This window comes from Nicotiana tomentosiformis, chromosome 1 (genome assembly GCF_000390325.3).
Source record: "Nicotiana tomentosiformis chromosome 1, ASM39032v3, whole genome shotgun sequence".
Classification (NCBI taxonomy): Eukaryota; Viridiplantae; Streptophyta; class Magnoliopsida; order Solanales; family Solanaceae; genus Nicotiana; species Nicotiana tomentosiformis.
The window spans coordinates 158,716,513-158,788,601 of NC_090812.1; the positions used below are offsets into that span (position 1 = coordinate 158,716,513).

General features: G+C 35.9%; 2 protein-coding genes across 8 annotated transcripts; one reads left to right on the forward strand and one right to left on the reverse strand.

The window, feature by feature from the left end:
- The first annotated feature begins 17,711 nt into the window (after positions 1–17,711).
- On the forward strand, positions 17,712–28,500 carry LOC104098544 (cell division control protein 2 homolog A-like). Of its 6 annotated transcripts, XM_009605307.4 has the most exons (10): positions 17,722–17,871; positions 19,357–19,388; positions 19,471–19,655; positions 20,291–20,411; positions 20,690–20,863; positions 21,248–21,411; positions 26,864–26,951; positions 27,071–27,124; positions 27,904–28,035; positions 28,304–28,500. In XM_009605307.4, the coding sequence occupies exons 2-9, from the start codon at positions 19,380–19,382 to the stop codon at positions 27,991–27,993; spliced, it is 885 nt and encodes a 294-aa protein (XP_009603602.1). In that variant the 5' UTR covers positions 17,722–17,871; positions 19,357–19,379; the 3' UTR covers positions 27,994–28,035; positions 28,304–28,500. The 6 variants fall into 6 exon arrangements, with proteins under 6 accessions (XP_009603601.1, XP_009603602.1, XP_009603600.1 ...); XM_009605306.4 differs by lacking the exon at positions 28,304–28,500 and having other exon boundaries at positions 17,712–17,871; positions 27,904–28,289; XM_009605305.4 differs by lacking the exons at positions 26,864–26,951; positions 27,071–27,124; positions 27,904–28,035; positions 28,304–28,500 and adding exons at positions 25,370–25,472; positions 25,568–25,697; positions 26,020–26,183.
- Positions 28,501–30,362: 1,862 nt separating this feature from the next.
- LOC104098546 (histidine-containing phosphotransfer protein 4-like) lies at positions 30,363–35,078 on the reverse strand. Of its 2 annotated transcripts, XM_009605310.4 has the most exons (6): positions 34,949–35,078; positions 33,919–34,049; positions 33,403–33,471; positions 31,529–31,600; positions 31,011–31,083; positions 30,363–30,632 (listed from the first exon to the last, which is right to left on the reverse strand). In XM_009605310.4, exons 1-6 carry the CDS (start codon positions 35,003–35,005, stop codon positions 30,603–30,605), a joined length of 432 nt encoding a protein of 143 aa, XP_009603605.1. In that variant the 5' UTR covers positions 35,006–35,078; the 3' UTR covers positions 30,363–30,602. The 2 variants fall into 2 exon arrangements, with proteins under 2 accessions (XP_009603605.1, XP_009603606.1); XM_009605311.4 differs by lacking the exon at positions 33,403–33,471.
- Between the last annotated feature and the right edge of the window lie 37,011 nt (positions 35,079–72,089).

The window sequence follows — 72,089 nt, forward strand, 5'->3', positions numbered from 1 at the left end:
CAAGACTAACCTCTGGGCTGAAAGTAGTGATGAGCTCCGCAGGTACAGTCCGGTACATAAATAATGGTGCAAAAATGTAGGCATGCTTTCAAGTTCAATAGTTAAACTCAGTACAAGCAAAAATATATCAATACTGCATGATATGAGGAATATGACATCTCAGTGGAAAGACCTCATGTACTACTGGTCACAATTCATTGGATCATTCAGTATTGTATATGGCCAATCCAGCCTAGTGATATTCCATCCCGTATATATACACATATCGACTGATAGTCAGTCACTCAGTACCGTATAAGGCCAATCCAGCCCTGAAAAATTTATCCCCAAATGTAAATTATACGGACAAGATCCATGTCCAGGGAAAAATTATCACAATATAAATAAGTAAGGCAAATCCATACCCTAGGAAATCCATCCCGAAGATATATAATCATTTACGCTCACTGGGGTGTGTACAGACTCCGGAGGGACTCCTTCAGCCCAAGTGTAATATAAAGCCGATATGACCTACTACAGGTGGACAATCCCGATCCGTATAATAAATAAGCTTATAAGGCCTGTTGCAGGAGGGCAGCCCCGATCCATATAATAATAAAGCCTATAAGGCTTACTGCAGGCGGGCAACCCCGATCCGTATAATAATAAAGTATATAAAGCCAATATGGTCTGATGCGACGTGCAACTCGATCTCATAAATATCCTCACAATGAATGAATATGACTGAGTGTGAAATGTACATTTTAAAAATAATTAATTCAACAGCAACACAACCCCATGGCCCCCAAAATATCGACACGTAATCTAAACATAATCTTTAATAAGAGCCTCATCTCAATTTCTCTAATACGTGGAGGATACATGGATAATTACACGGTTCTTTAATTTTTCCATTCTACAGAATTTATTTAAGTCACAATTTCTATGGTGCACACTCACACACTCATCACCTATCGTGTGCGTCACCTCCAAAGAATTTATATAACACCAAATTCGGAAATTCATACCCTCAGAACCAAGTTTAGAAATGTTACTTACCTCAAACTGTGTAATTTCTTACTCCGCTATGCCCTTCCCTCGCGAATTTATCTCCGAAAGTCTCAAATCTAGTCATAATTAATTCGATTCAGTCAATACAATTTATTGGAATTAATTCCATATGAAAATACTAGTTTTCCAACAAAATCCGAAATTTAACTAAAAAATCGCCCATGGGGCCCACGTCTCGGAATCCGACGAAACTCATAAAATCCAATAACCCATTCAATTATGAGTCCAACCATATAATGTTTACCAGATTCTGACATCAACTCAGCCCTCAAATCTTCAATTAAAGTCTTTGAAAATTTCTACCATTTTCAACCCAATCTTTACCCATTTGAACTCAACAATCTTTCCACAAACCTTATTGGTATTTGTATGTATAAATAATACTTGCACACCCAAGAATCATACTCCTAATCACTCATCTTTACCCAAACTCGAAATTGAAGAATTGGGGAAAGAAATTCTTACCTTTTTTAAGCCTTAGCAAAATCCTTGTGAAATCTTCAAGCATTGAACAAGAATTGATGAACAAATGGCTTGGACTTCACTTTCTCTCTCTAAGATACTCTCACCTCTCTCTAAAATATCATATGAAACCCTTCAAAATGACCCCCAATAGTGTTTTATAAGAATGGGGTCGGGTTTATAAAACCAGAAAAATGAAGCTCTGAAACACACTCTGCGGTCGCATATGTGACCGTATAATGCTTCTACGGCCCGCATAATGGGTCGCAAAAATGCCCTCCGGAACTGTGCAACACTGCTTCAGTTTGCGGTCATTATGTAGCCCACATACGTGTTTTGTAGTCGCATAATGTACCACAGAACTAGTATGCGGTCGCATAATGCGCCGCAAACCTGATCTCCAAACTTGCCCCACTTCTGATTCACTCTGCGGCCATTATTCGGTTCGAGCATTGTTCAACTCAAAAGATCCGAAATTATTTTTCCTTTACTCTCCGGCGCATTGTTCAACCCAAAAGATCCAAGCCACGATGAGCAAGCTTGCCATGAGAAATTTCTTCAACCTCAAATATGTAAGCCTAGTTCGGCACCACGAAACTTTAATTTTCTTAGAACAAATTTTCCGGGGTCGCTACACATACGTTAATATCCGGTTAAACTTTTCAACTTAAGTTCTAAACCTTGGAACTAAGTGTTCCAAATCATTCTAAAATCTCGCCGGACCCAAACTAATTACCCTAGCAAGTCAAATAACAATCGTAAGCACAATTTGAGCAGTAAATGGAAAAATGAGATTGTAATACTCAAAACGACAAGTCGGGTCATTACAAGTATGTTACTTCTTAGTCTTTAAAGATGTGAGTCACCCAATGAGATAAACTAACTTGTGAGCGAGTGTTGAGTCAAAGAATAAACAACCCAATCGGAGTTACATCATCTATAGAAACGTAGATCACATTTGATTTTCAATAAAATACCTTGTCACATATTCTCTTTCAAGTAGCAAACAACTCGTAAAGATGCATTCCAATGCTCCTCTTTTGGTTGATGCATGAACCAAGATAAAATATGAACTATGTAGGACAGTTCCGGCCAAGTGAAGCACAAATAATTAAGTCAACCTATCAAACGACAATTGCGCTCGGGGTCATCAAGTGCCCGTCCACTCGCTAATGCAGTCGATGATTCTGTTCTAAAGGCATTCCCATGGGCTTATCACCTAATAACCCAATCTCTGAGATAATATTCAAGGCATATTTTTGTTGGTTCAAGAAGATTCCTTCCGAACTTTTGGAGATTTCCACTCCCAGAAAATTATTCAATCTACCCAAATCCTTCATGTGAAAGCATTTGCAAAGATATGTTTTTAACTCCCGGATAGCCTCGGGCTCATTGACAGAGATAATGAGATCATCAACATACACTTAGACATTTACTCGAACTTTACCCTTTTTCAGAGTAAAAAGAGAGCAATCAAAGTATGAATACTTGGACCCATAGTCCTCCAAGGCACCTGATAACTTAGCAAACCAACTCCTCAGCGCTTGCTTTAACCCATAAAGGGACTTCCAAAGTACGCACACTTTTCCAGGACTTGCAACTCGAAACCCAGGAGGCAATTTCATGTACACCTCCTCCTGAAGATCCCCATGCAGGTAGGCATTATATACATCTATTTGTTGTAACTCCAAATTATTTGTCGCTAGTACAACAAAAAATGTGTGTACAGTCACCATTTTTGCAACTAGGCAAACGTTTCATTATAGTCGATCCCTTCAACTTGATGATTCCCGAGAATAACTAGTCGGGCTTTGTGTCTAATTGTTCCATCAGAGTTGTAATTTATCTTGTAAACCCACCTCAATCGAGAGCCGTTTTGTTAGGAAGCAGATCCTCTATTACCCATGTTTCGTTATTCTCTAGCGCCTGTATTTCATATTTCATTGCTTCTCTCCACTTGCCATCTTTTACTGCCTAAGAGAAATGAGTTGGTTCATGAGTTGCAATGATTGCTACCGGAAAAGCCCTTTTTTGTACAGAGAATTTATCGCAATTCACATATTATGTTAATGAATTAGGCTTGCCTTAGTGATGCTGTGAAGTAGATGGTGGACGAAATGGACTCAATTTCTGGACAACATTAGTAATATAATCACGCAATCGAACCAGGGCATGTGAACCCATGTTCTTCCCTAGATCATGTATAATAATATTATATTATATTAAAAATATATTTAAATATATATATGTGCGTACCCAAGCTCAAAGTATCATATGATTCAATGGTCATTTTGTGCACCTTTCTGAGTGGGGCTGGAGTTCAAATCTTATGTTCAATCTTGTTGGTTTTTCCTTTCTTTTTCTAGAATTGGGCACACCCATGATTGATGGGAGTGTCTGGTATCACTTCTTGCATATTAATTAAGTTCCTTTTATTTTCTTTATTTATTTTTTGTTTGGTTTATTCTTCAAATTCTCCGGGTCAACACATTGAAATTCATATTCTTGTTTTGTCATCGTAAATATATATATAAACCAAATCCATCTCTTCATAATAGTGCACCCATCATTCCAAAATCATGGATCCGCCTCTAGGGACGGTGAGTTTTTCATAATGTTCCCTTTGTATTTCTTTATTTTATATTTTCAAGTTGGTGTGACCTTTCATTCCTTGAAATTTTTAGAGTATGCTTATGCAACTAAAGTAAGTAGAAAGAGCGGCGTTTATAGCTTTGGAGTAGCATTACTGGAGTTAGGGGTGTACATGTACCGGGTTGGTTCGGGTTTTTATCAACACCAAACCAAACCAATTATATCGGTTTGGATTGGTTCGATTTTGTCTATTTTTCGGGGTTTTTTGTTACATGAATATTATTCCAATCTTACTTTATTAAAGTTATAGATAAAGTTTTGGTAAGTGAATATATGTTTCCTAAAAATAAAAAAAATTAACAAACACATGATCTATTAAAGTATTCTTATGGGAGAATTACTTTTAGTAATACGTAATAATTTATTTTCTTAGTCGTCTAACAATGATTCTTGGTTGATGTACCCTTTCAAGTTTAACCGAATTTAATAATTAAACATAAAAATCAATATGACACCTAAATAATGATATGTTCTATGTAATTTTAGATTATTGAAATACCACTTCAAATTCAAAAATGATATAAGAAGTTTTGACATATGAATATAAAAGAACAAAGAGATGATTGAAGCATTTCAATAACACTTAATAAGAAAGTTATATAATCCATTATTTAAAGTAAATAAAAATGAATGGACTTTATAGTTTTATTAAATATTACATCCAATGAGAGGATGTAACGACCCGACTTATCATTTTGAGAACCAGCATTCTGTTCTGTGGTTAAGGTCTCGAGCACCTTTGAAATGTGTATTATGACTTACAAAGGTGATCAAGTTTGGTTTTCGGATGATTCATGATTTAATTAAAAGAACAATTCTTATTTTGGAAGCTTAAGTTGAAATAATTGACTGGATGGTGAATTATATGTAAACGACCCCGGAATAGAATTTTGATGGTTCCAACAACTCCGTATGGTAATTTTGGACTTAGGAGTATATTCGAATATTTATTTTGAGGTCGGTAGCTAAATTAGGCTTGAAATGGCAAAAATAGGAAATTTAAGTTGGGAAGTTTGACCGAGGAGTTGACTTTTTTTATATCGGGATCGAAATTCGATTCTGGAAATTGGAACAGCTCTGTTATGTCATTTATGACTTGTGTGCAAAATTTGAGGTCAATAGAGTTGATTTGGTAGGTTTGAGCATCGAATGTAGAATTTGGCATTTGTTAGTTTTGAATAGGCTTGAATTGGGATTTGGTAGGTTTCGGCATCGAATGTTATTTGATGTGATTTGAGGCCTCGACTAAGTCCGAAATATGTTTGAGACTTGTTGGTATGTTCGGATGGGGTCCCGATGGGTTCGGGTGAGTTTCAGAGTGGGTTCGGGCCATTTCTAGGCCATTTTTAGCTAGTGTTTTTTTTTTTGGCTACATCAGTGTGCATCGCAGAAATTTCTGCTGCAGAGGACTGACTTTGAAGCTTATATCTCGTAATCTATAAAGAATTTGGCAATGATCCAAAAATGAAAGTTGTAGCCCTTTGTATCTAGTTTTCAGAAATTTAAATCGTTTGGAAGTTGGAGTTGGATACAAGAAATTATGGTTGATACACTACAAGTTGTCGAGAAAGAGTTTGATATTTTTAGCATAAGCATGTAATGATCCAAAGGTCCATTTTTAGTTCTAGAGATCGAAATTCGATTTCGAGAGTATTGGGATTTTGATAATAAATTATAGGAGTGATCTAGAAAAATTGGTCTAATTTCATCAAGTCGCGATTGAGTTTTTAGAGCGAAACATGAGTTAATTATTTAACGAGCAAAATTGGTATCACATTGAGAAAATGAGCTTCGAATTGAGTTTTGATTAAACGATTAGGTTCGTATTATTATTTGTGACTCATAGGAACAAGAATCGTCGAATTCCGAGTTCGTATGATGGAGTTAGAGCCTTTTTAGTGAAAAATATAATTGTTAGTGCAAGAAAGTCCTGGTGTGGACTTTTAGTGATGAAAAATAGACTTTTAGTGACGGATGGACAGAAACTTAAGGACCAAAATGGTCATTTCCTTCATTTCGTTTTGGATTTTTGGAGCACGGTTCTTGGGCGATTTTGAGGATTTTTTCACGACTTCGACTTGGGTAAGTGTCCTATATCCAAAAGTGATTATATTTTATAAATCCATGGTTATATTCATCATTTATTTCGGATATAAAAGGAAGAAATCAAGATTTTTGCAAAGCTTTTCAAGAATGAAAATTTTAGATTTGGAGGTCGATGTTTATCGGAATTTGATAAAATTGGTATGGTTGGACTCGTAATTGAATGTGTTGTTGGATTTTATGAGTTTTGTCGGATTTCGAGACCAATTTTTGAGTTAAATTTTGGATTTTGTTGAAAAATTAGTATTTTTATATGGAATTAATTCCTATAATTAGTATTGACTTAATCGAATTAACTGTGGCTAGATTTGAGGCGTTCGGAGGCCGATTCGCGAGGCAAAAGCATAGCAGAATAAAGAATTACACAATTTGAGGTAAGTAACACTTTTAAACTTGGTTCTGAGAGCATGAATCCCCGAATTGGGTTATATAAATTGTTTTGAGGTGACGCACACGATAGTTGACGAGCGTGTGGACGTGCACCATTGAAATTGTGACTTGAATAAATTCTGTAAAGTTGTAAAAATTAAGGTTATTATCTGAACATTTTCCACGTGTTAGAGGAATCGATTTGAGGCCCCTATTAAAGCTCATGTTTAGGCTACGTGCCGATATAGTTTGAGACCATGGGGTCATGTTGCTGTTAAATTAATTGTTTTAAAAAAAATGTACATTTCATACTCACTGATATTCATCCATTGTGAGGATATTTATGGGATCAGGGCTACCCGCCTGCAGCATGCCATATCATCCATTATGAGGATATTTATGGGATCGGGGCTGCCCGCCTGCAGCAGGACATATCGGCTTTATATATATTATTATTATTATCACGGGATTGGGTTGCACGCCGCAACAGGCCTTATAGACTTTGTTATTATGGGATCGGGTTGCACGTCGCAGCATGCCTTATAGGATTTATTGTCCTGGATCGGGGTTGCCCGCCTGCAGCATGCCTTATAGGCTTTACTATTATACGGATCGGGTCTGCCCGTCTGCAGCAGGCCATAATAGTTTTATATCACGCTTGGGCTGAAGGGTCCACTCCGGAGTCTGTACACACCCCTAGTGAGCGTAGTTGATATATATATATATATATATATATATATATATATATATATATATATATATATATATATATATATATATGGGATGGATCTTACCTGGGCATGAATCTTGCCATAGATATATATAGAGGGATGGATCTTCCCTGGGCATGGATCTTACCCGAAGCATTTATATTGAGGGGTGAATTTTTCCTTGACATGGATCTCGTCCGAATCATTGATATTTGGGGATGGATCTTCCCCTAGGCTGGATTGGCCTTATACAGTACTGAGTGACTGACTGTGAGTTGATGCATATACATATATATATTTGTGATGGACCTTCCCTGGGCTGGATTGACCATATACAATATTGAGTGATTGAGTATTTTAGATTGTGAATATACGGAGTTTGCACTAAGGTGCATCACATACAGTATGTACATTAGCATGTAGATACAGAGATGTCATATTCCTTATATTGTTGAGAATTGATCTATTTTATTTGTACTGAGAGTAATTGTTGAACTTGAAAGCATGCCTACATTTCTGTATTGTTATTTCTATACTGGATTGTACCTGCCGAGCTAGTCACTACTTTCAGCCCAGAGGTTAGTCTTGTTACTTATTGAATTGGTTGTACTTATACTACACTCTGCACCTCGTGTGCAGATCCAGGTACTTTCGAACACGGCGAATGTTAGATCTTAGAGTGCTATTAGTTAGGGACTATCAAGGTAGCTGCCTAGAGTCCGCTGACCTTGTCTCTCTTTCTTTCAGTTATTGTACTGTTCTATACTTTCAGACAGACAGTGTTTTATCAGTCAGACTTTGTATTCATATTAGACGCTCATGTACTCAGTGACACCGGGTTTTGGGAGTGATTATATTTGTATTGTGAGATTTCTTTCGTTGAATTTAAGTATTATGTTTTCAAATTTAGAAGATATGATGGCTTATTGAGATTGTCGGCTTGCCTAGTATTGAGATAGGCGTCATCACGACAGGTGAGATTTTGGGTCGTGACAGAGGATCTTAAATATTTTTAGACATCGTTTAAACAAAATTCTATATAAAGTCTTAAAAGTATATATATAAAATTATATATTTATATATCGGTTTGGTTCGGATTTTTTTACTCAATACCAAACCAAACTTAGTCGGATATTTTTATCGATTTGGTGCGATTTTCCGATTTGGTTTGAATACCCTAACTGGAGCTAGCTACCGGAAAGGAACGTGTTAACAAAGATGAATGAATGTATGAACCTTGCACAGTGGGCAAGAAAATTAAACACTGTGAAGAAGGAAATCTTATTGAAGATGCTCTGGATGAAGAAATCAAAGAACCAACTAACTTGAAAGCAATGACTACTGTTTTCAAATTAGGGATGATGTGTACTAGCAATTTAGCTTCCATTAGACCTTCCATGAGGGAAGTATTGAAAGCTCTTCTATTCTTGGCTATTAGTTACAAGTTAATTGCTGAGCCGAGGGTCTATCGGAAATAATATTTCTACAAAGTAGAGGTAAAGTCTACGTACACATCATTCTCCTCAGACCTCACTTCTGGGATTACACTGAATTTGTTGTTGTTGTTGTTGTTGTTGTTGTTTTTATTGTTTAGTTACTAGTTAATTGCCTTCCTAGGAATGGAGTAAAAGGTTTCATCTCCTTTGCCTTTACTAGTTTTACATTATGTTGTAACATTTTCATGTTTGGGACTAGAAATTTGATGTAAAGAGAAGTGCGAGTATGCTTATTTCCCCAAAAGTGTAGATCAAACTTGGAATTATTTATGTGGAAAAATTACATGCTGCATATGATTCGGTTTTACTATTATCTCGATGTGTTATTGCTTCTCTTTTATGACTTCTTCATTACTCCATGTCTTCCTCTATACTGTTGTAATGATGCATGTTAGCTTTGAGCCGGGAGTCTATCGAAAATAGCCTCTCTATCTGCACAAAGTAGGGGTAAGGTTGCATCTCACTACCCTTTCCAGATCCCACTTATAGGATTACACCGGGTATGCTGTTGTTTTTAACTTGATGAAAATTTTGACTATGAGTTCTCTGGTAATCTTGATATATGTACTTCAAATACAAGCCATGCTAGTAAATATCTAACCAAGTGTACTAATCACAAACAATTCAACACATTACAATAGCCTCTAATTTGATATTCATGTTATTTGCAAATACTGAAATATGATTTACATATCAATGTTCAAGGCTATCTAGGGAAAGAGTTGCAGGACCAGTTTTATAATAATTTTTACTCACGAAACTTTATTTTTTTCCGAAAGGAAATTCAAATCCGAATACAATTTTAACTCGAAATACCCTTTTTCATCTTCAGCTTCAAATATTTAATTTTTTCTAACTTCAACCAAATATCGTCCAGACGAGTTAGCCCCTTAGTTGGAAGTTTGGTAATTGTTATAGTTTTGCTTTTATGCTTCATTGATGTGAAGTACTTTCCTTGACCAAATTTGGTTGGAAGAAGAGGCAGCTAATCGGAAGTTATTCTATTATACACGAGTATATTCATTTATACATAGATTATACATAATATTATATATTCTTCTATTATTTTTAGTTTAAATAGTTGGATGGTGGGCTATATGGTCAATTCTTCTAACTAAATTCCACATATTTAAATGAGCTGAAAATATCATTGAACGAACAACTCTATTTTTACCTCGAATAAGTTAAAAACGAGATGGGAATATAGAAATAAAATTAGGAGTAAATACGTAATTATTTATGAAGGAATTGAATGAAGTTGAAATCTCAATTATTTTTTAAATACGGTTTGGGAGGGCGCAGTGGCGAAGTTAAGAACTTTTTCAAGGGTATTCAAATTTGAAAGAAGTGAAAAATAATCCAGACAAAGGGTGTTCATTATGTGTTATATACCTCTAAAATATAATATTTTACCTATGTACACATCGTAATTTTTCGACGAAGGGTTGACCACCCTTGTGACCATGTGACTTCGCCACTGGGAGGGAGGCGTGTTAATATGCGAGTCAAGAACAAATATTAGGCAAAAATGAAAAAAAAAAAGTTGAACAAATAATATACTCAAATTTTTAAATCTTATCTACGAAGAGAAATATTCACTCTGTTTGAACTTCATACGGATTAGTGTGATTGGATAAGAAATTATAAAAGAAAATGAATATTTTTGTTGTAATCTTAAATATGCTATAACATTCGAGAGAGGATATGACACTTTTGAAATTTGTATTCTTCAAAGATGTCTCCTTTCTTCAGGCTCGGGGAGGGTAAGGACCACTCAACCACTCTATTCGAAGTGTCACGAAAGGTTTTTGCACCCTGGCAGCAAAGCGATCAAAAATGTCTTAAGATTTGTGCGTGGCTAATAAAATTAATCATTAAGGGATTGTTTTTTTAAAGATAAGTTATGCATGTATAAACTTTGGTACTCAGGAGTCCAGAAAGGTAAGAATGGAGTGGGCATCTTGGTGGATAAGGAACTTAGAGAGTCGGTGGTTGAGGTTAGACGAGTGAATGATAGATTGATGACTATTAAGTTGGTGGTTGGATAGTGAACCCTAAACATCGTTAGCGCCTATGCGCCGCATGTGGGCCTAGATGAGGAGGTTAAACGGCGCTTCTGGAAAGGGTTAGATGAGATTGTGCGTCAGGTTCCACCTGCTGAGAAGCTATTCATCGGAAGGGATTTCAATGGGCATATTGGGTCGACCGCAGGTGGTTATGGCGAGGTACATGGAGGCTTTGGTTTTGGGGAGAGGAACGGAGGAGGTACATCGGTGTTGGACTTCGCTAAGGCTTTTTGGTTGGTGATTGCGAACTCTAGCTTTCAGAAGAGGGAGGGGCATTTGGTTACTTTTCAAAATGCAGTGGCGAAGACCCAGATTGACTATCTCCTCCTCAGGAGGTGCGACGGAGGGTTGTGCAAGGATTGCAAGGTGATTCTGGGTGAGATACTCGCGACGCAGCATAGGCTCTTGGTGATGGACGTTGGTATTATGTTAAAGAGGAGGAAAAGGTCTACTCGAGGAAGACCGAGAATCAGGTGGGGAGCCTTAACTAAGGATAAAGCCCAAGCGTTGGAGGGGCGGTTGTCGGCTATGGGAGCTTGGAGGAGAAGTGGTGACGCGAGCACTATGTGGTCAACGACAGCAGACTGTATTAGGGAGGTTGCGAGAGAGGTATTAGGGGTCTCGACGGGCATCTCTGGTGGGCACAAAGGAGACTGGTGGTGGAATGAAGTGGTCCAAGGTAAAGTGAAAGCAAATAAGGCGGCGTACCTGAAGTTAGTGGGGAGCATAGGTGAGGAGGAGAGGCGAGTGTGCATGGATAGGTATAAGGCAGCTAGGAAGGAGGCTAAGCTAGCGGTCACAAAGGCTAAGACTGCGGCTTATGGTCGTATGTACGAGGAATTGGGGGAAAAAGGTGGGGAGAAGAAGTTATTCCGGTTGGCCAAGTTGAGAGAGAGGAAGGCTCGGGATTTGGACCAAGTGAGATGTATCAAGGACGAAGATGGTAGAGTATTGATGGAAGATGCCCAGATTAAGAGGAGATGGCAGACTTACTTTCGTAAACTTCTGGATGAAGAAGGGGATCGGGATATTGTGCTAGGCGAATTGGAGCATTCTGAGAGTCACCGTGACTTTGGGTACTGCAGGCGTATCGAGGTTGAGGAGGTCGTGGGAGCTATGCGTAAGATGAGTAGGGGCAGAGCGACCGGGCCAGATGAGATTCCGGTGGAATTTTGGAAGTGTATGGGGAGAGCAGGTTTGGAGTGGTTGACTAGGTTATTTAATATTATTTTTAAGGGGAAAAGGATGCCGGATGAGTGGAAGTGGAGTACGGTGGTTCCATTGTATAAGAACAAAGGTGATATCCAGAGTTGTAACAATTATAGGGGTATCAAATTACTGAGTCATATCATGAAAGTGTGGGAGATGGTGGTTGAAGCGAGGGTGAGGATGACGGTGTCTGTATCCGACAGCCAGTTCGGATTCATGCTGGGTCGTTCGACTACAGAATCTATACACCTTGTTAGAAGGTTGGTGGAACTATACAGAGAGAGGAAGAAGGATCTACACATGGTGTTTATTGACCTAGAGAAAGCATATGACAAGGTTCCTAGAGAGTAGGACAGTAGGAGGCGACTCTGAGCATTTTCCTGTTGTAATGGGGCTACACCAAGGTTATGCACTCAGTCCGTTCTTATTCGCCCTAGTGATGGGCGCGTTAACACACCATATTCAAGGGGATGTGCCATGGTGCATGCTATTCACCGATGACATAGTTCTGATTGATGAGTCGCGAGCCGGTGTTAACGAGAGGCTGGAGGTTTGGAGACAGGCTCTTGAGTCTAAGGGTTTCAAGCTGAGCAGGACGAAGACAGAATACCTGGAGTGCAAGTTCAGCGCTGAGCCATGGGAAGTGGGCGTGGATGTGAGGCTTGATTCTCAGGTCATCCCGAGTAGAGGCAACTTCAAGTACCTTGGTTCGGTTATCCAGGGGGGAGGGAAGATCGACGAGGATGTCACACACCGTATTGGGGTAGGATGGATGAAGTGGAAGTTAGCATCTGGAGTCCTGTGTGACAAGAGAGTGCCACTGATACTCAAAGGTAAATTTTATAAAGCGGTGGTTAGACCGGCCATAATATATGGGGCTGAGTGTTGGCCTGTTAAGAACTCATATATCCAGAAGATGAAAGTAACAGAGATGAGGATGTTGCGGTGGATGTGCGGGCACACTAAGATAGATAAGATTAGGAATGATGATATTCGGGAGAAGGTGCATGTGGCTCCCATTGATGACAAGATGCGGGAAGCGAGGCTTAGATGGTTCGGACATGTTCAGAGGAGAAGCCCAGATGCTCCGGTACGGAGGTGTGAGCAGCTGGTTACAGAGGGCACGAGAAGAGGTAGAGGGCGGCCTAAGAAGTATTGGGGAGAGGTGATCAGGCAGGATATGGCGAGGCTCCAGATTTCCGAGGACATGACACTTGATAGGAAGATGTAGAGGTCGAGTATTAGGGTTGTAGGTTAGGAGGTAGTTGAGTCGTGCCTTACTTCGTAACATGGTGGCACTAGCCATGTAGGTTTTTTTTTTTTTTAAGATAACTAGTGGGAATGTTGTGGCTTACTATTTCTCTTTTCAGTGCAGGTCCTATTTATTAGCTATCACTTTTGCTTTACATCTTTCTTCTAGGTTTCATGAGGTTCCTATTTTACTTATGACTGTTGTGGTGATACTAATATTTACTAATATTGTCTCCCTTTACTTTGCATCTTTCTTCTGGATTTCATGGTGTTCCTATTTATCATATGATTGTTGTTGTGATACTAATATTGTCTCCCTTTTGTCTTTTTTTTTTTGAGCCGAGGGTCTTTCGGAAACAGCCTCTCTACTCCTTTGGGGTAGGGGTAAGGTCTGCGTACATACTACCCTCCCCAGACCCCATTAGTAGAATTTTACTGGGTTGTTGTTATTGTTGTTATGCATGTATTATTAATGTAAAGATTGTAATGTGAAAGAATTAGTAATGTTGGAATTAATAATGTAAAGATTACAATCCGAGATTTATGTTGAATGTTTAGTTTGATATAATACATGTTACTACAAAATGCCTAATTTAAAATATTTGTTTACTTTTAAATAAAATAATTATTTTTTATTATTGTGAGGGTTAGCTTGGTCATTACTATTTTAATGACCAAGGGTTTTGATGTGAGCCTAGAGAGGATGACGATACACATGAGCCGTCAGGTTCTTCCTTTTTTTTGTGTGGATAAAATGACAAAACTGTCCATATTTAACTAACAACCTGTTTGGATGGTTGTTACGCATCGTTTCATAACGTATCATATCGTATTGTATTGTACTGTATCATTTGATGAATATAATGTTTGGTTAGATTGTATCGTTTGCTGTTGTTTCATGATATCACACACCAGCAATATGAATAATAAATTTGTAATATTATAAAAAAAAATTATGATACGGGGTAAGATTATTATATAAAAAGGTAGGGTAAATGATAAAATAAAATTATTTAATAATAATAAAGGGTGAGATGAGAGAAAAAGACAAGATAACGACGCAACCACACCAAATCTGTCGTTACATAAAGTGACATATTTCGTCGTTACGTAACGACAGATTTAATAATACGATACAATAAAATTTAAGTAACAACCAAAATAAATATCGTATTTAAAGTAACAATACGATACAATACAATATGTAACAATCATCCAAACAAGCCGTAAGTGGAAGGGGTATCTAAGAGAAGTAGAAAATGGGTACAACATTAATCTATTGCCTTCATGGTTAGCAAAATCTATATATTTATATTTATCTATACTAAAACACAAAGGTCTTAGCAAAATTTAATTTGCCTTGTTACCCTTTAAAAATAGATTTCATATTGGACAAAATAATTTTTTAATTCTCTAATGTTTAGGACAATAATCATTTAGTTATTTCTTTAATATTTAGGACTTTAAAGCAACTAAATATTTATATATTTTTTATTTAAACTATGTAGTATACTATATTTGTAAAAGAAAATTAATGACATATCATAATACGTGAAAACTACGTTTTTAGGTTTAAAAGCTTAAGAAAAAACATTGCAAATCATATTAAAAAGATTTCTAAGCCATGTAGGACAAAAGAAAACAAGAATTACAAAGAGGGGAAAAGAAAAGAAGAAGAAAGAAAAGTTCGATTAAAAAAAATGATGTTCATTGCAAACTCCTATGTGGAGTTTCGAAACACTTTGCACTCCTTTCAGATCTAAGAGTAAAATATTAGTAATAGTTTTAATTAGTAAAATATTCACAGATTAACTCTTTGTGAATATAGTTTTAAGATAATAATTCACAATTACATTACACAATTTAGTATTATGTGCTTCCAATAAGATATTAATAAATTAAAAATAATTCAACACTCTAATCTATTACTTAAAGAACATTAATGAATATAGTTATTGAAGTTGTTATTCACTAAACACTAACTATTAAATAAGTTTCATAACCTACAAATATGAAAATATTATTTTCAAACAAAATAAAGTAAAGGAAATAATATTTGAAGAAATAATATAAAGAATAGAGAAATGAAGACCTAACAAAAGGTAAAACATGAAGAATATTTTTATTAGAGATTCTATCAAATTCACTTTCATGATTTTTTTTTTCATTTTCATGATGTAATATTAGTGTTTTCAACTTTTATAATGTAATTAATTAAGAGAGCTTTTGACAAGTCAAAATGTTGTTAATAAAATTTTGATGACCTATAAAGCTAATTACATACAATTGCACAAAAATTATGGGATGAGCCCGTGTGCATGGCATTGGAAACATACCAAGCATACGTCCGGACGCTTCAGATGTAAGCTTTGTAAGACAAGAGCGCTCACGTAAGTCCAAGAGCATTTCACGAATGTCTCGCCCCGAGCTAATTCCTATTTTTCCTAACCCCCATTTGGCAAATGGAAGCAAAAGTATTTTGTATAAGTTAAATACAAATATTCAAAAGTAAAATATTCATTAATTTTTTACCTTTTTTGAGCCAAAAGTCTCCCGAAAATAATATTCTCTGCTTTCTTGAAGGTAAGGGTAAGGTCTGCGTACAATCTACCCACCCCAAACCCTACTTGTGGGATTAATTGGGTTTGTTGTTGCATCAATCTCTTACCTTTTAAATCCTTATTTATTTTAAATATGTTGTAAGTCTAGATATTTAGAATTTTAAAAATAATTAAAATATTATCTTATATAAATAATATAACAAGACCATAGTTCTTTTTCTCTCATTATAATTCATTCGATATTATATTTGAACTATTTTAATTTTCTACTCAAATGACATTTATTCTTCATCGACTTTTTTAAAACGACACTCTACAATCAGAAAAAATATATAGAAGAGAAAAAACGATAGATGAGGGAGAGAGAAAGACCGAGACAATGAGATAATTTGGTAATTGGCAGAAACATAATCACAATAAGTCATACTTTTTTTTTTTATCGAACTAGCTAAATAAAATAAATATTCATAATTTCCAGCAACTTATATATTTTTTTTAAAATAATGCAAACACACTATTTGATACTAATATTTATACCATTTTTTAAAAGGGGAATATACACACTATACCCCCTTAAAGAACCCTTAACACACTATGCTTCAATTAAAAAATTACATGTAGCAATTAATTATTCCACATACCTATTTAGTTAAAGGACAATAACTAATTAGTTAAAGGACAATAACTACCTAATAAATATGTTTTCTAAATTAAAGGAAGCTATATACACAAAGAAAATTTACTCAAAATCTTATTCCATCCGTTTCAAATTTGGACCAAAATTAAAGAATAAAAAAGATTATCCATTAAACAATTTTTTTACTATGGGAACCTTTGTCGTTATAGAAGTTTATCTTCCCCTATACAATAAAAAAATACAGTAAACTAATCATTGTATACTATTAAAGAATGTTAATATTCCAAGTAAAATAATATATACTCAATAAATATAAATAAAATAATGTTTGATTTGAATATTGTATTTCAAATTAGAATATTGTGGTATGTTTGGTTTGAATACTATATTCCAAATTAGACTATTATGGTATATTTGATTTGAAGATTATATTCCCAATTAGAGTATTATATTCTTTATTAGAATATTATAGTATGTTGGTTTGAATACTATATTCTTCATTAATCAATTGTAATTTGGTATGTTTGGTTTGGATAATGTATGGCACACTAAAATATTTTGGTATGTTTGATTTGAATATTATATTCCAAATTAGAATAGTGTAGCATGTTTGATTTGAATATTGTAATTTTAATTAGAATACTGTGGTGTATTGGTTTGAATAGTATATTCTAATATTTATGTAGTTTAGATATTGTATCCCAAATTAAAATATTTTTATCTTATTTTAATTTTTCTTTTGATTACATAGATATAAGAGAAAAACAAAAAAGATGAAACACTTCATCTAACAAATAAATGGCAAAGAGGTATTGTTTCGTACAAAACAAATGCTCCATTTTCATATTCTTCTTCCTTCTGCACCCACGTACCACAAGAAAAAATAGAGAGGGTTGTTTATTTGGAACAAAAAATCATTGGGGTTCAGATGTTTTGGTGAAAATGTATAATACTAATTCCTTGGGATGATGGAGTGTTATAAGTAATTATCAAGTTGGAGCGAGAGATAATCTAATCCCTTAAAAGGTGGAATTTGTTTAATAATATATAATGATATTTGTAAAAAGTAAATAAAATTTTATAAAGTAAGTATTGAATGTAAAACAAATATTTTAAATGTATATGGAGTTTTAAACAGGTATACCGAGTGGATTCACATTTTAAAAAGTTTACTCATGGTAAAGAGTAAAGCTGACTATTAAGTCCAAAACGGTCCCTCACTGGTCCAACTCCGGCGGCATTTGCTCTCTCCCTCCCGCCACAACCGCCGCGGCTTCTAATCTCCCGATCCTCCGTTTCACGACGGTGATTTTGTCCTCTCCGCCGCGTCCATTAATGTTTTGCGTTAATTCTTCTGTTGTTTGAGTTTTGGTGTGGTTTGCGACTGATAGTGTGCTGATTAAATTGGATATTTCTATTTTTAAATCTGGCCTATGGCTATGCTAGCTTTGAAAAGAATAGCCAGTTCCAAGCCCAGAATGGATAGGAGACAATAGACATTGTAAAAATAATCAAAAAGTAGGATGAATTCACCCAAAGGTTTGGCATAGTGATCAATAAAGTAGGTGGAGAATAACGATGTTTCATGTTCAAATTTAAGCATTGACAAAAAATACTAGGCGATTGCTTCCTATTTATCTAACAGTTGGTAGACAGAGTTACCTGGTACCTAAACTGGTGGGAGTTAATAGGTGCCTGACAGTGTTGTCAAAGGCGCGCTTAAAACGCGCTTAAGCCCCGAAGCGAGGCTCAAAACATGTTGAGCGCTTCGCCTCGCTTTGTGAGCGCTTCAGTGTCACATCAAGAATCTAAGATATACTTTTTCTTGCCAACGAGTGTAATCCTGAAAAGGCGACACTAAATAATTAATATTTTACTTTATCGTAATTATTTTCAATTTCTTTGTCCATATATTTGTTATTCATGCTTATAATTATTGGTCTTAGACTATATATAAATATTTTTACTTTATCTCTAGTTGCGCCTCTTTTCATTAAAACCCACGCTTTATTTGCGCTTAAAGCCCCAACGGACCTTAGAGCTTTTTTGTGCTTTTCGTCTTTGATAACATCGGTACCTGGTAGAATAGTCGAGGTGCACGCAAGTTGATTCGAACACCACCGTCCTAACAAAAAAAGGCCTTAATAGAGCGGAATGGGTATAGAGAATTCATGTAACCCACACTGAAAATTTGAAATTGAGGCATAGTTGGTTGATTGAGTCAGTTACTTTCCTCTATCCACAAAAGCATGAAAATGCATTGAAACGGATCATGTTTCTTTTTTCTTAAGAGTGTTGTCTGGAAGTTTTCAGTTTCCTTACAGAGAAATTTCCATTTGAAAACCTCGCTCAGTTATGCATTAAAGTGAAAATATGGTTGAAATGATACTTGCAGAAAAGCGTACGCTGTCTTTGTATTTTATGTTGTAGGGTCAATTAATCAATCATGCCTTGATACCAAAGGGATCGGACAAATTAGCTTTGCATAAAACATCACCTGAAGAACTACAAAATGTGTCAAATTGACGTGATAACCAACTACATCACACCCCAACTAAATATGTTTCGCTTCTACAGCTCGACAAAACAAACCTTCTGAGTTTTGTTTTTTTCATCGTGAAGTTGCCATTTGAAAACGTTGCTCACTTTTGCATTGTCGTGAAAATATGATTATGTTAATTGTTGGATAATTTTCTCTTGTAAAGTTTGATGAAAATATTTTTACTACCTCTTTGCTGTCTGAAGCTTTACTTATTTATGTAACTTTTTTTATCTTGCTTTTCTTTTCAGAGAGTCCATCCAGATTGACCTAGATGGACCAGGTAACAGAGTACTCCTCTCTATCTTTGTCACTTCTAATTTACTGTATGTTTCTTTGGATGATAATATTGGGGGTACGTGCAGTATGAAAAAGTTGAAAAGATTGGGGAAGGAACGTACGGTGTAGTGTACAAGGCTCGTGTTCGTGAAACTAATGAAATTATTGCTCTGAAAAAAATACGGCTGGAGCAAGAAGATGAGGGAGTGCCAAGCACAGCTATTAGAGAAATTTCTCTTTTGAAGGAGATGCAGCATGCAAACATTGTGAGGTATAACATGGTCTTTATAGTTTATCTAGAACCAATATGAATTATATGATTGTGATTGCAAAGGAAGTGTAACTGCTATTTGTTTATGCTTATAAATCTATTGTATAAGCTACGGTTTTGCCGGTTGATTCTTTTAACATGTGACAACACAATGTGCTCCAATCCTCTATTTAATTGTGGTTGAAACGTGAGAGTGAGAAGACTTGCAAGTTTCAGCTGGTGTGCTTCTGTGATGATTGGCAAACAGAAAAACAAAAGTTTAGATATGCTCGGGATAGCATTTTAGTGACATGTGTGTGAGTGAACCTGGGTGTACTGTTGTAGGTGTGAGCTGTTGTCCACCCTATAAATTGCAGTTTTGTGCAATCACGACTCTAAATGGAAGGAGGATAAGAGAGGGGGGATACTATGAATAATGCTGTGGGTGATTGGGTTATGTTCATTTCTGGAGCAGCATTCTTGCTTTTGCTGACTGAATTAGGAGTTAGAGACTAGAGAGTAGATCCAAATATGTATATAACAGTAACTTGGGTTGCAATACTGAGTTGTTCTTTCTATATGTGGGAAAAGCTATATTTGAAAATTTTATCCATATCTTCTCTAAGACCGAAAAACTATCTATTATTCGGAAACAGGTTGCAGGATGTGGTTCACAGCGAGAAGCGATTATATCTAGTCTTTGAATATCTTGACTTGGATTTGAAGAAGCACATGGATTCATGTCCTGAATTCTCCAAGGATCTCCGTATTGTAAAGGTGAGTAAGATCTATGTTCTTTTGGAGGTTGCTTTTGTTCTTATATTTAGCTGCTTCATCGATAGCATTACTTCTTTATGATTCTTGTCAAGACATTATTTAGTAGTCTTATTTAAAGAGGAAGGAGATGCACATGCACCCTTAGCACAATAGTTAAAATATATGATTATCTTTATCCGAGTTTTCAATGTGAGAAAGTATCACCACCTAACAGTAAAGTTGTCAGGTTCACAGGCTTCATGTTCATGGCCAATGAAGTAATATCTCCAATTTTGCAGACATTTTTGTATCAGATGCTCCGTGGTATTGCGCATTGTCATTCTTGTAGATTTCTTCACCGAGATCTGAAGCCTCAGAACTTGCTGCTAAATCCACGCACCAATGTGTTAAAGCTTGCAGATTTTGGATTGGGTAGAGCATTTGGTATTCCTGTTAGAACTTTCACTCATGAGGTATGCACATGGTTTTTAGCTCTTTGAAACAAAATCCCCAAACCAGGCTTATTGCATGTATTACCATTGTCTCATATTGTTCCATTTCAAACTTGACCAGAAAGTAGTTATTAGGCTATGAGCAGAAATTGTTTTTGCATCTGATGCCTCTCTTTAATATCTGGTCCATCCTTTCTAAATGAGCAACTTTTTCTTCTAAAGTTTTTGTTTAACCACTTATAGCTCAAGTTGTCTGTTTGTTTGGCTGAAAAAGAAAGTGATCGAATTATCACTTCTGTCTCTCAATCATTTAAAAAGCAGATACTCAGTTCATATTTCTGGTCTAACATTTTGAGCTTTTTTTTTTTTTTTTTTTACCTTCAACTGTTGACTTCATTGTTTCAGGTGGTGACATTATGGTACAGGGCACCAGAAATACTGCTTGGATCAAGATGCTACTCCACTCCGGTTGACGTGTGGTCAGTTGGTTGCATATTTGCTGAGATGGTCAACCAGCAACCTCTATTTCCTGGTGACTCGGAGATTGATGAACTTTACAAGATTTTCAGGTGTTAACATGCACAACCAGTCCTTTAATGAATGCCTTTTGTTACTTCTCAAAGTGAACATACACAACTTTATTTTATAGGGAGTATTTTTGTTATCTGCATATTCCCTGCCCTCCTTGTAGATAATTCCAATTCCTTTAGAAAGAAACCGTCATTTTTATTGAATGGTTGTTAGAAAGAAACAGTCGTGGAAGGTTCAAGTGCTCGCTGTTATGGTACAGACCAACATTAGAATGCCGGCAGTAGAAAGAGGCTTAGGAAGGGTTGGATAACCAAAATAGAAGAGCATAAATGTTAAAAAGATTATGGTTCTGAATATTAGGACTCCTAGTCCATGTACTTGTAGGACTTAAGAGTTTGATTTGTATTGTACTACATTACCTACTTCCCTTACCCTTTGTATTCAATATATATATATATATGAACAGCTCTGCAGAGATGCTTTGTGGCCTTGAAATCACTTCTCTGTTCATGGTATCAGACGTCCAGTACAATCCAACTGTCCTACCACTTTCTTTTACCTCTTTCACGCTACTATGGCTTCCCAGTCGCTTACTCCCCACTCTTCAGATGTCTCGCTTCCTTTTCCTACAACAACTGTTGCAACTACGCAATCAATATCGGATATTTCGTCATCTGTTTCAATTCCTCCTTTGCCTCTATTACAACACTCTTTCCCCCTTCACTCTGTTGCTCCTAGTATTCGACCAGGTTCATCTATAGGACAGATTGGTCTGCCTTCTCTCCCACCTTATGCTGGAATAATAGAACCAACAATTCCATCCCCTTTTCATTCTACCGCGGCATTGGCTGCACCAAACGTCACTAACTTGGTGACTATCAAGCTTAATTCCGTTGAAGATTATCTCACTTGGCGTACTCAATTCACCTCCGTGTTGATCTCTCATGAACTCCTTGGCTTTGTAGATGGCTCTACACCTCAACCAACTCAATTTTTATGTGATGTCTCTGGTAACCAGCAAGTTAACCCACTCTATCGTTCATGGGTCAGAATTGATCAAAGTGTGCGATCGTGGCTGTTTGCAACATTGTCTCACGAGGTCCTTGTTGATGTTCACTTGTTACCTACATCACGTGATATTTGGATATCCTTACAAAGACGTTTTATGGATGCTAGTCAAGCTAAATCAATAGAACTTAAGCGACAACTTACTACCATGCGCAAATCAGATTCCATGACTATTGATGAGTATCTCCTAGAAGCCAAGAAAATAGCAGACTCCCTTGTGGCAATTAACTCTCCAGTGTCTACTCAAGATTTATTGACCATGTTCTTCTTGGGTTAGGAAGAGAGTATGACACACTAGTTGGCATCATTACACACTATCCAGGCCAACTATCTCTTGAAGAACTTCGTACCAAACTCTTGCTTCATGAGCAACGGTTGCAACGCCTCAAAGAACTAGACCCTGTTGTCTCCCATCAAGCCTTTGCTGCCCAGAATGTATCTCCTAACTCCTCTTTTGTCTCTGGTAATCAATCAATATCTCAAGGGGGTCGTGGTAGAGGTCGGTCTTACTCATCTAGAGGAAGGGGTCGTGGAGGAAGAGGTCGAGGCTCCTTTGGTGGTCGCGGTCAATCACAACAAGTTTCTTCACCTAATAATTTTTCACGCAACGGTTTTCATGGACAGTCTTCATCAGGTATTGGTAGTAAGTCCCATGTTTCATATCATTCACAATCTGCTAGTTCAACATCACCATCTGCAGGAGTCTTAGGAGCACATCCTTCTTTTACCATTTGTCAAATTTGTGGGTCTCCCGATCACTCTACATTACACTGTACCAATCGATTTAATCATGCTTTTGTTGCTAATGATCTTCCTAAGTCTTTTGCTACTATGTCTGTTGGTGAAATAAATGATGCTACTTGGTACTTTGACTTTGCTGCGTCCGCTCATATGACCCCATCTGAAGGTAATTTTCTGCATAAATCACCTTATAATGGCTCTGATCGTGTGTTTGTCGGAAATGGCACTTTGCTTAATATTAAAAACATTGGATATACTCAGTTACCCTCTACATCTCGTCCATTACACTTGTGCTCCATATTTCATGTTCCTCAACTTCGTCATAATTTAATTTCCGTAAAGAAGTTGTGTAAGGATAACAATTGTGCTGTCGATTTTGATTCTTCTTCTATTTTTGTTAAGGACAAAGCCTCGAGTCAAACTCTCCTGCAAGCTTCCAATAAGGGTGATGTTTATCCGCTAGCATCTTCATCAGTGTCTTCTCATCCTCAAGCATGTATTGCTCTACGTCAGTCTGGAGATATTTGGCATCGTCGTTTCGGTCACAGTGGAGCTTATACTTTAGATCGTCTTAGGAAAAACAATTACATTAATTTGATTAATTCTTATAATAATGATTGTGTCCCTTGTCGATTAGGAAAATCTCAACGTTTACCATTTAGTTTAGTGGATCACTGTAGTTCTTTTCCATTAGATATTGTTCACTCAGATGTTTGGCAATCGCCAATTTGATCAAACTTGGGATTTAAATATTATGTTATTTTTATTGATGATTTCTCTCGTTTTACATGGTTATACCCTATGAAGAGTAAATCAGAAGTTTTTACACATTTTTGTGCTTTTCAAAAACTAGTAGAAAACGTATTTAACTCTAAAATAAAGACTTTTCTTAGGAGGTGGTGTATTTGATAACAAAGCTATGCTCTCACATTTTTCCATCTCGGGTATTCTCTTTCGCAAGTCATGTCCGGACACTCCTCAACAAAATGGGGTTGCTGAACGGAAGCATCGACACATTATTGAAATGGTGCGTACCATTCTTGCAGAGGCTACTTTACCACCTCAATTCTGGGTTGATGCTGCTTATTATGCTGTTTATACAATTAATAGATTGCCAACGCCTAATTTACAAGGACTCTCTCCTTTTGAAAGACTTTTTCATAGACCTCCAGACTATAATTTTCTTAGAGCCTTTGGTTGTGAATGCTTCCCTAACCTTTATGCTCGAGTACCTCACAAGCTCACACCCCCGTTCTGTTCACTGTATCTTTCTTGGTTATGCATCTAACTCTAAAGGATATCGTTGTCAAGATCCTAAATCAGGTCGTGTGTATGTTAGTCGTCATGTTGTATTTCATGAGTCAGTGTTCCCATACGCTACCATGTCTTGTCCTTCACATGTCTCTTCCTCATCCCACTCTTCAGATCCTCTTGTGGTTACATCACCCTTATTACCTACACAACTTTCTGTCCCGCATAACTCTTTTGTGGCTTCCTCTGACCCTCCTTCCTCAAATTCTCCTTCCCCTTCTCCTTGTTCTACCACAATCACTCCGACATCACTTACTGATCCATCCAGTGAGTCACACTCTACTGATCTTTCACCGTCTTTACCTAGCTTGTCTCACACTACTACTTCTTCTGCTTCCACATCTATCATTACATCTCATCCAATGCAAACTCGTTTTAAATCTGGAATTTCTAAACCTAAGAAGGTATTTTCATTGAGTGCTACTCTTCGTGATATTAAGCCCTCTTGTTTCTCTCAGGCTGTGAAAAATCCTAAGTGGCAACAAGCTATGGCAGATGAGTTTAATGCGCTTTTGGAAAATAAAACTTGGGTACTTGTTCCTTTTCAACCTCACATGAACTTGGTCGGTTGTAAGTGGGTTTATCGTATTAAATATAATTCATATGGGTCTATTGAGCGGTACAAAGCTCGTCTTGTAGCACAGGGCTTTCATCAGCAACCTGGTGTTGATTACCATGAGACTTTTAGTCCTGTTGTTCGAGCTACTACTTGCTGTTTCTTTTTCTTGGCCTATTCGCCAATTAGATGTTAAAAATGCCTTTTTACATGGTGTTCTTACTGAGGAAGTATTTATGAAACAACCTCCTGGTTTTATTCATCCTGAATTTCCTCACCATGTTTGCAAATTGACCAAAGCCATTTATGGTTTAAAACAGGCCCCGCATGCATGGTTTCATCGCTTTAGTACATTTCTTCTTTCTCAAGGTTTTATTTGTAGCAAATCTGATACCTCTATGTTTGTTCGTCGTTCATCATCAGGTATTCTTATCCTACTGCTTTATGTTGATGATATTATTCTAACTGGTAGTTGTTCATGTATCCTTGATCAGTTCATTAGTCTTCTTTCCCTTCAGTTTGCCATGAAAGACTTAGGCGATCTTCATTATTTTCTTGGTGTACAAGTTGTTCGCTCATCTGGTGGTCTTCATTTATCTCAACAGAAATATATTTCAGACATGCTCCTTAAGTTTCACATGCATACTTGTAAGCCAGTTCTCACACCTCTAGCTTCTCGTACTTCTATTTCTCTTATGGATGGTGAGTTACTTTAAGATCCTAGTGAATATAGGAGCATGGTGGGTGCTCTTCAATACTTAACTTTGACTTGTCCTGATATTGCCTATGCTGTGAATGTTGTTTCTCAGTTTATGCATGAATCGCGTATTACTTATTTGCAGTGTGTGAAGCGTATTTTTAGGTACTTACAGGGTACTATTTTGCATGGACTGTTTTTGCGTGCTTCTTCATCCAATTCATTGGTGATTGCTTATTCGGATGCTGATTGGGCTGGATGCCCCGATAGCAGGCGTTCTACTACTGGGTTTGTAATTTTCTTGGGTTCCAATCCTATCTCTTGGCGTGCGAAGAAACAACCGACAGTTTCAAGATCGTCTACAGAGGCCGAGTATAGGGCTATTGCATATACTGTAGCTGAAACTTCTTGGATTCGTCATGTTCTTCGTGAACTTGGCCTTTATCTTCGTGAACCGATTCGAGTATTGTGTGACAATGTCAGCTCAACATACATGTCTCATAACCCCGTATTCCATGATCGTTCTAAACATATTGATTGTTTATCCTCTTCCCGTTATTGTCTTTTGCGTGACAATTTGTCAGTTATTTCAATACGTCCAGATTGAGGGGGCGGATTAGGACTCCTAATCCATGTACTTGTAGGACTTAAGAGTTTGATTTGTATTGTACTACATTACCTACTTCCCTTACCCTTTGTATTCAATATATATATATATGAACAGCTCTGCAGAGATGCTTTGTGGCCTTGAAATCACTTCTTTGTACACGGAATTCCCAGTAGCATCATGTCCAATACTTGTGTGTAATCTTCATTTCTTTGTGCTGAAAGACATAATAATCAATTAATTATTAAGTTTTATAATCAACTCTCTCTATGGGATTGTTAGATTGAGAGAAGGTTTAAAGATTGAGTTTGTACTACAGTTTATGACTCTCTCCCTCTCTCCACACACACTGTGTTTTGACATATGCATAGAGATTATATTGCAGTATACCAAAAGAATATTTGTGAGATTTCTTGAAAAATAGATATCCGATATCTTTGTTTCCTTGTGTTTTATGTTATTAAATATTTTCATTTATGTCATGATTCTCTACTATTTCTCTGTATGAAGAGTGGTGGGTACTCCAAATGAGAATACATGGCCTGGAGTGACATCTTTGCCTGATTTTAAATCTTCCTTTCCCAAATGGACTCCAAAGGTAATCTAGAGTTTCTCAATATTTTTCCTTTTTTTTTTTCACTTTAGTACTCGCCTGATTCTCCTGCCAATATTATCACATCTTAAATAAAAGCTTAATTGAAGCTCATTACATTGCAGGATTTGGCAACTGTAGTCCCGAGTCTTGATGCAGCAGGACTTGATCTCTTTGGTGTAAGTTTGCTTTCTAAATGATATATGCAAAAAGGGGCAGCCTGGTGCACAAAGCATCTCGCATTCGTGCAGGGTCCGGGGAAGAGACGCACCCCAAGGGTGTAATGTAGACAACCTACCCTAATGCAAGCATTAGTGGCTGCTTACACAGCTCGAACATGTGAACAATAGATCACACAGAGACTACTTTACCATGGATCCAAGGCTCCCCTTCTTCTAAATGATATATACATCTTGTGAATATGAAGCTTTCTTCTATTCTAAATGAAACTCCAGCCTTTCTGCTTGGTTTTCTTCTGAGAAAATCCAGTGAAATTACTATAGGCATTCACATCTAGAAAAGTTATAAGTAGTCTTTGAGTTTGCAGGTATTCATAGTCGTAAGAGATGAAGTAAATAAATGTCCTTTTGTCGAGGTCCTTTGCTTCTCTTTCCTTCATGTCTCTCTTTATCTCTCTATTTTCCCTTTTTTTTTTGAATTATATTTGGAGAACACCTATTGGGTTGAGGACCTAAGTTGCTTGGACTCTCCAAATATGTCGTTGATGTGTGTCGGATCCTCCAAAAGTAGTCCATTTTTGGAGGACGCGCACGAGGCATTTTTGGTAGCAGTAGTTTCCATGCAATTCAACGTTTTTCATGTAGCAGAATACATAAAAGACTTGGTGCTTTTCTCCTTTAGTATGTGGACAATGAGTAGGTGTTATGCACCAGACTTCATTCTTTTGCTTGAAAAATCCACGGCCTCATTACTCTTTGTTTATTTATTACTTTCTCAGAAAATGCTCTGTTTAGACCCCAGCAAGAGAATCACTGCCAAGAGTGCCCTTGAGCATGAATATTTCAAGGATAATGCCAGTGTTCCGTGACGCTTTGCATCTTCATCCCGAATGCTATATAATGTTAATTTGGTATGTTAATTACAGGGTTTTGCTCGGAGAAGTTTGTGTGATCTTTAGCGCTTTTATCATTTATCAGTGGCGGCATAATGGTTAAAAGAAAACAGTTATCCATTAAAAAATTGGTTGGATAATAAACTTTTTAAAAACAAGCCAAATATGAATAGGAATCATATTATTAACAAGAATATGCAGTGTATTGTTGAATTGGTGTGCAGCCTTTAAGTTTTTTTGCATAGTTTGGTACTGGAATTAAAGAACATTCATTATCTGTCTTCAGGTTGATGCAAAATGGTATCGAAATTGGTGTATTTTCTTCTCAAATTTCCCGAGTTGAATTTGTCATAAGAACTGACGAGTGGGAAAAGAATAACAAATATTGCTCATGACTTCTATCAGTGGAAATAGCACCCACTGGCCACTTTCGGCTATGTTTTTGTAAAAATAGACATAATTTAGCCAGTTTGGCCAGGTTTTTTTTTTTGGGCTAAAAGTGTTTTTTTTGGCCAAAAATGCTTTTGGTTAAAAATTGAATTGTTTGACCAAATTTTTAGAAGGAAAAAAGTACTTTTGAGGAGAAACAGAAATAATTTTTGAGAAATAGAAAAATGTAGCTTATCTTCAAAAGCATTTTTCTGAGAAGCATTTTTGAGAAAAATATATTTAAAAATAATTTTCAAAAGCTTGACCAAACACTAATTACTGTTCAAAAGTACTTTTCACATTAATTAGTCAAACACAAATTGATTTTCACCAAAAATATTTTTTTTAAAAACACTCAGACTATTTATTATCTTGGAGTTTCACTTGTCAATTTGAAACTCCATGCAGTGGCTATTTATTTCAATTCGAGGGACAGCAAAAGTGGCTATTTTGAATTTGTTCCGATTGTGTGTCTCGTCTTTTTTTTTCTTTTCTTTTATAAATGTTGGAACTAAAACTAGGGATAAGTATCAGCAGCATTCTCTGCCTAGCCTCAGTTTATTTTTGGTTGTAAATATAGATGCAGGAATTGATTGAAATAATCATTTGGTAGGATTACAAGAGTCAATTAAATTAAACAACAAGAAATTTTCTAGAATTAAGAATTCTAAACCCTTAATTAGGGGATTTGCATCTGTCTAAGTGAAGATGAACGTTTCCTCGTTAAACGCATTAAAACGTAAGTACCGTGGATTACCCAATATAATAAACGTAAAAAGATTTTAAAAAGAAGAATAGAGGAATTAAAATAAAGTATATAACAGTAGATTAACCAGTGAAATATATCTCGAAATGGAATGCATATATACGATATTAATCACATATTTATGTCTCCAATTTCCAATTTAAACTCGAAATCAAGAAATATGTAGATTTTAACCCAGAGAAGCAATGCAAACCAACACTTAGCTTGTAAGTGAGTTTGAGTCTACATTCTACAAACTACACACACACACAATATATATATATATTTTTTTTTTTTTTTTTTGTAGTTTGTGACAGGGGCGGCCCAACCCTAAAGCAAGTGTTTCACTTGCTTTAGGCCCCAAATATTTAAGGGCCCCAAAATTACTAGTATTTTTCTATATATAGTAGTATATTATTTATATAATTATCATTTATTATTGATAAATTTATTTCTTTATTGTCATATTAATTTTTAATAACTCGATTTCTTCCTCTAATTAATATAACTAAAATAGTTTTCTGTCAATCTTTTTTTACTTAATTATATTTCTCTATTCATTAGTTGGTCACGTAACTATATCTAATAATCTAACTTATTATTTATTTTTCTTACATAAATTATACTCTTTCCGTCTCAATTTATATGAAAGTGTTTGACTGGACATGTATTTTATGAAATAAAGGAAGGCTTTTGAAACTTGTAATCTTAAATAAATCATAGAAATTTTTGGGCTAGAAATCATCTCATTAATGGTAAAAATATAGAAAGGGACTTACTAAAATAAAGGAGTCACTTATGTTTTCTAGGTTCTCCCATTTCAGTTGTGATGTAATCAACGTTAAATTCATTTAATTTTCTGTACTTTATAAAACTAAGTTCTCATTTTTTTTAATTCCACATCCTCACTTGTCTAATTTTTTTAAAAATGATGTTCATTAAATTATATATATATATATATATATATATATATATATATATATATTAAGGCCTCTTATTAAGATTTTGTTTTAGGTCTCCGATGAAGTTGGGCCGCCCCTGGTTTGTGATATGTATTTTGTATTATTCTCGAGCTGTGTTGACCTATTATAAATATATACATATTTTACCTATTGTAGATATACATATATGTTCCTAGAAAAAATGTATTTACATAAACATATAAGAACTCTTGTATTGAAACCACGAGCTTTGCATTAATAAGTACTGACGGATTTTATACTACAGAATGGCTGACATTTTTTCAGTGCCATGGTACATTATTTCATGATAAGAAGATCCTATATATGATCATTTCTATGGAGCAATATATATATAATATATATATATATATATATATATATATATATATATATATATATATATGGATTTTGGATATATCAGCTGCTTGAATCTGATGCTGCTTTCGACATCAAACATATAGGGAACCTTCTCTTGCCATCTAGTTTTAAAATGGAAAAAAGAAAAATTAGAAGCTATAAACATGGATGGTAAACGTATATATAGAGAGATCCAAGATTTTAAGACAACTTATCACTAAATTCATTACTCGGTCGTGAAAATATATAAATGCAAATATATAGGAAATGCTATATCCGGTCTATATTATTTTTCGTTAATAAGAAACATTTATCACCATTTTTTTTCCAGATTCACCTGACTGTTCTAATACTATTCTAATATTTATCTAAACTACTCTTTATCTCTCTTTAAAGATCTTAATTAATTAACATTCCACTACTTTTCTTGTAGTTACGGCTATTAAACGTCTTTCTTAATTAAGGGGTGCGCAAAATATTTAAAGACAAGAGAGATATACCTGAAAGTAAGATTCAAGCTTAGTCTTTAGAGTAGCGTGCTCTTGCTTCACTCCTTGGAATGTGTTCTTGCACCTGCAATTTGGTCCATTAATAATAATACTAGAATATACAGACATATATATAACATCATACTTATATAACAATACTTTATTATAAAAGTTAAGCTTTTTTTAGAACCAATTTTCATATTATGTTATAATATATGTTCTCTATAACAACATTTCTCTACAATATCCAAAAAATATCGGAACAAGCGAGGTTGTTAATTGTTATAGAGAAGTTTGACTGTATAAGCAATTTCAACTTGAATGAAAATCACAGATTTTGAAATATTCATTGTCCTGGTCTATGTTGCTGCTTGGACTTTTCAAAATGTTGTTGCGTGTCGAATCCTCCAAAAATAGTGTATTTTTGGAGGATCTGACACAGACACGATAACAATATTGGAGAGTTCCAACGACATAAATCTTAATGAAAAAACTAGAAGTAGAAGGAGGAGGAGGCAAAGAAATTTTACCCTTCTATATTTTTGGCAATACAGTATTCCTGAAACTGACAACATTGTCTTTTTACTCTTTTGGCACCAATGCTGCAACAAAAGTTCTAATGTTATAAATTATACTTCATTTGGAAAAGAGAAATACACATATACTAATTATAGGTATTGTTAGTTTTATAGTTCGAGATGTTTGAGCTTAGGAGAATGAACAAATGGGGTTCTATTTTCGGAGATTACACGCAATAAGCAATACTGTTTATCTGTTGTAACTATGTTTTTTTGAGTCGAGGACATGTCAAAAACAACATTTTAATAACAATTTTGAGAAAGTGAAATTTCTCAATGATAAAATATGTAGTAGATATGCATGAAAATGAAGCATACATAATCTTAGAAAAAGTCATGATACGAACTCCCAATTGATTAGATTCTCCACTTATACAATTATATATTTTGTCTAGGAATCGAGGAAAAGAATTAGTACTTTTTTTTTGTTGCTTAAGATAAGGATATTCTAAATGATTCAAAGTGGAAAAGCAACTATATATTCTGCGAAAAAAGAAAGAAGAATAGTCAGCTCAGTTGCCTTTTTGGTAAAGTTAAGTTACTATTTTTGTTATAAAACACTTAGCAGGCGTTTGAACATAAAAATTGTAATTTTTGAAAAAAAGAAAGTAATATTTGGAGTTAAGTTGAAAAATGGTATTTGAAATTTGAAATTATGTTTGGACATATATTTCACTTGAAAAATGCTATAGTTTTGTGAGTGGGGAAATGTTTTTTGAAAATTTTGAAAAAGTGGTTTTTGAAAAATTCATTTTCGAATTTTTTTAAAAAACTTGTAAAATTTCATGGACAAACACATTTTGAATTTTTTTTTTTTGATTTTTTATATGAACAAACGGGTCCTTAAAATGTTGGGGAAATGAAGCTTATAAATTTGAGGTGAAGAAAAAAAGGAGAAGAAAAATGAGATTTGAGAAACATGCAATATGATAAGAAAGTCTAAATGGAATATGAGAAATAGAAATTGGATCTTCAACTAATGGAAGCAGAATTTTTAACAAGAGGATTCAAAAAATAAAAAAAATGTAAATATACAAAAATTTTAAGGGAATTCAATACCTAATATATATACATAAAAAAAAATATTAACCTTATATATATAATATAATTTTTAACCAAAGAAATCGTCTCATTCCGCCCACCTAGCTCTACTCCCGCTTCAACCCTACCCAATAAATGTTTGATCATTATTCACACACTTTTGTAGTTTGACTATTTTCAAATAGAGGTCCAAATGTGGACCCAAATAGATTCATTAAACTTTTCTATCTTTTTGTTATATTCTGCAAAAAGAAAAGTAAGCTCAAAGTCTAAAATCACGTAAGTGCAAAAATAATTATTATTTTAATTTATATTATTTAGTTTGCATCGACACGAAATTTTGAAAAAAATAATTTTTTGAAAACTTGTGATCTTAAACATATCATAATACTATAGGAAGTGTAACATCATTTTTTTCGGATTTAGAAAATGTATTAGTGTTTTTGAAACAGACTAAAAAATAAAAATAGCACGGGCTAACCGGTTTTTAAACCAGTAATAAAAAATAGCCAATATTTGCAAAATTATAGAAAAATAGCCGTTATTTTAGCTGAAACACGGAAAGTTACAGCAAAATATGCTGGATTTTGGAGCTCCTGAATATAAACTTCTAGCATATTATCTTTAACATGTAAAAGTGACTAAATTTCGATTACTTTAAAAATAATAATAATTTTTTAATTACCAGTTATAAATCTGACTATTTCTGAAATTTTTCCATGAAAAGGTGTCACGTAAAGTGAAATAGAAATACTGTATGTGTTCTTGTGAGCTTGAACACATACCTTGAGCTACTACCCTTGAATTGGTACATCATATTATCCAGTCTTGTAAAATCATAAGGTCCATTTTCCCTGCTTGGAACAAATGAAAGAACTAAATATTAATTTGGCCAATGACTAATTATAGTATTATACATGTACATTTGTACATATTTTCCAACATGAAATATTGTTAATCATTAAAAAAAACTCGTTTTCTAGGTTACTAATATCTATGTTGTTCGGACTCTCTGAAAATGTCATCAAGTGCATGCCGGATCCTTCAAAAATAATGTATTTTTGAAAGATCCGCATGAGTACGGTAGTATTTTGGAGAGTTCGCGCAACATAGACCGACATACCTATACCTATATGCCAACTCTATACATATGGAGGCCTATGCGTGATTTTCAGGACCGGATTTAGCATTTATCTACGTATTTTAATTTTTGTGATATATAAAAAGAATGCTGCATTTCAAAGTAGAATTTCATTATTTTATGATAATCATATATAAAATTATATTTTGAAACTTCTTACAGTGCAAGTTCAATATTGCGAATCAATCTGGCTGAATCGGTGTAAAATAGATTGACAACTTCTTCAACAAAGTTAGGGTTTGCATCATCTTGCAATTCCTCAAGATGAATAAATTGGTCATCAACGTATCCCTGCATAAGTTGTACGAGTTAACCAAAGTTATACACCTTTATAATAAATAAAATAATTTTAAGTTTTATTCACTAACAATGTAAAATATCTTTAATTATACATTCAATACAATTAGTTGGTTGACTACAAATAGTTACACACCCTCTTTTTGATAATAACCTATTTTTATACTATATAGTTTTTTAGCCGCTATTTTTGGCGTGTGTATTGGGTAACTTGCTCACTGTGCAATAGCTCACAAACCACACAGGAAATATAAACCATACTAGGCAAGTCCGGTGCGATGAGCTATGACTGAGAAGGCTGCTGGTGAGAGAAACCACTCACCCACCCTACTCAGCCAATCCCTCTTAGCGTATATAATTTTTGATTTGTACGTGATAAAACGCAAACTCAATGAACATTTTTTGTGTACCCATGCACAATAGATAATTATTTATTACCATGTCGTTGGGATTTCGGGGAAGAATCATTGCATATTCTTTCGATTCCTTATAAAGGATATAGTCCGTTAGAATAAAAGTTAAAGCGGGTATTTATGCTCTTTATATGGACATCCAAGGTGAGAGGTCCATTCCTTTAACTCGTACTAATGAGAGTTTGACTCCACAAGAAGTTGATCAAAAGGCTACTGAGCCTATTTCTTGTGTGTACCCAATTAAGGTATTATTGAGAATCAGATAGTCCATTAAATTAAATAAAACATATATGAAAGAACCATAAAATTCATGTTAAGTTACTTACGACAACATGACATTATTTTTAGTATGTCTAATAAGCTAACTCAAAGAAGTAGAGTAAATTAATAACTTAATGTAACGGGGTTAAATACATTATTAATGTATATAAGTTAAATTATTCTGAGAAATTTAAGCAACCAAATAAATAATAATATGACCTGATCAAAGAGGCTTCTCCTCAAGTAAGCAGCTTGGCGTTGCTTTTGGTTCTCCATTTTTTGGTTTACGAGAAAAGGAATGGGAACTGAATGTAAAGACTATATGTAGAATACAAAGGGGCTATACCATACTCAATCTAAAGGCTGCCGTTGTATGTATATATAGGGAAAGAAAGCAAGAAAATCCAAAGAGGAAAAAGATTGATATAAAGTGGTCCATATTTTAATAATTCGACATAATCATATAGTGTCCTAACCAAATGCGATAAAAGGTGGTCAGTTGAATATCACCCGTCCGAAAGTTTGCCTAAGGGACAATATATCACATCCTTGAGGAGCGGTACTTTCTCAAATTCTACGTGATCGCAAAATACTTAATTTGTAGATCGAGTTGTTCTTTAAGCAATATAATGAGAGGAAATTTTTCTTTCTTTAAGATCACTAGTAACTTCAGACATGTCACAAGTCACAACTATCAATTATCATCTTTAACCATTTTGAAATCAAACTAACAGTTTCGAGTTTTCAAGAAAATTAAAGTCTGAATACTTCTAATATTTAATCAGTATTACATATGTGGTTATTAAGGTAGTTCAATTTCTTTATTTGCTTCTATTGTCTGTTGTTTACTTTATGGTTGCTATTGTTTCTCTATCGTGTCTTTTTTTTTTTTTAATGTTCTTGAGCTGAGCATCTTTCGGAAACAACCTCTCTACCTTCATAGGTAGGGAGGGGTAAGGTCTGTGTACAAACTACTCTCCCCAGACCCCACACTGGATTGTCATGTTATTGTAATAATTTTAACATCAAAAGTAATTAGTCGTATCACCGAAAAGAAAAAAGACAAAAGGAAAAAGAAATAAAAAAACTATAACAATTTTAATGTCTTTTGAACATTTGAACAACATTTTGGCTATATTTTTAGAACTTTCATAGAACCATTTCTAATAAACTCCCCATGGGTCGTTTGGTTGGTAAACAAATTATCCCAGAGTTAATTATTCTGAGATTATAATCTCACCCTGTTATAGGGATTACAATAACTACAATCCCGGGATAACTAATCCGAAGTTTAATTATACCTCAATTTTATCCCAACTAAATATGGAATAAACTCATTTCAAATTTAATTACAGATTAATTATCCCTTATTTCTCGGACCAAATGAGTATTTAGGCCGTCATTAAACTAGCTAGTCATGGTCGATGATTTACCCTACAATTATCCATTAATTACCTGATGTCTTCAACATTTAGATCTTGCAGTTCAATCCCTAAAAGAACCACACCCGAGTTTTGCACCAACCCAATAAGTATATGACACATGTTTTCGTATACAACAACAACAACAACCCCAACCCAGTATAATCTTATTAGTGGGGTATGGGGAGGATAGTGTGTACGCAGACCTTACCCCTACCCTGGGGTAGAGAGGCTGTTTTCGTATACAACCTTATCACTAAATCATGGTTAATGAATATACATTTTCATCTTAATGTTTGACTTAATCATGGTCAATTAGTATAATTTGGCGTACATATCGATTGCAGTTTAGTTTATATACCAGTTTATTTATAATTTAAAAAATAGAATTCAAAAATTGAATTGTAATATTTCACTATCCAACCTCTTAAACACATTGTATTTAAAAAATAGGAATTAGAAACAGACAAATTCTGCAGCTAATTAACAACAAATTCCGCCACTAATCTTATTTAGTGACGAATCAACTATAAATTATTAAAAAATTCTATTAGCTAGGAGCAATTTAATGATAGATTAGCGACAAAATTCATAGCAAATTTCAGCTTTCTTTTAGTAGTGTTCATGATTGTATGGGGTAAAATTGGTTTATAACAAATGGTCGAATGGTAACATGATACGTGGAACCGAAGATAGGCAAAAGGCAAGTGAGGTAACAACCAATACCAAATACAACGAATGTAATCAGCATCGGATAAATCCCGAAGGGAGCGTAGCCAACGGGAGAAGATCAAGGGATCAACATCAGATATCATTCAATGAGGGAATATTCATTAACATTAAATGAGCGACCATTGCAAAGAATATTTACATTCATGGCCTGCCATTACATGTTCATTAATGACTCTTTTACTATCATTTAAGAGGAGCTTGATCCTATGATCTTGTTTCTCTATATAAAGATATAAATAGAAGGCTCTGCAGCCATTGCAGAGGGACGAGACTTTATGCATAGAAAAGCTTTATTTTGTTACTTTTTCTCTCAATTTAACAACTTTATTTGTACTTTACTGTTACTTTCACTTTTGCTCTTGGAGACACTTTGTTCGGAGCCAGACTTGTCATCTTTTTCAAGTTCAATTGCTAATCTTAATATTAATCTTATCTCTTTTTTATTTTTTGGATCAAATTGATTCTCTTATCTATTAACCAAGTAACAAATTTACTATACCATTTTACGGTAAACAGTTTGACGCTCACCATGGGACATAGACAATTGCGTAATTGCTTTGATTAATTCGTTTATTACTAACTTGTTTTGATTCTTTCCTTAGTAAAAACTAGATATGGCAGCTAATGATGTCAACATCACGCACAACGTTGAGGAACACGAAGATTTTCCCCAACATGATGACTCAATCAGTGATACCCGTAATGAAAGTGACTAAACAACCCCGGTTCGTGAAGGGCAGTACCCTCGGCATGTACGAGAACCAACTTTTGATGATGTGGAGGAGGAACATGTCGTGGAAATGGTAAAATTTTTAAGAGAACAGCAGAAGGCAATCATGAGTCACTTCTCAAGGCAAGATCGGGTAATGATGGAGTTAAAATAAGCATTGTCATACGCCTCCAATAATGCAAACGGGAGGGGTCCGATTCCTCCCAGTGTTCCTACAAATCAAACGGCTCATAGAGTCGATAATAACACCCCCAAGGGGTGAAGTCGGTTTCGATGGTGCCGGAGGGACGGGTAGCGAATCTATGAATAACAACGGGAATGATCCCTTCAATACTGAGCACTTGAGGTCTAAGAGGGAAATGAGCGCACGAATGAATCAAAATGTGAATGAGTTTCACGCTCGAATAGATCAGATTCCAGGCGCACCACGAGTTCTGAAAGACCCAGATACGAAAAAATACATGCAGTTGCCGTTTAAGCCGAGCGCAGTACCATAGTTAATTCTGAAGAGTTTCAAGATGCTGAACATACCAAAATATGATGGGACTTCGGATCCGCAGAAGCACATGACAATCTACACCATAACTGTGAAAGGGAATGATTTGGCTCAACATGATATCAAGTCGATCTTACTAAAGATGTTTGGTAAAACCCTCACAAAAGGGGCCCTGGCATGGTGTTCTCTTCTACCCAAGCATTCAATTGACTCTTTTGAGATGCTCGCATACTCATTCATTAAGGCCCATGCCGGAGCAAGGAAGGTTCAAGCAAAAAATGAGGACATATTCAGAATTGCGCAGGGCGAGTCTGAACTACTGCGAAAATGCGTGATCCGATTCTAGAAAGAGAGGATGTTGCTACTGCGGTACCAGATGAGTGGGTAGCAGAGGCATTCACAAAGGGTCTTAACCCATGGAGCTCCGACGCCTCTCGAAAGCTGAAGGAAAGCCTGCTTGAGTTTCAAGCAATCACATATGCATATGTCCATAATCGTTACGAGACAAAATAAGGATAGACGATGATCAGCTCAGGTTTCCGATAACAACCAAGGGACGGGATCAAGACAAAAACCAAGACAAGTTTAAATGTGACTTTGATGTAGATCGGCGGTCCTCTAGAGGTCATTTTATGTCGTATGAAAGAGCCGAAGATCGTAGAGGCAAAGGGTTTGGGTCATCAGATAAGTTTTCTCCCGATAGAAGAGTTGATCGTGGCCAGAGCAGCAGGTCATTACAGGAGAAGAAGATGCCAGGGCCCGAGACTCCAAATACCCCAGGTTATCAGATTACAATTTTAACATCATCTTAGTAGAGTTGGTATCGCCAATGATGAATATCAAAGTAGCACGATTCCTTAAGCCAATTCGATCAAATATTAGCTAGAGGGATCCCAGTTTATGGTGTGCATATCATAAGACTAACGGCCATAGAACTGGGGACTACCGACGTCTTTGTGAAGAGGTGGCGATATTGTTGAAAAATGGCCATCTTAGGGAATATTTAAGTGATAGAGCCAAGAACAACTACGGCCGAAGCAGAAAAATGCATAGACTTCGATGGTAGCAGAAGTCTCCCTTCGATTGACTATCAACATGATTTTCGGAGGAAGTGAAGTCAACGGTGTAACCTTCCCAGCGACCAAGAAAATAAAGATATCAATGACTCACAACAAGAGACTCTGGGAAGTCGCAGAAGGTGATACCACCTTTGCGTAGGAAGACACTGACAGACTTATCCTACCATACAATGACGCTTTGGTAATCTCTCTCAATGTTTTAAATTTAAAAATTAAACGTGTTTTGGTCGACCCAAGAAGCTCAGCCAACGTCATCCTATAGAGAGTGATGTAGCAAGCAAAGCTGACTGGAAGCATCATTCCGACGACAAAACTCTTGGCTAGATTCAACTTAACAAGTGTGACAACCTGAGGAGAGATCTTTTTGCCCGCAAACACCGAAGGATTGATCAAAACCACTATATTCGAAGTGGTAGATGGTGATATGGTTTACAATGTAATCCTCGGAAGGACGTGGATACATGAGTAGAAGGTTGTACCCTCAATGTATCACTAGTTGTTGAAATTCTCAGCCCCGAGAGGAATCAAGCAGATAAGAGGAGACCAACCAACGACAAGAGAGATGAACACAATAACAATTTCTATCAATAAGGGGAATGCGCCTAGAAAAATAGCAACTACAGGAACCGATGCCTTCTCCTTCCCGAATGAAGCTGATAAAGGCGAGGAGTTGTTGGAATCTCTCCAGATGCAAAGATATTTTTAGGTACCTGAGGAGACTGATGCGACCAATTCGATTGCGAAAGAACTCGAGCAAGTAGACCTATTCGAAGAATTTTGGAAAGGAAGTTTGACTTGGGAACAAGACTCAATCCCAAACTCAGGTTGAAATTTATAAATTTTCTTAAAGCTAACGCAAATTGCTTTGCGTGATCGCACTCGGATATGACAGGTATCCCATTAGAGGTGGTCATTCACAAACTGAGTCTAGACCCAAACGTCCCACCGGTATGGCAGAAGAAATGTCTGATAGTCGAGGTTAGGAACATGTTTGTCAAAGAATAGGTAACCCGACAACTTAATATCGGTTCCATCCGAGAGGTAAAATATCCAAAATGGTTAGCCAATGTAGTTTTAGTTTCAAAAAAGAATAACAAGTTTAGAATGTACGTAGATTATAAGGATTTAAATAAGGCGTGCCTTAAAGACTCGTTCCCATTGCAAAACATCCATCAAATGATTGATGTTATGATAGGACATGAGTTAATGAGTGTACTTGATTCTTACTCCATGTACAATCAAATTAAGATGAACTCGGAGGATCAGGAAAAAACTTCTTTCATGACGAACTTTGGCACATATTGCTACAACATGTTTCCATTTGGACTTAAGAACAACGGAGCCACTTATCAGAGGCTCACTCACAAAATGTTTGAAAATCAGATAGGCAAATCAATGGAGGTATACATTGATGACATGTTATTCAAGTCTTTGAATGCAAGATATCATTTGAAACATCTCCAAGAGACTTTCGACATCATGAGGAAGCATAACATGAAACTCAACCCGAAAAAATATGCGTTCAGGGTAGGCTTCGGTAATTTCTTGGGGTTCCTGGTCTCGCAAAGAGGGATCGAGGTAAATCTTGATAAAATCAAAGCTATCGAAGACATTCCAGACCAACTAACGAGTGTGAACGAAGTACAGAGGCTAACCGGGAGGTTGGCGGCTTTAAGCAGGTTCCTCACAAGATCTTCAGAAAATTTCCACCACTTCTTTTCACTTTTGAAAAAGAAGAACAATTTTGCACGGACTTCGAAATGACAACATGCACTTAAAGACCTAAAAAGATACATGTTCATTCCCATGTTACTATCAAAATTGGGGGAGGGGAAATAAGTGTTGATATATCTATTGGTCTATGAGGTAGCGGTAAGTGCCGTTTTGGTTCGAGAGGAAGAAAATATGCGATTTCCTATTTATTATGTTAGTAAGATATTGTCGGGAGCGGAATCCCGTTACCTACACCTCAAAAAGTTGGCCTTAGCTCTCGTAGTTGCCTCTTGAAAGCTTAGGCCTTATTTTCAGTGCCACCCAATAGCCATTGTGATGAATTTTCCGCTAAGAAATGTCCTTCACAAGTCTGAATTGTCAAGTCGTTTGGCTAAATAGGCGGTCAAAATTAGTGAATTTGACATTGAGAATAAACCCATGACTGCGATCAAGTTTCAAGTTTTGGACTTTGTGGCCGATTTTAGTCTAGGATTAATTCCCTTGGTTGCTAAGGAACCAGTACTGGTGTCGTAAATGACATCAGAAGTTTGGAACTTATTTACGGATGGAGCTTCCAATGTTAAAGGGTCCAGTATCAGGGTAGTCCTAGTCACACCCTCAAGGGAAACCTTGAGATAGTCCATTAAAACTGTTCTGCTAACTAACAATGAAGCCGAGTATGAGGCTTTGGTTGCAGGACTTGAACTAGCCCGGGGACTAGGATCCGAGGTCATTGAGATAAAGTGTGATTCCCAGTTGGTAAACTAAGTATATGGGATTTTCGACAGAAAGGAAGAGCACAACAACAACAATAACAAGCCTAGTAATTTTCCACAAGTGGGGTCTGGAGATGGTAAGATGTACGCAGCCTTAGCTCTACCCTAGAACAAAGGAAGAGCGAATGCTACAATATTATAACAAGGTTCGGGCATTGCTTGCACGATTTAGGGAATGATAAATCCTACACATTCCAAGGGAAGAAAATATGGAAGCAGGTGCATTGGCTAATTTGGGATCATCCACTGAGATAGAAGGATCAGACTTTGGTACTGTCGTTCAACTCCTACATTCGGTACTGGATGTGGACAGTTACTGTGAAGTCAATTCAACCAGCTTAGTTTAGGACTGAAGGAATGAGTATGTCGAGTACCTTAGGCATGGTAAATTACCCGAAGACCCGAAGGCGTCCCGGGCACTACGAACGAAAGCAGGTCGTTACTGCCTCGTAGATGGGTAGTCATACAGAAGATCATACCAAGGACCACTGTCCTGATGTATAGAGGCCCCGGAGGCGGACTACGTGATGAGGGAAGTCCATGAAGAAGTTTGCGGAAACCATTTAGGTGCAGATTCATTAGTTTTAAAGTTGATAGGGGTTGGTTACTATTGGTCTCAGATGGAACATGACGCAAAGACGTTCGTTCAGAAGTGTGACAAATGTCAATGCTATGCGCAGTTCGTGCACTAACTAACAGAACTCTTACATTTGGTGTTGTCCCCATAGCCATTCATAAAATAGGGGATGGGCATAGTTGGTCCTATACCACCGGGTCCTGGAAATGTAAGATTTCTTTTAGTTTTAATTAACTACTTCACTAAATGGGTATAGCAGGTCCTTACCAAAAGATCGGTGAACTCGAAGAGATGGACTTCATATGGGATCACATAATTTGCCGATTTGGGATATCGAAGAAAATTGCTTGTGACAACGCGCTGCAATTCATAGGCTCAAAAGTCACCAAATTTTTGGAAGGATTGAAAATAAATAGAATTACATCTTTATCGTACCATCAAAGTGCTAACGGACATGCGAAATCAACCAACAAGGTAATCGTTCAAAACCTGAAAAAGAAGTTAGAAGATGCTACGGGGTAAATTGGCCCGATGAGCTATAAGGAGTACTATCGGCATACCGGACAATAGTGAAGTCGAGCACGGGAGAAACACTATTCTATATCATATATAATGTGGAAGCTCTGATACCCGTAGAAGTGAGGGAGCTGACTTTACGATTTTTTCAAACAAATGAAGAAGCAAACAATGAAACGTTTCTGGTGAGGATGGACTTGCTCGAAGAACATAGGGACTTGGCATACATGACGATGGTGGATCAGAAATAAAGGATGGAATTATATTATAATCACAGGGCCAATCTCCACTACTTCAAGGTAGGAGACTTGGTTTAGACAAAAATGACTCAGAGCACTCAGAAAGTCAATGTTGGGAAGTTGGGACCAACATGGGAAGGTCCTTACCGGGTTTTGGCTATCACCGGTAAATGGTCATACGAGTTGAAAAATCAAGATGGAGTCAAGTTGCCCAGTAATTAGAATGTGACTCACCTCAAAAGGTATTACTGATGATGGATCCTACCAATACTGAAAGTATATGCTGCACTATTTTCCTCTAAATCCAGTTTTTGTCCCAATTCGATTTTTCTGGAAAGGATTTTTACGAGGCATCAACGAAAAGAATACTACAAAGGGAGCGTCATCGGAAAAGGAAAAACTTTTAGATATCAAGGCATTAAGACTCTCACATTGATGGGAAACAACTATATGGATAGTTAAGAATTATTTGGTACGATGGCAAGTTTTGCTTTCCATCACTGAAAAAAGATTACTTAACCATTCACAAGTTATTTCCATCGATAAAGTAAGACTTCCAGTGTTTGAATCTGAATGCTTCACATTCGAACACTGCGGGGGATGTCTGATATGACACCAAGAGTGCCACAAAAATCGGGGACAATTAGAACTAGGATCAATGTTTCATCAGGACTAAGGATTGCACGATCATCCTCGTAGAAATAAGTTGTACAAGTTAGCCAGATGTATTGGAAGTTTATTTACTTTATAAAGTGAAGATTATGTACTTTATAAAATATGGAAGAAATAATATAATCTCCTTTTATTTTTATTTTATTTCTTGTCCAAATGATGAGTTAATTTTATCGTTTGAAAGTTAACTAAAACTTTAAATGCTTGTGATAGAATGAACAAGAGACGTCCTCTTCAAGAGAACTGTAAATATAAGGGCCCTCACTTATGAAACCCTCATAGTAAAGGGTAGATTCCGGAAGAGTTTATGCCTGAAATCAAAAGCTATCGGATGAAAATATACCTGAAGCTTTAATCAGCTAAACACAAAGGGAATATTTTTGCACAACACTTTAGCAAGAAATTCTTTACTTATTTATCAAGTGCCAAACTCGGAGAACGATTTGGCACAATTACAAAAAAAAAAAAAGTTATACTTCATTGCCTCTAGAACTCGAAGGGATATATGGATCCACATTTCCCTCGGTAGAGGAAGGCGGGTTAACTACCGGTTTAGGACCTTCATCTTCTCCAGTCTCCCCTCTATTCCCCAAGTACTCAGAACAAGTACTCGAAGAGTCAGCCACAGCGGGCCGAACATGAAGATTTTGACGAGCAGATAACTCTAGTTCCTGGGCCTGGGCAATACAATCGTCTATGTTGGTGATTCCCACTTTGGCCTCCTACAAGGTCTTCCTCTTTATATGGTATATGGAAAATGTCTTTTCAAAGACAAGTGAATCCTCTTGGTCTTGGTGTTTTGCTTGAAGTTGATCGATTTTGGCCTAGAGCTCTTCTCTTTCAGCTTTTATAGCACGAAGGTGTGCGTCGAGCTCAACATTCGTAGTTGAGTGAAGTCGGTTCTGGTCCATGGACCGCTTAAGCCTCTCTTCCATTCGGGCCCTCCTTTTTTCGGCAGCATTGGCCACCTCAGTTTTAGAGCTTAAGTCCGCCTTCAAATTATTGATCTGCTCTTCGAAGGTAGACTCGTGCTTGGCAGCAGCAAGCACAGCGTTATTGAGTTCATCCCATTTAGCTTTATCCTCTTGAAGATTTTCATGTAATTGGGTAGCTTCTTGGTTATGGGCTACAACCAAGCCTCAAGCTCTCCCATATTAGCAGCCTTTGCCTCCAACACCGGGAGGCGCACAATATGTTGGTTCCTTTCGGCCAAACGTTAATCCCTCTCAAAAGCAAGTCCTTGCTTATTGAGGATAAACCTTTGCAAGATTTCAAAATCAAGAAAGTTAGCTTGTAAAAAAAAGAATATTGAAGTTAGGATTTTCATTGCAGCATGTAAGTAGAAAACAAAATACGAGGAAACTAGTACGGTACCTGCATCGCGCTATGGATGGCATTGTTTATCAAGCACTCTCCAGAAAGAGAGCGCATTTTCTTCCGATCTTTCTTCAAAGCCAACGGCTTCAGATAATTCGTAAGCTCCATAACTTTAGACAAAAGATGGCACTCTATCGAAACCGAAAGAGTGGCACTACTCCTCCCTCGAGGATCTGAGAAAGGGGTTGAATTATGATGCCCCAAATTCCCGTGGTCGGAAGACTGAGGAAGAGAAGCACCGCCTTTTTGTTCAGATGGTTCCGGTGGAGAAAATGTAGTTGTCGGTGGCGAAGGAGCAACTGGTATCGATGGGCGTGAACCCATCGGTTGGAAGGTGAAGAAACAGTGGTGGCAGAAGAAGTGTTGATTATTATTGGCTTAGTGGTCGGAGGTAGAAGAGGCCCAAGGTCTGAACTCCTTGGATCAGAGGCAACAAGGGGGGCCAGGAAACGAGAATCAGTGTTCTCAATCAGGCCCATCTCACCCCAAAGGGCCATCATCCGACGTCGGGTTTTGAAGCTCTCCTGACTGAGCATCTAGTTGAGTGGATGGAGGTATTTTTCTACTTTGAAGGGAAGCCCATTCATCACCGGCTTCCCCTTCATCAGCGAGGACTACTGTGACCGGCTCAGATGGCGTTTTCTTTACTTTCTTCTCTTGAGTCCCAGCTGAGGAGGGGCATTTTTCTCTTTTAATTTCTTGCCCTTGACCTGGGGATTCTGAGAAGAGGCACCCTCACCGGAAGCATATCCGCGAGCTCTGTTTCGAGTAAGGGCACTTTGCAGCACCCTCTTGGCCTCCTCGGGGTTAGCTAAGGCGTCGACCTTGGGGTAAGTGACAGAGCCTCTTGGAAGTCCTGTATCAGGCCAAAACATAGAGGTAGCAAGTTGTTCATGAAGGTTTATTATGCTCGAGAAAGGATATAAGAAGGGGTATTTTGACTTACCATGGTGCTTGGCCTTCCACCCGGGCCATTTTCTTCCATCGGCGGAATTCTAGTGTCGTGATTTCCAGAATTTTCTGAACCCATTGGTCCAGGACTTGAACCCGTGGTGGTTATCATCAGGTAGCTGAAATAAAATAAACAAAAAAATTAGTAATAAACGGAAAACAATATTTTCACATAGGAAGGAAATGAATGATCAAAAACTTACGAACGCAATTCCACGACTCGAGAAAAGATGTAGTTATGACCGGGATGATGTCCCTGGTAGCAATGACGAGAAAAGATACACTGGTGAGGAGAGCGTGGTAACCATGCTTGCTTAAGTTTATTACTCCCCCACAGAAACTTTTGGGAGAGTAAAGGTTCATTATGTGTACAAGGGTTAGGGTTTCCCCGGTCTTCAAGCACAGTTGATGAAAGCAGGCCACCGTCCGCCATATAGAAGGTCCTACTTGTACTAATGAGACCTGATACTGGTGGCAAAACTCCAAAATTATTGGGTCGAGCCCTTCACTCAACCCCAAGATAAATGGACCCAAGGTAAAGAGATATATATATAGACATACTGTAACGACTCGACCGGTCGTTTTGAGTATTATAGCCTTGTTTCTCAATTTACTACTCAATTTATGCCTTACAATTGATTTATGACTTAACGGGTTAGTTGGTTCGGGTCTGGAAGGATTTCAGAGTGAAATGAGACATTTAGTCTCATAATTAAAAATCTAAGTTAGAAAAGTTGACCGGATGTGGACTTGTGTGTAAACGACGTCGAATTTGAATTTTGATGATCCCGATAGCTCCGTATGGTGATTTTGGACTTAGGAGCGTGTGCGGAAATTTTTTGGAGGTCCGTAGTGGAATTAGGCTTAAAATGGCAAAAGCTCGGAACCACTCTATTTTTATACTGCCCAGGGGTTTCCGCTTCTACAGGAATTTGTGTGCATCTGCGGACACGCTTCTGCGAGGAGCTGTCCGCTTCTGCGAGCTACCTCACCAAGCGCCCTTGCGCTTCTGCGATCAAATGCCCGTAGGTGCAGGGCCGCTTCTGAAATCGAAGCCCCAGCCACACCTGGACGCATCTGCGATGGAAGGCTCGCTTCTATGATGGAAATTCCGCATGTGTGATTATATCAGATGGCAGAAACCTTTAGATTTTCTTCTAAGTCCAAATTCGATCTGTTAACCCTCCGAAACTCACCAGAGGCCCATGGAACCTCAACTAAATATACCATCAAGTCCTAAAACACCATACGAACTTAGTCGAACCCTAAAATTACTTCAAACAACGCTAAAACCACGAATCATACCCCAATTCAAGCCTAATGAACTTTGAAATTTCAAGTTTCCACAAACAACACCAAAACTTATCAAATCACGTCTGATTGACCTCAGATTTTGTACATAAGTCACAAATGATATAACAAACCTATTAAAATTTTCAGACTCGGATTTCGACCCCGATATCAAAAAGTCAACCCCGGTCAAATTTCCCATAAATTCGACTTTCCCCATTTTAAGCCTAATTCCACTACGGACCTCCAAAAAATTTTCCGCACACGCTTCTAAGTCCAAAATCACCATATGGAGCTATCGGGGTCATCAAAATTCAAATCCGAGGTCATTTACATACAAGTCCACATCCGATCAACTTTTCTAACTTAAATTTTTAATTATGAGACTAAATGTCTCATTTCACTCTGAAATCCTTCCAGACTCAAACGAACTAACCTGTTAAGTCATAAATCAATTGTAAGGCATAAATTGAGCAGTAAATTAGGAACGGAATTGTAATACTCAAAATGATCGGTCGGGTCATTACATTCTCCCCCACTTAAACATACGTCCGTTCTCAAACGTGCTAAGAATTGTTTCCAAGTCATCAAATCACTATTCCATCCTACCACGCACGTACCAGGGGCGACCTCACGTCACCCTATTCTATATAGGCCTGGCCACACAACATAACTAAAAGTCATTAATTTAACCTTAGCCCAAAAACTTTGGAGCCAAATTTCTAACATCCAGAATTCCTTTCAAGACCCAAATCTCACATCTACACACTGTATAAGCCTGAACAAACTGTATCCATCCATAACCATAATCCCAGATATAATCGCATAATATACTGCACAACTCGCACACTCGTAACACCATTTCTGATCACAGTAACTACTCAAACCAACTAAATACTAGTATAAAACCCCCCATTCAACAGAACCTCATTCCAAAACCTTCGTACACTTCCAAAGATGAAAGAAACAATCAAAAACTCATAACCACTCATCAGATAAACTAGCCATGGAGCTCTCTCGCCCCAACTAGAACCACAATCCTCTCCTAAGCTGACTTTCAATATTATCCTCCCAAATATACCATAATTAAGCCTGATAGTACCCATTCTAGGTCCAAATAACCTTATTTTATTAAACACAACTATCCCACAGACACGCCACATCAATATAACTCAAGCCACAACTGCGCAGCCCGTGTACCCAAATATGGGAGATGTCTCAAGGAAGAGAACCGTATTGCAAGTTCAATAAGCACCACCACAACCACAATGTTACAACCAACTCAAATTTCGTGAAGAGGATAACCGTTGTAGAGGAATGAAATTAATAGATCAGATAAATTATTATAGAAATAGAATTCCCACACACGGCACGGACAACTCACGTGCCAATAATATAAATCGCCTGGCATGGTCACATGCCTCCAGTCCCACCATATCATACATGAGCAATTAAACAAGTACACGTGTATATGATAATGAAATAAGATTCTCATGCTCCTGGACTGGTATAAATAACACGCCATAGTGTAAGCATGTGCAAAGTCTGCTATCACACTTCAAATCGGCAATTTAATGCGGAAGTAGTAACTACCCCGTTTATTCAGGGAATTAGCCTCTTAACCTTACGTGTAGCCCATATAGTTCTCAACAAAGGTAAGAATACGAGAAACGTTATAACTTTACGCTTAACAGTCAACTCTAGGCATATCATAGCCTAAGCATTCTTTCGAGTATAAATACCTGCCATAATACCCGCACATTGGCTCAAACCTCACATATATGCATACTTATAGCACATAGCTATCACAAATAATTAACGCGACTAGTGCCTCCACTGAGTTAAATAAAATACTCACCTCAAATAGTCCGCAAATCGAAACAATATACTATTGAGAACTCCGAGTCTCCAAATCCATAGAACACACGAATCACCATATTTGATCCCAACTCCACTGCCGAATGTCTAACACATCTCTCATACACGATCATCCCACGAGGAATACTTCTATAATTCTCCCGTGCCATATAGTAAAATTTGAATATCAGCAGTCGATCAACCAGGAGAGTGCCGTAATACCAATGAAGTATCCATGAATCAAGACACATTGCCCCTTCTGAAATGTATACTCTCATCAGGCCATACCGATTAGTAATATCATTTACCTAGTCATTTGAAACCGTCCATGTTGCCTACAAATTTATGTCCTTCCCTTCAAAACTGAACTGTGACCTTACACATGCAAATCTCAATCCCACACAATACATCGCGTCTACCATGGCATCATGTGAAGAGTACCAGAATCTCATAATCACTCTGAGTCACAAGTAGAATACATACTCGATCAATTAGAAACCTTCCATTTGATCTCCTCCAGGAGAAAATCACAATACGCAACATATCCCTCATGCTGGAAGGAAATATACTCCTCGAACCGTGGTAAAAACCATTAAGAACTCTTCGAAACCCATTTGCACGCAACCAAGCTATTAGAACTTAATCCCTCTAACTCAACCCAGCCACGCAGGTCGCCAAATCCAAGAGTATTTCCATAAAGCACCTGGAGAAAACCCCCACATCATAAGCACCCAAAAGAACCGATCATATCTATTACCATACTGATCCAACCTACTACCAAGTTGTCTTATTTCTTCGAGTCCCTTCCGAATTTGTTTTCAGATTGATACTTCTCCTTGCTAAATCGCCACGATCTATAGCCACAACTCACCCCACAAACCTTAGCATAGATCTACAACACCCTACGACCCTTAAGCAGTTGTATTCTTCTTAAGCACCTCCATAAATACCACAATTGTAACACTCACTCTCAAAATACCTTATGTGAATTTAAAATTGTTCCTCTTACCTTCCTTATACTAAAATGTAGAATCCATAGTCATACAGAATTTTCGTAAGTCGAGGCACCATCAAATGCAAATCTCAAATTTTATCTATACACAAGTCTGGAGAAATTCTCAATTGCTATATATAAATCTTGAACCCATTAGAACCTTCTAGAGAGTCCTCCACTCTGCTCAAATCTAAATTGCACTGCCTGAACGAGCCGAAAAACACGTGCTCCCTTAGCTTTACCACACTTAAAGAAGTAACCGTGCCTTAACGTCACCAATCAAATTCATACTTCATGCGTGCTACATCCAACAATAACAACTCGATCATCCCATGATTTTCATATACTCATAAAGTGTAGTATAACCTATATTCAGGAATTTCTTTACTCGAGTCATCCTCGATCTCAACCTCTGCAAGTCATAACTAATCCACAAGTATGCCTCGTACCAAAACTAAAATTTAACACATAACCATGAAATCAAATTGTCAATAGCACGCTCCTCCACTTAGCTTTAAGCTGCAATTATATAAATTAGAACCCGCAAGGATTTCTCCTTCTCAATTACCAAGATCTCGCACTGTTAACCTGCCAGACTTCTCGAAGTCTTTTGTTAAGCTTTTCATGAACATTCCGAATCACCAGCCACAGTCACATACTCGACCTCTTACCGGGTAGCAAGTAATATTCCTCGCAAAATCTTTATCAACATTACGCCACTGCTAACTACTCATGGGAGATAACCCACATGTGGAATTCCTTACCGACATCTTCCAACGACGCTGCACTGGGTGCAACGACTACGTAATCAGTAAATTCTCCTGAGCTCATACTCGCCCACCATTTGTATAAGTTTGCACTTTCCCTATTGACACCAGCTGAAAGTTCAATAATACCTTCCGAACTCCAATCATATTGCTCCTGAAACGATAATCAGATCTTTAAATCCCTCTTCATTTTAAACAAACTCCTTTCTACCATATTCAATCTTTCTTCGTACAGTAACCATCACTCCAAATAAAGTCTGCAGGCCTAATCACATTTTATCACGATTCCAAACAGTTCTACACTTTCTCAAGGCTCACGAATACCCTACCATTGAATTCATATGCTAATCTGCCACTCTTACTTCGGTTAAATAGTCTCCTTTAAGAAACTTCTCAACCTCTACTTCTCCTACTTGACCTGCTAGTACTTCAACCACCGCGAAACACTTCCCGTCATGTCTTCCCTCATACTTTTCTGCCCAACTGTTGCATCAAATCGAAATGCATCTCTATCGCCTGAACCAATAAAATGTTACCGACTCTAAGTCTCTTCGAAGATCATCTTTCTCGAGCCATCAACATCAGAAATACCCATTTACAACCACAATTACTACATAATCACTTACTCTTTTTGAGTCCAAACTCATTGACAAATGAGAATTTAATTTGTCCCAAAATTTAATAACGTGAAAGATCCTTCAAAATATTCACACTCGAGACCGTACGTCACATCAAAAGAAAATCAAACACCCAATGGCCTTCCTTTACATTTCAAGGAAACACTTTTCGTCATATTCAAATCGTCTTAACACACCCCTCAGTTACGTCATACACATCACAAAGCCATTCCACCGCTCATCGAGCCATAAATTCCACTTGTAAAGTCATTACCGGACATATGAGTCCAAATGTATAGGTTACGACTGAAGCTACTGAGCCTAAGCTACGGTCTAAACCTGGCCTCAAGTCCTCCAGACTGGCCCATCACGAAAACACAGAATACACATCTTGAACCTCGTTCATAGATTCACAAGTCGGAGATACACAACTGATACCGAGCGCTCATATGCGTATACAAAATGCGTGGAAGGAATTCAAAGAGTTATGTTTCAAGCTGAATCATTTCTGCATGATAGAATACAAGAAAGTGAAATTTTCCTAAGGGGCGGCAACCTCTCAAAGATAAGTACAGACGTCTCCGTACCGATCTGCAAGACTCTACTAAACCTGCTCATGACTCGTGAGACCTATGCTACCTAGAGCTCTGATACCAACTTGTCACGACCCAAACTCTCACCTGTTGCGATGGCGCCTATCTCAATACTGGGCAAGCCCACAATCTCAATAAACTCCCATATATTTTAAGTTTGAAAACATAATATTTTCAAGCTCGGGTTGGGCGATTTTGAAAGGGGGTTTCACGGGAAATCTTGAGGTAAGTCACTTGTGATCATTTCTACTTCATAATATTGAATTATCATCAAATAATCCAACTAGATTACATGTTTTTGAGGTGTAAATCGGGGATTTGAACTTAGGGATTTGACAATAAGATTGGAAAATTTGGAGGTCGAGTTGAGGTCGAATTTTGGTATGGTTAGACTCGTGGTCGAATGGTCTTTTATATTTTGTATCTTTCGCCGGATTCTGAGACGTGGGCCCCACGGGCGATTTTTGAACTAATTTTTGGATTTTTATGGAAAATTAGTATTTTCTTATGGAATTAATTCTAATAAATTTTATTGACTGGATCGAATTATTTGTGACTAGATACGAGGCGTTTGGAGGCCAATTCACGAGGCAAAGGCTTAGCGGAATAAAAATTTCATGGTTTGAGGTAAGTAACAGTTTTTAAATCTGGTCCTGAGGGTTTTGAAACCCCGAATTTTGTGTCATGTGATTATTTTGGAGGTGACACACATGCTAGATGACGGGCGTGTGGGCATGCACCGAGGGAATTGTGACTTGGTCCATCCCGTAAAACTGTAAAGTTGAATAACTTGTTGTTAGCTATATGCTCTCTATGTGTTGTGGAAATTTGACTGTAAGTCATGTTATAAACCATGTTTAGGATATATGTTGGTATTGTTGGGACCCACAAAGGTTGTGTACATGTTGAATTAGCTGCTAAATTGTTGCTTTGTACTCAGTCACAGTTTACTTGTTTATTTTATCTCAGTCTCTATTGTTCATTATTGATGCATCATATTATTGTTATTTGGGCTGAGTATCATGACTATTGAGAGCCCGAGAGACTGGAGAGATTTATGACTTAGTGAGGCCGAGGGCCTGATTGTGAGATATTATTATAGCACGCGAGTTGTCTGTGCAGCACGTGAGTTGTCCGTGCAGATCCAGATATTATTATACTATAGCACGTAAATTGTCCGTGCAATATGTAAGTTGTCCGTACGGATCCAGATATTATTATACTATTACACGTGAGTTGTCCGTGCGGATTCAGATATTGATACTATAGCATGTGAGTTGTCCGTACAACACGTGAGTTGTCCGTGCGAATTATAGCACTTGGGCTGTAGGAGCCCCTCTAGAGTCTGTACACCCCTAGTGAGCGTGGGTACCCATTGAGTGTGAGTGTTGAGGGCAGAGAGCCGAGTGGTTGAGCTGTTGTGACGAGTTGAGTGACTGTTGCCCTGAAAGGCTGTACTTGTTTTTCATTTGTTGTTGCACTTAGTTGCTATCTATCAATGTTGTGAAATTTTTTGAGAGATTTTATATCCACATTACATGAATTTGAACTGTATAAAATTGATTTGACTTAAACTGCTGGATTTGAAAGTATGTTTAATCTCTGCTGGAATTACTGAAAATGAACTGTAGCTGTGTAGTTCGTCACTATCTTCAGTTCCTTATTTATAATTGTTACTTGCTGAGTTGGTTGCACTCATACTATACCCTGCACTTTGTGTGCAGATCCTGGTATTCTCGGACATAGCGAGTGCTGATTCTTTTGCATAGTTGATTTTTCGGAGATTCTGAGGTAGCTGTCGTGTTTCGTAGACCTTGTCTCTCCTTCCCTATCTCCTTATTTACTGTATTTGGTCTTAAGATATTATAGACCGTATTTTCTAGACTTGTATTCATATTAGATGCTCAAGTACTCAGTGACATCGGGTTTTGGGAGTGTTTATATATGTATTTATGAGTTTTTCTTCCGCTAAATTTAGATATTATATTTTCAAACTTATAATATATGAGAGTTTATTGAGATTGTCGGCTTGTCTAGTATTGATATAGGCACCATCGCGACGGGTGAGAGTTTGGGTCGTGACACAAATGTTAACCCGTCCTTGGAGAAGGTAGCTCACTCTATCATATCCGGGGAAAGGGTTTCAAGATTAGGGAAGTTGCACTCCTCCTTCACAACGAGGATACTAGAAGGGCAAATGGAGGAGGGATACCTACTAACTGGCCAAGTCCGTGAAGACGCAAAATGAGGCTTCTCTTGAAAACCATTCGCAATACTGAGATGATGTGGTATGGTGGTGATAACAGTGGGAGGATCATAATCGACTTCAACCTCCTTATCCTTATTTTTCTTTGGGCCTCCATCAGAAAGAAGACCGATGTTTCCAAAGAAAGTAGTGGAAGAAGCTATGGTAACAAAAGGTTAGTGAAACTTTCGTTGAGAAAGTTGAAGAAGATGGAAAGATTTCTAAGAAAATGCAGGGAAGAAGGAAGACTTATGAAAATTTTGGAAGTAAAGAAGTAAAAATAATGAGTTTAAGGGAAGTTATAGACGACAAAAATTGTGGTAATGATTATCTCAAAAACTGGCAAAATATTTGCTGAATTATGAGACAACACGTGTTCGGGGTATTAAATGCGAGAAGACATGCGTCCTTTCAAGCGTCAAAGACTGTTCAGGAACTTTTCCGCCAAGAAAAGAGTCTTCACCAACTTTCCGGTGACACTAAGATATGTCACCGGAAAGTAGGAAAACTATCTGTATGGGGTAAAATTTATTTATAATAGATGGTCGAATGGTAACATGACACGTGGAACCAAAGATAGGTAAACGAAAAGTCATGTAACAACCAATACCAAATACAACGAATGTAATCAACACCGAATAAATTCCGAAGGGAGCGTTGCCAATAGGAGAAGATCAAGATTTGGCATCGGATATCATTCAATGAGGGAATATTCATTAACATTAAATGAGCGACCGTTGCAAAGAATATTTGCACTCATGGCCTGCTGTTACATGTTCATCAATGACTCTATTATTATCATTTAAGAGGAGTTTGATCCTAGAATCTTGTTTCCCTAGGAAAAGATATAAATAATAGGCTCTATAGCCATTATAAAGGGACGAGACTTTATGCGTACAAAAGCTTTATTTTGATACTTTTGCTGTCAATTTAATAACTTTATTTGTACTTTATCGTTACTTTCACTTTTGTTTTCGGAGACACTGCGTTTGAAGCCAGGCTTGTTATCTTTTTCAACTTCAATTGCTAATCTTAATATTAATCTTATCTCTTTATCATTTTTTTTAGATCAAATCAATTCTTTTGTCTATTAATCATGTAACAAATTTTATTATACTATTTTACGGGTAAACAATTATAATATTCTAATTTGTTTGGTTCTAATTTCTTCGAAAATGGAAAGCAAGTGTCCTGAGTAGAGTCTCAAGTATTATTATGAAGTTAAATCATTTCCATAATCGTGAAACTACATAGATCTGTTAGGTCGTTAGAGATCGATCAACATTATTAGTTACAACTTTCGTCCAAGCTATATATTTGCGTTGAAATTAAAAATTCACTTAACATGTATAAATAATTTATCACCGAATCCAATAAGCTAATCCTGTACTAGAATCTAAAATCTGTAATCTTAAAATCCTAAATCTGCTTATGTAGATTGTGCTTAATATATATATATCCGCATGGTGTTTAATAAAAAAAAAAAATAGAATTACATGTGTTTGCACTTTGCATAGACTTCTATTACTTAACTATGATAAATTGATATGTTTTGATGTAAATACCGAACGTGGATTAAATATTTACCATTGAAAGCTTAGTTCTCTTATTTTTCAAATTTTCATTTTTCAGTACATTAATTAGCTCCTTTATATACAATAGAAGTAAGTTGACGAATCTTTTGCCAGTAAAAGTGTTATATATTCTAGTCCTGAATTCTTTATATTCTAAGTCCTTTGTTTGCTCTGAACTAAGGGCCAACCTCTCATTTTGACTTTAGTATATCCCAAGAATAAAGTTCCTATAGTAGGCTTTCATTATAGTGGTATACCTATACAAACTTAGCGACAGTCATATATAATTGTGGCAAAATGAATTAAAATACAATTATTGTTTCATATTAACCGCTACAAATGGGTTAGATAATTAACATTTTAAAAATGTGTCAAATATGGATAAGATTTATATTATCCACTTAAAAATAGATAACAATGGGTTTAACTTTTACATTTGCTAATACTCAAATTGGATATTTTTCAAGTTTGGAAGACTAGTAATTCTCCCAAAAGTGATTATATTCAAGAAGTCATAGATAATATGAATATCCATATTATCTCCCGGTTAACACAATATTTTCTATTTGTATTAAATATGGGCCGGATCAAATATTTTATCTATTTTTCACTCGCCCATATCTGGCTGGACTCGTCCGCTTGCCACCCCTAGTCCTATATATATGTCTCATTATCTGTTTCAAAGAATGTCAACTACAGCGGCAGAGCTACAGTATATATAGCTATGGATTCGGACTAATTCGGTAACTTATGCTTAGATTTTATATTTGTATAAAGAAATTTATTTAAAAAGTATAAACAATTAATTGCGGACCCCATAAACTTTAAATCCAAAGTACCTCTTTTATAACTTAATGTCCAAAGTAAGAAGAAAAATAAACAAGAAATACCCTTTATCTCTTCCACTAAATTCAAGGAGAGGGTAAAAAAGCGTTCTAGAATAACCAATTGACCTCTAACTATCCCCTTCTATGGCAAATTATTAAAGATACGTGGTCACAATATTTACCTTTATGAAAGTGGGTGGATGTATTAATTAAAAGGTATCAGAATATGATGGGAGGCTCATTTTCTCCCTCATTGGCATTGGCGAAAATGGTCTTCTTTCCAATCACTATCTTGTATATGCTGATAAGGAATACACCTCGGGGATATGATCATCTTATACGAATATCTTCAACTATGGAAGGTCCACCTTTCTTAGTTTTTTTGACCACCATGTGTCCCATATCTGCTATGGGGGTCGACTAATCCGGTACCTCTCTTAGATATTTTTTGCCACATGGCGTCCCATATTTTCTTCGGTGGTCGACCTATCTGGATTAATACAATAAAAATTTTACTTTTGAGGTTAAAGTACTCCTTACCAAAGGCAACTTCATGGATATGATCATCTTATGCGTATAACTTTAACTATGAAAAGTCCACCTTTCTTTTGCCACTTGGCGTCTCGTATTTGCTTCGTGGGTTGACTAATCCGGATTAGGGCAGAAAATTATATTTTAGGGGTTAAAGTGCTCCCTACCAAAGACAACTCCAAGGTTATGGTCATCTTATTCGGATATCTTCAACTATAAAAAGTCTACCTCTCTCCGTTACTTTTTACCACCGGCCGACGTCCCGTATTCGCTTGGGGGGTCGACCAATCCGGATTAGCGTCGAAGAATTCTATTTTGGGGTTAAAATGCTCCCTACCAAAGGCGACTTCATTTTCAGGGCACAAACTCGAGACCTCTAATTAAGAATGAATATGTACTTAATTAAAACTTCACCACAATTTTTGGTGGTACCACCTCTCTTAGTGTTACTCAGCCATTAATTTCTTTCTTTTTTTAAAATATAAACAATTCCACATCAACAAAAAGTATATATCTTAAAGCCTCGTTATTCATATAATGAATTTTTAGGTAAAATTGGCATAAGTTTTAGGTACTACTAGTGTATATATGAACAAATTATGGCACGAGCTGGGTTTTCCATACCAATTGGGTTGATGAATCCTTGTAAACAAATAGTCCAAATGAAAGGAGACTTGTGCATTGTTAGTCTTTTCTATTGAGACTCGATGGATTGTTATATAGGTCATTCTATCCTTGAATATGTGAGTAGTGTGTCTATTGTAGAGTCTAAAATCGTTTTTCAAAATGATTTCTTAAAATTCAGAAATTTTAAAATTGTTTTCTTGTCCTCAATTAACGTTGGTATCCAAGTGGGAGAATGTTAGAATTTGGACTTACGTTAATTAGTTATAGCCTGAAAGGATAGTGACGAGGCATAAGTGGTGGATAAATAAAAGGCTTAATATTAAATACTATGTGTGTGGATAAGTGAGATCCAATAACAATTGGCCTCTGATGGGAGACATTTTTTTTATAAATAGAGGCCACCCATTTCCCTAGCTATTAGAAAACCCTACGTATTCTGCCTCTTGAATACGTGGTAACGGTAGACGTCCTAACAGTTAAGTTCTCCGGGCTGTGAGAGTGCGTAGTTAATGGATCGTGGAAATTGGTCTCAAGTTTAATCGTCGTTTGTTGTCACTGCTGAATCTATGGAGTTTAATAGTATGCTCTCTTAGACTCTAACTTTAGTTGCATAATTGTTTCTTAATCTCTTCTATGTCTGCGAATTAATTATTAACACATATAGTATCCGGTTACAAGAATTTCTTTCGTTGGAAATATTTACATATGCCCCTGATTTTCCTTAGAGTTACTAGGAACTTGGAAGTTGCTGGTAGACTTCTAGACGAGGATCTTGAGATTGATGAGTGGCTTCCAGATAAAATTTTTGAAATTGATGAGTGACTTTGTATAAACTCAATATTGTCTATGGTGACGGTTATGATAGCAATGGTGGTGAAGAGGAAAAAAATTTTGTGGCAAAAAAATAATAGAGGGGAGGAATAAAATGGGTTAGGGGCACTGAAGTGGCATGATACGTGGTATTCACCTCATCAAATATCAGCGTTATGTAGGATAGAATGTCCACCTGAACCAAATTTAACGGTAGAAGGGTATATTTCGAAAAAGAGAGTGGGATTGTGGGGGGGGGGGCGAGGAAGGGAGAGAGAGGGGGGGGGAGGAGAATAAAGGGATGAGTGGAGAGAAATAACATATTTGATCTTAACTGATTTTCCCACCTAATTAACTCCCTTTTATAGTTGAAATGGACTTAGTTAGGAATTAGGTGAAGATATAATCAACACCGTTAATCTCCTCCTTTCATGATGCAATCTCCACCGCTCAATCGTTGGCACGTGACTAACTTGAAACTTTCACGTGAGCTCTTCTACTAGCCACAAATTTATTGATGTAATTGAATTATGTAGCTAATTATTAATTTTTTTGCCACGAGTTGGAAACTTACTATACCTATAATAACTTTTTAGCCATAATAAAATATTTAAAATAAAATAATGTAGCCAAATGAATATTTTTGTTTCTAAGTTATAAAAAGTTGTGGCAGTATAGGTTAAATTAGCCACAAATTTCTTGCTATAATAGAATTTCGTAGCTAATCATTAATTTTTTCCACGAGTTGAAACTTCATATAGCAACAATAACCTTTTAGTCACAATAAACTTTTAAATCAAAATGTTGCTAAATAAATAATGCTTTAAATTATAAAAAGTCATGACAATAGTTGACTTAATAGCTACAATTATTTGTCATGCTAAAATGATACCACAAAATTGATAAGATAAAATTTTATAACTGATCATTAGTTTTTTATTCCACAAGGTAAATCTTGCCACATTAAATATTTGAATAACATTTTGTAGTCAAATAAATATTTATCTTCTAAAATAAAAATAGTAAGATAAAAGTTAAAACTATTTGTTATGACAAAATTAATAGCCACAAATTTAAAATGACGATAAACTTACGAGTTAATTATAACTTTGGTCGTATAGTTAGGAGTGTCACTGCAATAATAGTATTTTAAGCATAATAAGTTATACGTACAAAATTTCATAGGTGAATATTTTTATTTCAATGACAAAAATAAGAGTTGCTCAAACAATATCAAGTTATGAAAATTCAATTTTAACTATAAAAGTTAGACTTTCTCATAATAATTGAAAATGTAGTAATTATATATAAATTGAAGTATTAATAAACTTTAAAATAACAAAAACTAAATTGCAAAAGTTAATCTTCAATAATAGATCATTTAATTTGTATCATTTGTATGTCTATTTATGGCCTCAAAACTCATCAATTTACTTTTTTATTTATCAAACTCATATTTTATTTTTATTGCAACATGTTACATTTGGACGTCAATTATATATATTTGGTGTAAAATTCAAAATATATTAACATATGTAGAGAATTTATGTCTACTTAACTATTTTTAATGTAAGTACTTTCAGAACTAATGCTCTGATTTCTTCTTTAAATACTTACTATCTTCTTCTAATTTCTACCATTGACCACTATGAGAACTTCCAAAATGAAAATCTAAAACGAATTGAGATAATTCGAATATCGAAACTTGGGTGAAATTAAGTGGAGGTTAACTAAGAGAGGTGGACTTTTCATGGTTGAACATATCCGCATAAGATGATCATATCCTTGAAGTTGTCTTTGGTAGAGAGGCAGAGAGTACTTCAACCATCAAAGTAAAATTTTTCGACGATAATCCGGATTAGTCAAGCCCTGAAGCAAATACGGGATGCCAGGTGGCAAAAAATATTTAAGAGAGGTGGACTTTTCACAGTTGAAGGTATTCACATAAGATGATCATATCTCTCGAATCATGGGCGGAGGGAGAGTGTAACCTACGGGTTCGGCCGAACTCAGTAGTTTTCGTTCAAACAATGTATTTGTCTTAAGAAATTCATTGAACATGTGAAAATTATTAATTTAGAACTCAATCACTTAAAATATTTATAATTCTGAACCCATAAGTTTTAAATTCTAGCTCCGTCTCTGTCTGGAATTACCTTTGGTAGGGAGTATTTTAATCCTAAACTAGAATTTTTTTATGCTAATCCCGATTAATTGACCCACAAAGCAAATACCAGATGCCAAGTGGCAAAAAGCTAAGAGAGGTTAACTTTTCATAGTTGAAGATATCCGCATATGTTCCTTATCAGCATATACAAGATAATGATAGGAAAGACGGCCATTTTTGTCAATGAAAAAGAAAATGAGTCTCCAATCATATTACGACACGTACCTTTTAATTAATCCATCCACCCACTTTCATAAATATGTGACCACGTACGTATCTTTAATAATTTGCCATGCAAGGGGATAGTGAGACGTCAATGGGTTCTTCTACAACGCTTTTTTACGCTTTATATTTTGTGTTCCCTAACTATCCCGTTCCGCCCCATTGCCAACGCTCTATAGGATCACTCACTACAATATTATGCATCTATAACTATAAAATTTTAACTATGAATTTATAATTATAGCTAATACCTAATAATAGCCACAAAATTTAAAATTCTGTGACTATTTATAAAATTATAAAATTTCTTTGCCATAAAAATTAAGTTGGTAAAGCTAATTCCTCGTATTATCTATACTTGCTAACAATCATGGCAATAGCTATAAATTTATTGCTACAAATAAAATTTCATAGCTAATCATAAGTTTTTGCCACACATCAATAGTTACTATAACAATAGTAATCTTTTAGCTACAATAAATTATTTGAAACAAAATATTGTAACTAAATGAATACTTTTGCTTCATGTGAGGATACGATGACACTTATTTAGTGACATTTGAAATAAATGTCGGGAAAAAATAAATTTCTTGACATATATGAACAAATGTCATAAAAACAATGACATTGGATACAAAATATCGTAAAATAAGTGACATTTGATACAAATTATCGTAAAAATAATGACATTTGATATAAAAAGTTGTAAAAACAACGACATTTGATACAGAATGTTGAAAAAATTATGAATTATATTTTAAATGTCATATTAGTAATTGGTAACTAATAATATTTACATCTAATGTTGGAAAGTTTACTATATTTTTTAATTGTTAAATTGTACTTTGTACAAGAAAAAAAGTCATTTTTTATATTTCATTAGTGATAGTAAATGTCGATAAAAAGCTTGTTTAAAATATTTACATAACAATAACGATAGAATAGTGTAAAAAACGATAACAAAAATAATAATTTTGATTTTGATCTTAAATCATAATAAAGTAAAATTTAGTGACATTTAGAACTAAAAATGAAAAATTTATCGCATTTGTAACTTAGATTTGATAGATGGATATTAAGAAAATTTTAATACTATTACTGAAAAACAAATTAGGAACTCTTAATAAAGGCCTCACTCTAATTCTTTTCTCTCATAACCCTAACCGCCTCTCACCTTTCCTCAACCCTTTCTCACGATTGATTTGGGATTCCTTGGAAACATCCAGATTTCCATTTGCAAAGGCCAAGAAAATATGAAATTGGGGAAGGACATCAACAAGGTATTCTGAATTTTAGGGTTATTATCAACTCGTTAGCTATCTTTTTTCTCAAGAGGGGAGTATTATTTATCTTTTTGTTTGTTTATGTTTTAACGAGTTACAAGTTCAACAAGTTTGGATTTATAGATCAGTGACCTAGGTTGTAGTACTGGATACACAACTTGGGTGACGATCTGTTTCAAGGAAGGCTCTAGCTAGCCGATCAATCAAGAACCCCTTTCGATGTTGTTCCAGTGTCATGACGGAAAGACGGTTATTATGGAAGATTTGATTTTGAGTAATATTCTCCAACACGGCATGTGCAAGATAAAAAATGCTTGAAACTAAGTTTAGAGAAAGATTTGGTCCCTATTGCTGATTATTATTTTTCTAGACTACAGACGATCTTAACTTATTTTAGAGATGTATAAAGAAAATTTACATTTGTTTGAGAACAGTTATCTATTATTACGTTGCTTACAATATTTTGATAATTACAGTTTGTAGTTCTTTACAAAAAGAGTATGCATAAGTGGCTATTTGTTTCGTTTTTGTGGTATATGGTGTTCTGAAATATCAAATGATTATTTCATCATGAAGAATTTTAAAATTCATTATATTATTTTAATATAAAAATCAAAAACAGAAAAACTATTGACGAGACATATTTTCCAGATATTTCTATTTTATGTCGCAAGCAAGATGAGTCGAGAGTACATCTTATTGACATTTGACAACATGTCGTAAAATAATGTCACTATTTATTTTACGACACTAATTTAAATGTCGGAAAATTCCCCACATTTGTTTTGTGCGTAAAATAAATGTCGGTTAAGCATTTTGTGATATTTATGTGATCTATAGCGACATTTTTAAAATGGCGTCATAGCCTTATTTTCTTGTAGTGTCTCTTAGTTGTTACTCGGCCGTTAATTTTTTTTATAGTTTTTCTTAAAAAAAGATTAATAACTCCACAACAACAAAAAGTATATATCTTAAAGCTCCCTTATCCATATAAGGAAATTTTAGGCAAAATGTCATAAGTTTTAGGTACTACTAGTGTATATATGAACAAATTATAGCCAATTGGGTTGCAGAATCCTTGTAAACAAATACTCCAAATGAAAGGAGACTTGTGGAGAATGGCGCGCAAAACTACTCTTTGCATACGCGAACACACGCATATACAAAAGCACACACGGGCGCACTCACATATATCTCTCGGTAAAATATAGAGCGTTTATACCAAATTAAACCGATAAATATAAGATATTTGTCTTATATATATACCTTGTTAACACTTAATCACAGTTAAGATATTTGTCTTACATATATACCTTTTTGACATTTAACCATGCAACAACAATAACAATATATCCAGTATTATCTCATATCGTTGGTCTAAGAGGGTAGTGTATACGCATGTCTTATCCCTACCTTATGAGGATAGAAAGACTATTTCTAATAGACTTAATATTTAATCATGGTTAAGTAATATGTATTTTCAGTTTGATTTTTATATCTTAAGGTTATTAGAGTAGTTAGGCGTAAATAACGGTGCAAATAAATTACCTATATTGTGTGTGAGAGAGAGGGACAAATCAAACTTTCCACACTTATTACGTTAGTTGCCAGAATTCCTTTATGTGCACAGAAAACAACATTTAGGCAGACACCATTGTAAATTTGTACTTCCTGTAACTTTTAGCTAAAAAGTATACAGAAAAGCAAGTAACCGCATAAAATTTGATTTCAAAACACGAAAAATTACGACTTTGGCCGAATTCAGTAAATTTAGAACATTCATACTTTATATTTATTTTAATTTTTTATTTAATATATAAAACTTATTAATTTGAAACCCACTAATTTAAAAATATTAAAATCTTGAACATATAAGCTAGCTTCAAATTTCGGTTTCACCTTTCGTAGCAAGACTTGCACTTGCGTAGAAAGGCCATAAAATGTCATACAATAATAGTGATGCATGGCTTGTGTTGTATAAATTACTTCATGTCCAACTTATATGACATTATTACCGCTTAAAAAATTGAATTGATTTTTTATTTCATTACGATTTTGAATTGATTTTTTATTTCATTACGATTTTTTCAAATGTTAGTTTTCAAATATGATATAGTTCTGATCGATGAAACGTGCGACGGTGTTTACGAGATGTTGGAGGTTTGAAGACAAACCCTTGAGTCTAAAGGTTTCAAGTTGAATAGGACGTCACTACCAGAAATTGGACCTATGGCAATAGTTTTTTTGCAACGTTGCAATAGCCTGAATAATCATTGCACTAAATAATATCGCAACTTTTTTGAATCGTTGCACTTGACTAGCTAACCGGTGCAATAGGTAGGCAAATAGCAACACTTTCTGAACCGTTGCAATAGACCTATCGGCACGCGACTTGATGTAACGCACACAGATCCGTTGCCATATGTCTGTTGCAACGGTTTTGCTACCTATGACAACGGTAGTCAACCCGTTGCCATAGGCCTATTTTCCGGTGGACAAAGATAGAATACGTGGAGTGAGCTGGAAGAAAGGGATGAACGGAGGGAAATAAAAGTTCTTACTACCAAACAAGAAATACCCTTTATTCCTCTTCCATCAAATTCAAGGAGAGGGCAAAAAAGCGTTGTAGAACAACCCATTGACCTCTCACTATCCCCTTATATGACAAATTATTAAAGATACGTACGTGGTCACATATTTAGCTTTATAAAAGTGAGTGGATGGATTAATTAAAAGGTACGTGATTGGAGGCTTTTACCTTTATGATTGGAGGCTCATTTTCAGTTTCATTGGCAAAAATGGTCGTCTTTCCTATCACTATCTTGTATATGCTGATAAGGAACACAACTCCGGGATATGATCATTCTTATGCGGCTATCTTCAACTATGAAACGTCCACCTCTCTTAGTTTTTTGCCACCTGGCATCTCGTATTTTCTTTGGGAGTCAGACTAATCCGAATTAACATCGAAAGTTCAACTTTGAAGGTTAAGTGTTTCAAAAGGCGGATATATTATCAAGGCTCGAACCCGAAACTTCTAATTAAGGGTGGAACGGTTACTTACCATCTTATGCAGATATCTTCAACTTTGAAAAGTCCACCTCTCTAGTTTTTTGCCACCTGCCATCCCGTATTTGCTTCGGGGGTTGACTAATTTGGATTAGCACCGAAAAATTCTACCTTAGGGTTAAAGTGCTCCTTACCAAAGGCGATTCGAGAGATATGATCATCTTATGTGAATACCTTCAACTATGAAAAATCCACCTCTCTTGGGTTTTTTCATCCACCTTGGCATCTCGTATTGCTTCGGGGGTTGGCTAATCTGAATTATCGTTGAAAATTTTTACTTTGGGAGTTGAAAGTGCTCTCTGCCAAAGGCAACTCCAAAGATATGATCATCATATCTTCAACTATGAACAATCCACCTTTGTTAGTTATTTTTTGCCACCTGGCATCCCGTATTTGGTTTGGGGTCGACTAATTCGGATTAGCGCCGAAAAATTCTACTTTGGGGGTTAAAATGCTCCCTATGAAAGGCAACTCTATTTTCAAGGTTTGAACCTGAGACCTCTAATTAAGAATTGATGGTTTCCACCACAAATTTTTAAATATAAACAATTTCACAACAAAAAGTATATATCTTAAAGCACTCTTATCCATGTAGGGGATTTTTAGGTAAAAATGGCATAAGTTTTAGGTACTATTAGTGTATGTATGAACAAATTATGGCACGAGCTTAGTTTTCCATGCCAATGGGGTTGAAGAATCCTTGTAAACAAATAGCCCAATTGAAAAGAGAATTGTGAAGAATGGCACGCAAAACTACGCGGACACACGCATGCACAAAAGGCACACACGCCCACTCACATATATTTTGCCTTAAAAATTTATCTGGATATTTATACAACCCAATAAATATAAAATACTTATCTTACATAATACTTTTTTAACACTTAATCATGATTAAGTAGAATGCACTTTTAGTTTATTTTTTTTATTCTTAAGGTTATTAGTTTAATTAAGTATAAACAATCGATGCAAGTAAGTTTTACCTATAATTGTATGTGTGTGAGTAGAAGAGGGACAAATTATAAGAAAAATTATGTGACATATCAAATAGTATTTACTATTCGTAGATTTAAATTTTAGCTTTACCTCTTGATAACAAGATTGAATATAATGCACTTATGTAGAAAGGCAGTAAAATGTCATACAATAATAGTGATGCATGGCTTGTGTTGTAATAAATTACTTCATGTCCAACTTATATGACATTATTACTACTTACAAAATTGAATATTTTTTTATTTCATTACGATTTTTTCAAACGTTAGTTTTCAAATATGAAAATCATTGTTTGAATTCACAACAAAATTCTTTATATTTCGATGCTATTACTCTGAACCACTTTATCATGAATTCCGAAGCTATATATATATATATATATATATATATATATATATATAATCCATCAATTATTTTTATTTTAAGCGGTTGGTTGTGAGCGATTATTCAAGTTAATTTTTCATGAACTCGGGAAAAAGCTACAAATGAAGATCAATTGGGAAATACGAATCGTACATAAGTTATATCTAAAGGTTGATATATACATTATATCATTGACATTTGCTTTTTGGTTTTTGATCATCTACTAGAGAATCCCCTTGCTTGGTGGATAAATACAGAGCGGATCTAGCATGTAGTATATGAGGTCATGTGAATTTAGTAGCGTTTATACAGACACTGCATATATATTAGAAATTTATTAAATATTTATAAATATTCAAATGTAAACTCATTTGCTATTATATATATTAACTTGAGTCGCTTAAATCATGTATCCGACTCTAATTTAAATATTATTTCCACGTAGTATATACATACATGTAAAGCAGAACACCCCAAAAGCTGAAGCAAAAGACTTATATAAGCTTTGACTTTCAGCCATCATGCAAATCATAAAACTCACTATTTTGATGGTCTTTCATTTAGAATTTTTTTTTGTTTAGGGGGTGGAGGGGATGAGGTGCGACTAGGCCCATGCAATAATGCATGCAATATGCAAAGATCCCTAGTTATCGTCAGAGGCTGATCAAAAATTTAACTCTAATGCCATAGAGTGCCAAATATGTGGGCTAAGCCATTTTTATACAGATTAAAACGTATTTGAATCAATAAAAGAGTCATGATGGTAATTTATTTTTATCTGTTCATGGTAATTAATCATATTCATGGTAAACATGATTATTTGGTATATGTGTTGGCCGGAGACAATCTCGTGAAATTAATCAAGATACGCAAAATTAACAAAATTAATCAAGATACGCGCAAACTGATCCCCAACACCACAATAATCAAAAAAGAGAGGGGAGGACAAGGAGAAGAAAAGGATGAGCGGAGGAGGGAAATAACATATTTGATCTGATTTTCCCACCTAATCAACTCCCTTTTATAGTTGAAATGGAGTTAGTTAGGAATTAGGTAAAGATATAATCAACACCGTTAATCTCCTCCTTTGGTGATGCAATCTCCACCGCTCAATCTTTGGCACGTAACTAACTTGAAACTTTCACGTGACCTTTCTTCTTTATTTACTTTCCCCGCAATTAATTTCAATTCAAAAGATATTCGAATTATCTCAATTCGTTACAGATTTTTATTTTGGAAGTTCTCATAATGGTCATTGATAGAAGTTAGAACAATATAGTTAGTATTTAAAGAAGAAATCAGAGTATTATTTCTCAAAGCGTCATATATATATATATATTATTTTTTTTAAAATAATGTATAGTTCGTAGCGGAGCAAGTCAAATTTATTTTTTAAAAAGGACGGGGTAAGGGAACTAAGACAAAATCAGATTCATATCCCTAAAAAATAATAATTAAAAAAAAATACAAGGGGAAACAAAGGAGACTCAGATTATGAAATCCTTAAATCTACTATAGATAAATTGGGGTTCAAATAAAGCCAGATTAAGGTTAAGAAAACAATATAACAAAATCAGAGAAAATAATGGAAGAACGATTTTTCTTTTTAAAAACCAAACATGGGAAAACTTTTACCATTGAAAATGGTTGAGGGAGCTGCAGAAAATGGTTGTGGAGTAAGGTAAATATTGCTCAAAAGTTGGCAGATCGTGTGGTCTATGTTAGGGTTTGCCCTCATTTTTTTATCTTATTAAACTTTTTTTTACCCGAAGCAATGACATAATATTTACCATTATTGATTTTACTTTTCCTAAAAGGAAAATATAGATCCCTTTCATATTTGACATATTCCTTTCTTGGACGAAAAGGTTGTGCACCTCTATAAATTGAGGATCTTTCCTTCACACAACGGAATAACGTTGTCACGACCCGAAATTCTCACCTTCGGACCGTGATGACGCCTAACATTTCACTTGCTAGGCAAGCCAACGTTAGAATAATATTATTTATTTTTAAAATAATTTTTATATTATTAATAATCAAGGAAACAAAGGCAGAAGCAAAGTTTGAAATATAGTAAAATAATCCATAAAAACAACGGTGTCTAAATACTATCCCAGAATTGGTGTCACAATTCACGAGCATTCTAGAATAATACAAATAAGGGTCTGAATAAAATAAAGCTGTCTGAAAATAAACACACAACTAAAATAAATTAGACGGGGACTTCAGAACTGCGGACGCCATGCAGTTATACCTCAAGTCTCCTTCGAATAGCTGAAATCTGAGCAAGTCTATGGCACGCCGCTGGGACCAACTCTGAAATCTGCACAAGAAGTGCAGAGTGTAGTATCAGTACAACCGACCCCATGTACTGGTAAGTGCTGAGCCTAACCTCGACGAATAGTGACGAGGCTAAGGCGGTTCACTTACATTAACCTGTACGCAATATTAATAACAACAACAAATAATAGAAAAAAATAAGGTAACTCATTTATAATAATTGAAGCCAACTCAGCAGTCATAATCCGTTATTAATTCACCCAATTCTGTTGCAGCGTACAACCCGCTCTCATAATATATTCACATTCATTTCTGTTGCAGCGTGCAACCCGCTCTCACAATATATTCCTTTTAATCAAGTCTGTCATATATTTATTTCAATCAAGTATGTATATAGACATTTAAATAAGTCTGTTGCGGTGTGCAATCCGATCCTCCAATATTGACTTTTAAATTAGTCTATTGCGGCGTGCAATCTGATCCCCCAATATATATATATATATATATATTTATACTTTCATTTTCGTTGCGATGTGCAACCCGTTCCCCCAATATAATTTTAAATAACTCATAAATGTAATAAAATTTACTCCAATAAACACCACGTCCAATGAGAAATTATTAAGCATCAAGGCACACATTAATTATAATTTATTTATGAACCAAACAATGACAAATAACAATTAATTATAAAAATCATAGAGAAAATAGACAGTTTAATATTTAATATGCTAAATATCAAGTAGCAATTAATGCACATAATTCAAATAAGCATGTAGCAATTATTACAGAAATTTAAGAATTAATATTTGGCAAAGAATAGAAGAGAAACAATTATTATAATAATTAATTTATGATTTTAAACAATTTATGATTTTTCAAGTAAGCAGGCAAACAATTAATTTGACGACGTATAGACACTCGTTACCTCGCCTATACGTCATTCACATGCAATTCACATAACAAATCATTTAAGGGTTCTATTCCCTCAAGTCAAGGTTAACCACAACATTTACCCCGCTTTACAAATTTTCAACCAATTACTCAACCACAACTTTTTCTTTTAAATTTATCTCCGAAAACTTCAAATCTATTCACAAATAATTCGATATATTCAATATTAATCATAGGAATTAATTCCATATGAATTTACAAATTTTCTAGATAAAAATCCGAAATTTATTAAACTATTCAACAGTGGGACCTACATCTCAAATTCCTAAAAAACTCACGAAATTCGAATACCCGTTCCGATACGAGTTCAACCATACAAAAATTGTCCAATTTCGATATCAAATGGACCTTCAAATCTTAACTTTTCGTTTTGAAAAGATTTTATAAAAAGTCCAATTTCTTCCATCTAAATCCGAAATAAATGATGAATATAGATATGGATTTGTAAAATATAATCACTTTTGGTTAAAGAACACTTACCCAATTCAAAGTCGTGAAAATCCCCCTTGAAATCGCCCAAATCTGAGACTTGAAACTCAAAAAATGAGTAAAAATGGCTAAGACCCGATTTTATGTATTCAGCCCAGTATTTTCGCATCTGCGGGCTATATTTTCGCACCTGCGGTCACGCATTTGCGAGAAAAATCTCGCATTTGCGAAGTAGAGCTGCCAGACGAGGTTCTGCATCTACGGATATTTCTATCGCGCCTGCGACGTTGCAGAAGCAACCAAACGACCGTAGAAGCGGTCTCTTCCGCAGAAGCGATGCAACCTTCACAAAAGCGGTTGCGCATTTGCGCCCCATTTCTCCGCAGAAGCGATGCAACTGGCCAGTTCCCAGGTCGCAAAAGCGACCAATTTCTCGCAGATGCAGTTGCGCACCTGCGATCACCATTACGCTGGTGCGATTACACCATGTTCTGCCAAGAACATGCTGCTTTCAACATGCTCTAAACATTTCGAATTTCGTCCGAAACTCATCCGAACCCCTCAGGACCTTATCCAAATATCCCAACAAGTCCCGTAACATAATACAGACTTACTTGGGGTCTCAAATCACATCAAATAACATCGAAATTGTAATTCACACCTCGATTCGGACTTTGAGTTTTAAACTTTTTAATTTGCAAACCTCGTGCCAAAACATATTAAATGAATCCGGAATGACTTCAAATTTGGCACACAAATCATAAATAATTTAACGGAGCTGTTCAAATTTCCAGAATCGGATTCCGGCTTCGATATCAAAAAGTCAACCCCGTAATCAAACTTGAAAATCTTTAGCCTTTAAATTACTAGTTTTCGTTAAATGGTCATAACTTGAGCTAGGGACTTCCAAATTAAATTCCGGGCATACGCCCAAGTCCCAAATCACAATACGGAGTTACCGAAACTATCAAAATACTGATTCGGGTCTGTTTGCTCAAACTGTTGACCAAAGTCAACTCAGTTGAGTTTTAAAGCTCTATTTCATATTTTAATCCATTTTTCAAATAAAAACTTTTCGGAAAATTTTACGGACTGTGCACGCAAGTCGAGAAATGATAAATGGTGCTTTTCGAGGTCTTAGAACACAGAATTACTTATTAAATTTAAAGATGACATTTTGGGTCATCACATTCTCCACCTCTAAAACAAACGTTCGTACTCGAACGGAGTTAGAAAAAGTACCTGAGCTGGAGAAAAGGTGTGGATATTTACTCCGCATGTCCGACTCGGACTCCCAGGTAGATGCCTCTACTGGCTGACCTCTCAATTGCACCCGAACTGAAGGATAACTCTTAGACCTCAACTGCATCAAATTTCCTCTGAGTCCGTGGGAGCCCAACAACAAAATCCATAGTGATACGCTCCCACTTCCACTCAGGAATTTCTAACTTCTGAAGCAAACCACCAGGTCTCTGATGCTCGTACTTAATTTGCTGATAATTCAGACACCGAGCTATATATGCAACTATATCCTTTTCATTTCCTCCACCAATAATGTTGCCGCAAATCTTGATACATTTTGG

Excerpts from the sequence above, each read along its gene's own strand:
- LOC104098544 (XM_009605302.4), top strand. Across the intron at positions 19,656-20,290 it reads CAGCATGCAAACATTGTGAG|GTTGCAGGATGTGGTTCACA; the intron begins GTATAACATGGT and ends ATTCGGAAACAG. Across the intron at positions 21,412-26,019 it reads GAACTTTACAAGATTTTCAG|GCGTTCTACTACTGGGTTTG; the intron begins GTGTTAACATGC and ends CCCCGATAGCAG.
- LOC104098546 (XM_009605310.4), bottom strand. The coding sequence starts at position 35,005 with ATGGAGAACCAAAAGCAACGCCAAGCTGCTTACTTGAGGAGAAGCCTC. Across the intron at positions 33,472-33,918 it reads CGCAATATTGAACTTGCACT|GGAAAATGGACCTTATGATT; the intron begins GTAAGAAGTTTC and ends TGTTCCAAGCAG. Across the intron at positions 30,633-31,010 it reads AGCTTGAATCTTACTTTCAG|ATGGCAAGAGAAGGTTCCCT; the intron begins GTATATCTCTCT and ends TTTTAAAACTAG.